The sequence below is a fragment of the Saccopteryx bilineata genome, chromosome 6, assembly GCF_036850765.1.
Source record: "Saccopteryx bilineata isolate mSacBil1 chromosome 6, mSacBil1_pri_phased_curated, whole genome shotgun sequence".
NCBI lineage: Eukaryota > Metazoa > Chordata > Mammalia > Chiroptera > Emballonuridae > Saccopteryx > Saccopteryx bilineata.
The window spans coordinates 99,544,265-99,616,353 of record NC_089495.1 but is presented as its reverse complement, the minus strand read 5'-3'; the positions used below and the strand labels follow the sequence as shown (position 1 = coordinate 99,616,353).

Below are 72,089 nucleotides of genomic sequence, written 5' to 3'. Positions count from 1 at the left end.
CCTCTCCATTTGTAGTCATCTCATCTGTTTCTTGAAGGGGTTGCTTTGGTTGAGATTCAGGTCACCACTATCTCTCATCATCACTCCATTACACCACTTCAGCTCAAACTGGACTGGAGTTTGGGTAGGATATGACTTGCAGGTGAGGGGTGGGCTAACAAGAGGGGTAGAAAGAAGGTAGAACTGTGCCATGAGCCTGGCTGGGAGAAGGTTTCCTGTGGGGAAGGAGAGGGAGACCCAGTCAGGTGGCTTGAACACGGCTTCAGTATGGAGACTTCTGGGGAGAGGGGATGGGCTTTAGGCATCATTTCACGGAAGGAGCACTTCCCAAACTGTATTATGTGGAACATGAGGCCTTTGAGATGCTCTCAAAGAGGACTTTGTTAATAATTTTGGGAGATGCTACGTACTGTATCATGGTTGAGATTCATAATGTATATTGAGAGTTCTGAGGAGTCTAATTAATTTTCCTTAGTTGGGTATGTTTCAAATTTATTTGACCAAAGGGCACTTAAAAAAACTATTAACTAATGTTGCACAGAACACTTTGGGGGGAACACTGTTGCAGAAAACAGAGAGTCATTGTAAGTTCTGGGCTCAGCTTTAGAGAACCGGGGAAATGATCACTAGAAAGAATGGTTATGAAGAGCAGGAAATGAACTAGAATTTCTCAGTTGAGAAGAGAAGAGAAGCCTTATGCAGTACTTTTTTGGTTATATGAATTGGTATAATGAGGAGCATGATTGATTGTTCTTCATATTCACTGAGCATCAAGCCAGAAGAAATGGGCTTAATAGTTAGGCGTAGAGATTTAGGAGAAAGAAAACGGAAATCTTTCTGATAAGGGATATAAACCAGAATAGTTTATCTAGATAAACAATGTAATTTCCAGAGTTTCATCCATTTCAAGTAATAATCCTAGATAACAACTCAAGTCCCATACATTTTCTTCTCTGTCTTTCCACATTCAGGGATCCTGGCACATACTCGGGAGCCACAGAGCACCCCAGCAGCCGAAACAAAGAGCCAGCAGCTTATGGAACTGTAGATCTGAAAAGAACCCAACGTCTGGTCCAACTTCTCACCAATTTCCTGCAGCACTCGAGCCCGGTCACCCTCAGGAACACGCTGGGGACAGCTCCAGTGCCTGGGAAACCATTACTTTTCTAGGTAGCTAATTTCATTTATGGATGGCTTAAACTGTTAGGAAGCTCTGCCTTACCATGAACCAAAATATGTATCGTTACATCTTACACATTTTAGACCTTGTTATTTGTGCTGGAGTTCCACAGAATATACTTATTACTTTTTTTCCTCTGGGATGACGGAAGATAAATATCCTAATCCTTCTTTAAGACAAGTCGTCCAAGTCCTTTAGACATTTCTCCTAACATATGGCCTCTAGAGGATATGGGCTGATCATGAAGTATAGCCAGGTTACCGCCCTTCCGGGGCTGGGCAGAGTCTAACTGCAGAGAGGCCAGGTGGGCAGGCCAGGTCCCTAAGATGCAGCATTAGACCTGTCCCCATGTTGGAGGGCTGGGCTGGCAGATCCATCTGGTCAAGTTACATGTGTGATCAAGAGGCCATAGAACAAAATCCACCCTAATGTGAAAACAGTTGATGAACACCAGTTTGCAGGAGAGTGGGCTCTCGAGAAAGGGCATCGTGGGAGGGTGTTTAGAATTAGAAAGAGTTAGACCTGTAGTTTCTCTAAGTCACTGAGTGCAATAACCAAAACTGCTTTGTCAACTCTATCAACGGGGTGAAATGTGGAGGTACAGGAGATGTCACAGCAGCTTCACACATCACATCTTTCTTGCAGCAGCTGAACCCTAGATACTGGGAACAGGAGTGGTTTCGAGGGGCACTCTGGGTATGAATGTATGTGAGACATCACTGAGGGAGCAGGCAGGTGTGACTCAGTGACTCAAAAAAAATGCTGTGCATGACTCTTACTGGGACGACCCTTGTCCCTCAGACCTCACCAGCCTGGAATTACTGAGCCAGATTTTATTCATCCGTTCAGGTCTTTCTTACTCCAATAAAGAATTGCATTAGTCAGATTTTGTTGTTCAGCAATCACATCATGCAGTAACACAAATCTTTTTTTTATATAAACCACTACCAAGGTCTTCCTCCTTATATTGTAGTACATTATTTGAATCTAAATGCAGGATTTAACACCTTTTCTGCTACATTTTATTTGATTGCTATAACTTTATTGTTATTTTTAATATAGTTTTTCAACAGTGCTAGGTATTCCTCCTGTCTTGGGCATCTTCACTTTTTTTTTTTTTTTTTTTTTTTTTTTTTTGTATTTTTCTGAAGCTGGAAACAGGGAGAGACAGTCAGACAGACTCCCGCATGTGCCAGGATCCATCTGGCACGCCCACCAGAAGGCTATGCTCTGCCTACCAGGGGGCGATGCTCTGCCCCTCTGGGGCATTGCTCTGTTGCGACCAGAGCCACTCTAGCGCCTGGGGCAGAGGCCAAGGAGCCATCCCCAGTGCCCTGGCCATCTTTGCTCCAATGGAGCCTCGCTGCAGGAGGGGAAGAGAGAGACAGAGAGGAAGAAGAGGGGGAGGGGTGGAGAAGCAGATGGGCGCTTCTCCTGTGTGCCCTGGCTGGGAATCAAACCCGGGACTTCTTATCTTCACTTTTGATAAACATGCCCTTCCATTTCCTTCTCAGAGCCTTGGAACACGCCCATCAGAAAGGCATCCGGGAGAGAGGGCGTTTTGGGACATGCTACTGGAGACTTTTCTTGAGTAAGACATCAGACTTTTAACCCACTCTTTAAATGAACATGTTCAGCCTCTATTTATTCACAGAATAGGACTGTTTTCCAGTATGTGTTTCTCCATCTCGTTCTTAGAGAAATCAAAGACTATTGAAATGATTTACCAAAACCAAGATACATTATGTGATGCTTTAATTTTTTTTCTTTCTATTTGATTTTCACAGGCATTTGGGCTTAATGGGAAATCAAAAATGTATTTTACCAGACAAAACCATTACAGTTTCTGCGTAATATAGGTCTCACCCTCCCAGCCCCAAGTATGCCCAATAGATTACTGTGTAACAAGCAGTAACTGCCTTGCCCAGCCTTCAGTTCAAACTCTATACACCGTTTACAAGTCCTTAGTTGGCTGGCTTACCTCTTCTGTCTTCTCTTTCTTGAAGTTCCCCTCATGCTCCAGTTCTCTTATTAGACCATGCTCTCTAAACTTTTGGCTATTGAACCCTGTTTCTGCTTTCTGGACACTCTTCTCTCTTCATTTTGTTTGACTAGCTCATACTCTTCCTCTAGCTTGGATCTAACTTCCTCGAGGAAGCCAACCTTGACCCCCCCAGGCTGGATTAGGTGTCCTTTCCACATTCTCCTTCCCATCCTGGATTTACCCTTATGGTAGCACCTGCCGCTCAGGTGTCCATGCTTATGGGCTTCTTCTCCCAGTTGGCTGTTAACTCTTTGAGAGCGGTGACTGTGCTTGGTGCATAGCAGTCTCTCAATAATTCAATTAAAAACTACAGGTCACAGCCTTACAGGGCCCAGATACATTAATGTGAATGAGACACATCAGTGTAGTCTGAAAGACCTCAAGGTCTTTTGTCAATATTTGGAGTGTGGCCTTGAGTAAGTCATTGTCTTTTTAGACTTCAGTTTATCTGTGCAATGACAATGATCTTCAAGGCTCTTGGCTAATGCAAGAAACAATTCAACTGGAAACAGCAGACCTGACCTGGATCTGCTGAGAGTGTTAGGAAAGGTGTTTAATAAATCCCACTCACTTTTCTTAGTTTCAATTTCTTTATTAGATAAAGAGGCTAAACTCTGAGCAGTAGTAGATAAGCATGAAGTCCGAGACAGACTGACGGTGTGGAACAAGTCACTTTGTGACTCAGTTTTCTTCTCTATAAATTCCTCAAATCCATCCTTGTGAGGAGGACTAAATGAACTAACCCCAGAAACTAGGGAAGGGATAAAAATATATTGAGCCTGACCAGGCAGTGGCTCAGTGGATAGAGCATTGGCCTGGGTGCTGAGGACCCAGGTTAGAAAGCTAGAGGTCGTCAGCTTGAGCGTGGGGTCGCCGGTTTGAGCGTGGGATCATCGATGTGACCCCATAGTGGTTGGCTTGAAGCCCAAGGTTGCTGGCCCTGCTGGAGGCGCACCCCCCCCCCCCCGCATCAAGGCACATATGAGAAAGCAATCAATGAATAACTAAGGCACCACAACTACAAGTTGATGCTTCTCAACTCTCTCCCTTCCTGTCTCTGTCCCTGTTTATCTGTCTGTCTGTCTCTCTCTTGCCATATATATATATATATATATATATATATATATATATATATATATATATATAATACCAATTCTGTGTTTGGTACATAATGTCATAGCTGTTCATCCTCCCAACAACTGACATGGTTGGTTTTAGACAAGTCTGTTTTATGGAAGGAGGAAATGGTTCAAGGTCACGCTGTTTGTAAATGGCAGAACTGGCTCCTAGTGTGACTCCAAAGCCCACACCTGTCTTAATCCTGTCTCTGCTGGCTCCTCCTTTGTTCAGCACCCAGCCCTGGACCTGGCACGAAGGCTCCTCCGCCGTTCCAGGTCTAAGTCTGGATGTAGGACCCACTCCAGCCCCAAAACGTCTGAAAATGGAGCGAGGTCTGGCTGGAGCCTGCGGGAGTGCTCGCTGGGTTAAGCTGGGTGAAGCTGCGCTCATCGTCTCTCCGGAGCGGAGCGCACACGCGGGTGTCCACGCAGCGCGTGGTTTATAAAAAGCCATTGGGAGCACTGTCTTGGGACTGCAGCCATTTATTCGCGCTTTTTCCTTGTAAAGTGTTAACTGACTGTTTTACACCAAGGGCAGTTAATCCTGAATGGGATGTACAGGCATTCAATTCACCTCCACTTTTTTGCCAACTCTGCTTTTTTCCTCCCTCTTGCTTCTGAAGTTATATATGATTCTGAAAGAGGAGGCCATTTTCTATCTGAAGGGAGGGGGTAAAAAAAACAGCTGACGGCTTTAAAGAGAAACCTTCCATCATAGGAAAGAACATTTGGTTGGAGAGATAATACCTTTGTTTTTAAAAATGGAATCCTGCTTCCGTGGCGTTTATCTTCTGACCTTGACCCCATTTCCGGTCTAATGCTAAGACCTTTGTAGAGGCAATCGATATCCGTGCACCTGGTGAAGGAGAAATGGAGGCTAGATATGATCAGTTCCATTTGTCAAATGGGGAAAATTGAAGCTCAAAGAGGTGAAATCACTTGTTTGAGATCAGAATGGAAGGCTGCGGGGGCAAATTGGGGTTAATGGAGAAACAGAGAGAAAGAGAGAGAGCACCTCTGAGCTAGCTAGCCGTTCCCCCTTTCACAGACCCCCCCCCCCAGCTATCTCGTGCTCTTCTCTCCAGTTTGTCACACTAACATTGTTGTGCTTTATTTGCAGATGAGGAGACTGTGAGTCTCTGTGGCATTAGCTTTTGGCTGAAAGGTGCACACCTTGTGATGGCAAAGCATGTCTAGAGCCTAAACCTTGAGCTCACAGCCTCCAGCTGCCTTCGTTAGTACCCGCTACTTGCCTGCCCCAGCTTTTGCAGAGAATCTAAATATAATGGATGGCTGCTGCAGAATGCCAGGATATTTTAATTTATAGAAAAGAATAATGGGGTTCAGGTGAATGCCCTGTTCTATATATTCTCTTTGGAATGAGGCTTAGTTTTACTGTCCTTTCACTTCCCGTTAGCTCTAGCTAAAGTGATTCCATAATGACATATAAACCCAAACATGAGTAATTGATGGCAGCCTCAGGAGCTTGAGCAGGATAAAATCAGACCGACTAGAATCTCCAGGGTGAAGAATTAACATTTATTGGTTTAGTGAAATGAATTTATGTCCCAATAAAGCCAGTTACGGACTAGACAGTGATTTAATGATGCGTTTTCTGTAAAAGGAGCAAATATGAACTTCTGGGCCTGGGTTAGACTGTAATTGATATGCCACCTACTAAACCAGTGTTTCAGATATGTTCAGGAAAGTCTATGAAACTTCCTTAATCCAGGAAATTTGTGTTTAACCCATTCTGTCAATGGAGTTGAAAGTTAACCCATTCTGTCAATGGAGTTGAAAGTTAACCCATTCTGTCAATGGGGTTGAAAGTTGAAAAGAAATTGAAGCAGCATCTCTAAAAGGCACGAACAGTACATTTATTCATTACTCCCACAAGATCAGGATTCTGAGCTCTCCTGGAAGCTTGAAGAATGAATATCAGGACAAATGCCACCATTAAAGAAAGAAAAGAAATACTGAATATAGATATGCATGGCACTCTTTAACTCTAGGTTCTCGCTCTGGGTCTGTAGGAGGACAGGGAGAAGGGCAGAAAAGAAAAGGGCATTTCTCAGGGACTGGGTGCCGTGCAGAGAGGACAGACATCCTGACTACTATCCCTTGGCCATTAGACAGTCCATATCTGCCATTAGAAGCCCAACTGACCCCTAAGAGAACTGAGAAATTGGTTTTTTTTTTGGTAATGAAATTTTCATGCAAAAACCTCAGTCATCTTGTGTCTTTGCTTTTGTATCTGGTATCTAACCCAGTAAGAAATCTAATAGGCTCTACTTTCAAAATAGCTCCTGAATCTGGTCACTTCTCTCCACCATCAGTGCTATCTCCCTAGTTCAGCCACTACCTTCTCTTTGCCTGGTTAACATTAAGGCATCCTAATTGGTCTTCCTGCTTCTATTCTTCATTCTTTCTCCCCCCGCCATTTTTTCTCCCAACCCCCCACCCCATACATTTATAATCTGTTCTTAATACATTAGCCCAAGGTGATGCCTTTAGAATGAAAGGTAGATCCTGTTTCCTCTGCTCCAAACTATCAGTGGTTTCCCATTTCACACAGAGTAAAGGAAAGTCCTTATAGTGGCTCATAAAACCCTGCACCACTGGCCCCTAAGCCTGCCGCCCCCTCCGACCTCACACCTTACCACCAGGTTCCTGGCTCTTTCTGCTGCAGCCAGGCTGACTTCCTTGCTGTTTCTGGAAGGCAGCAGGCACGTTTCGGCCTTAGTGCTTCTATTTGTAAGACTATTTCCCCAGGTATCTCTTACTGATTTCATGTCTGCTCACTCTCGCCTTCCCAGTTGAAGTCCACTCTGATTACGCTATTTCACATTGTAATCCCTCCAAGTCCCTCACGTACTTCTGCTCAAATCCTTCCATCTCTTTTTCCAGAGCACTTATTACTTTTTGACAATGCTATTTAATGATTTTTTTGGTTTGTTTTCTGACTCCCTTATTTGAATGTAAACTTTGCAAAAGGCTAGAATCTGCCTGTTTTGTTTACTGATGCAGCCCAAAAGCCTAGGACCATGCCTGGCAGGTGGGAAATACTCAGGAAATGGTTGTTGAATGAATGAATGGTCTGCTAAAAACCATCTTAAAATAGATTTAATACTGATGTGAGAAGTAGAGCTAATTCAATTTTGTTCCTACAGTCTGATGTTTTTGCAGCCTGATTTTTGTTATGTGTTTTGTTTTTAATTCTGGAAAGTAAGATATATTGAATTGGATAGAAGCCATATTCTCTATGTCTATGAAGTTTTGAGATCTCGTGCAAAAGAGTTTCAAGTAGATGAAGAAGATTTTTATTTGAATAATTATTGTTAAATTCTACCTTATTAAATCATATCACAAATTTTGAAATTTGAAACTAAGTGGAAGAACATTAGGAAAAATATACCCTCTTGTAATGTCACCATTGGCACTGACAAAATATTTGAGCGCCCACTGGGTGCAGAGCAGTGGGAAAGAAAAGACTCATTAAATATGTGGCGCACACATCTGTGTTGCTGGGCAACCAGATGTTCTAGTTGTGGGAGTTTTATGTTTCCAGTACTTCTAAACAGGGCGTCTGAGTCGTACATTTAAATGAAGTTTGTGAGGGGTGCTGGTAAGTATAAAATGTGGTCAACAGCAAAGAAAGCAGACTGGTTCAGGTGGAGATATCTTGTGGCACTTGGGATGATTTTTTAAAATTATACTTTATCAGGCAAAACGTATAGACGAAAGTTGTCATCCTAATTCACATTTGTATAGCACTTGTGCAGCCTACAAAGCACTTGCTTATAATAGATCATCTCAAGTGTATAGTTTCTGGGAGAAGGTTTGCTAAAACTACTGTCTCTCCCAGCACAGTCAGGTGTAGATTTCAGTTCTGCGGCCCTGGAGGCCAATGTTTTAGCGTTGCGTGGATGGGGAGCCCCAGAAGGGGCCCACAGAGGTGAGGCAGGCAGCCGGGCAGCCACACACCTGGTGCTGCATCAACAGCACAGACTCCACCACCACACTGCCTGGTTTTAAATCCAGGTTTGCCTCTAACTTGCTGTGATCTGGTGCTTCGGTTTGATCATCTGTAGAATGGGATTAGTAATAGTAGCTCCTTATAGGGCTCCTATGAGAATTAAATAAATTTATAAATGGAGAGTACTTACAGCAATTCCTGGCACCTGGGGAGCCTCCTGCATGTCAGCTGTTATTATTCAGAAACAGTAAAGGGACCTGCTTGTCACTCATTTCTCCTTTATTTGGTCACAGTGCTTGAAAATTTCTCCTTAGAGTCATTCCCTTGGGTATATAATTTTAACATTGTTAAGGAACAGAACCTTAGAGAATCAGATGAAAAGTGTGGTCCCCTTCTCCAGAACAATGGTCATATTCCTATGCATAGACAAACAATTTTGCCTGCAAGTTCAGGGGATTTATAAATCCTAACGTCCAGATGAAGAATCTCCAGGTCAGGGTGTTGTGTTTCCAGAGGCTGAGATTAAACTGTTCCCTGTGTGAGTTATTTGACCTGTCCCATCTAGAACATGGAGCCCTGGAAGGGCAGACTCAAAGGGATTCTGGGGTATCTATGCCCTGAGGGATATGTGAGGAGCAGCTGGAAGTAGAAGAGACAGAGATCGTGGAACAGAGACCAGATTTCTCAGTGTAATCGCTCCCCTGGGGCGCTCTGCTCACCACCTTCAAGATGCCTTCCTCTCCTAGGAAGCCGGGGTAACCTGCCGCTTCCCCCCTCTTGTCTCCTCTGAAACTCAGTCATTTCTCCCCCGCAGCATCCAGCTGCTGAGAGGCCTCCGGAGGGAGAGACATCCTAGTGAAAATGAAGAGGGTCTGAGCAGATCAGAGCAGGGACTGGAGAGTGATCTGACAAAGGCAGTTATGCCATGGAAGCCGAGCTGTATAATTGGATGTCAATATGTGTATTTCAAAACAGTCTCCAGGTATCCCAACTTCCCAGGGAGATGAATAAAGATCTTTCAGGAAGACAGGTTGGTACATGTTAAAGAAAGCATCTGGTACTTCCCAAGGATAGAGCAAAAGCACAAAGTTATGAGAACCGGATGGTTTTGACACCTTCTTCCGCACAGCTGGAGGGGTCTTCAGATTTCTTTGTGTGTCCCTTCCTCTTCTACAGCTTCTGGGGCAATGGTCAGAGTTTGGCTTGTGGAGGTAGCAGCCTTGCGGTTTGGCCCAGATCAGCTCTGTGGAAGAAAATGCTGATTTTTCATATTTTATCTGCTGTTAGAAGAGGATAATACGAGGTTTATTTTTTTCTTCTCCTCTTGGGGACTTGGTGAAGATTAATTAGGTGCTACATGTGAAGTGTTTTAAGCTCTGGCAGAATAAGGTGCTAAGCATTATTTCTAAAGTTAGTTTCCTTAACCCATTTCGTGAAATAAAGATCTCCACTCATTAACTGGAGTTTCAGTGGAAGTCACCTATTCTTCATAGTAAAATGGCTAGTGGGGGGTGGAGGTAGTGGGGGCTTGATGATAGAAACAGTGGTCAGTTCAGTCTGCTCACTTCCAATGGGCAACTTTTTTAATGAACTGTGGTGCTGGTTGAACTAACCCAAAGTAGCGAAAGCAAATGCAGCTGGGGCCAAAGCAGCAGGTCCCCCACGAGACTTCTTGTCCTAGGGATGGCGGAGAAAAGGAAGGGGCATCATGACTGAGACCAGGCAGCCAGAGACCCCAGGATGGGAGTTTCTGCCTTTCTATGGGGCAGAGTGGCAGAATACCTTGACTCAAAAGAGTTAACTCACCTTCTTGGCCAGGCAGCTGTACCTCATGGTACCCCAGTGTGTGGTGAGGTCCACATTGATCATGAGTTTCTTCTTGGATGGTCTTCCTCACTTCTGGAGTGAAGCCCAATCACATATCTGTTCTAATTGGAGGCAAGCTCTTGAATCAAGAAAGTTGCTCTCATTTATTCACTTCATAAATATTTATTGGGTATCTACTATTAGTCATAGTTTTAAGTATTAAGGATACAGCTGTGTAAGGTAGTCAAGGTCACTGTTCCCAAGAAACTTACATTCTAGCAGGAGAGATAGTCAGTAAACCAGTTAAACAAATCCTCCTATTCGTCTCCACCAGAACGTAAGCTCTACAAGGGCAGGTTTTCTTTTTAAAAATCTGTTTTGTTTATTTCTGTCTTCATAGCAACTGCAATAGGCCATGATATCTAGATACTAGGTGTTTCATAAGTATTTGCTAAATAAATGAGTGAAAAAGATCATTTCAGATAGCAGTAAGTACAATTAAGAAAATGGATCGGTCTACAGGTGGGAGATAAAGATGAGGAAGTAAGTAAGGGTTGGGAGATGTAAGGTCTTGTAAGCTTTGGTAAGAGTCTGGGCAAGAGCAATGTGTTTTAAGCACAGGAAATATGCAATTTAGTCTACATTTTCAGAAGACCACTGGAGTGCTCTTCAAGGGACAAGTAGGAAAAAAACAAATAGGAAAGGGGAAAAACTAGAGTCAGGAAAAATAGCGAGGGAGCTGATTTGGTGGTCCAGACCAGAGGGGGTGATGCCTCGTCCCAGCCAGAGAGCCATGCATGTGCTGGAAGGGGTCAGGTTCAGACACATTTTGGAGGAAGAACCAGTGGGATTTGTTGATGTACTGAATGTAGAGATTAGGCAAGGAAAGAGTCAAAGGTGACCATAGGGGTTGTGGCCTGTGTGAGTACATAGATGATGGTGCCATTAACTGAGGTGAATACCAGCGTTTCTGGAGTGCAGGCCCGAAGGGTGGCTAAGATTGATTGGGGTGGAGGTTAGTTCTTCTGGGTGAGTGCTGAGTACCTGGGGCAGTTTGGCCAGACATGTGGAAGAGTGGCAGGGGAAGGGGTAGGTTTGCACATGACAAGATAAGGTAACATTCAAGCTTTGGAGTCAAATAATTTTTTTCAGCTTTATTGAGCTATAATTGACAAATACATATATTGTATTTAAAGAGTTCATTGTGATGACTTACGGTAATATATGTATACATTGTGAAAGGATTCCTCTCATCTAATTTAGTGACACTTCTATCACTTTATTTTTATGAGAACAGTAAGTTCTACTGTTAGAAAATTTTAATTGTATAATACAGTGTTATTAACTCTAGTCACCATGTTTTACATGAGATCCTTAGATCTTATTTACCTTATAGCTGAAAATTTGTGCCTTTTACCAGTCTCTCCCTATGTCTCCTACCCTCAGCTTCTGGCAACCACTTTTCTATTTTGTTTCTATGAGTTTGACTTTTTTTCCCCCTTAGATTCCATATATAAGTGATACCATGTGGTACTTCTCTTACTCTGTCTGGCTTATTTCACTGAGCATCGTGCCCTATAGGTTTATTTATGTTGTTGCAAATGGCAGGGTTTCCTTTTTCCTTGTGGCTGAAATATATTCCACTGTGTGTGTGTGTGTGTGTGTGTGTGTGACATATTTTTTATCCATTTACAGATATTTACGTTGTTTCCATATCTTGCCTATTGTGAATAATACTGCACTGAACACTGCAGTTCAGATTCCCATGTAGATTCTGTTTTCCCTTCTTTTGGATACACACTTAGAGGTGGGATTGCTGGATTTTATTTTTTTGAGGAACCACCATTCTGTTTTCTATAATGGCTTTACCAATTCACATTTCCACCAACAGTGCACAAGGGTTTCCTTTTCTCCACATCTTTGCCAACTCTTACCTTTTGTCTTACTGGTAATAGCCATTCTAACAGGTATGAAGTAATATCTGATCTCTCATTGTAGTTCTGACATGCATTTCCTTGATAATTAGTGATACTGAGCATTTTTTTTTTCATGTACCATTAGTCATTTGTATGTCATCTTGGGGAAAATGCCCGTTTAGTTCCTCTGCCCAGTTTTTCATTGAATTTTGGTTTGTTTTTGCGATTGAGTAGTACAAGTTCTTTATATATTTTGGATACCAATCCCTTCTCAGATATGGGACTTAAAATATTTTCTCCTACTCTGTAGGTTGCCTTTTCATTCTGTTAATGGTGTCTTTTGCTGTGCAGAAGCTTTTTAGTTCAATGTAGTCCCACTTCTTTATTTTTGTTTCTGTTGCCTGTGCTTTTGGTGTCAGAGCCAAAAAGAAGAAAAAAAAAAGAATCACTGCCAAAGGGGTGAAAGGACTGAGCAAAAAGGAAAATTAAAGAGAAAAAGCTCGTGGACACGGACAATAGTGTGATAACTTCTGGGGGGGAGGGGAGTTGAGGGGAGGATATAGGGGGATAAACGGTGATGGATGGAGAAAAGCTTTCAGCTTTTCAATGTTGAATATGTTAGTTGTGGGCTTCTCAAAAATGGCCTTAATTATATTGAGGTACATTTTCTTTACACCCAGTTTGTTGAGTATTTATCATTGAATTTCGTTAAATGCTTTTTCTGCATCCTTTCCCAATGCATACACATATCAAATCATCGCCTTGTACAGATTATTTGTACCCTTCATTTTGTTAACGTGGTGTATTATATTGATTGACTGGCAGATGTTGAAACATCCGTGTACCCTGGAGTAAATTCCATTGATCATGGTGGCTAATCCTTTTATGTACTGTTGAGTTTAGGTTGCTAGTATTTTGTTGAGGATTATTTTCATCTATGTTTGTCAGAAATACTGGCCTGTAATTTTCTTTTCCCGTGGTGTCCTTGGTCCTTGTTTGGTTTTGTTATCTGGGTAACGGTAGCTTTGATTCTGGAAATGTTCCCTTTGCTTCTAGTTTTTGGAATAGTATGAGAAAGGTATTAATTCTTATCTAAATGTTTGATAGAATTTACCAGTGAAGCTATTTGGTTCTGGACTTTTCTTTGTCGGGAGGTTTTTAATTACTGTTTCAATCTCCTTGCAAGTAATTGATCTATTCAGATTTTCTATGCTTCATGATTCTGTTTTGGTAGGTTGTATGTTTTAAAAATTTATCCATTTCTTTTAGGATGCCCAGTCTGTTGGAGTGTGATTGTTCACAGTAGTCTCTTATGACATTCCTTGTGATTGTATTTGTGTGGTGTCACTTGTACAGTCTCCTCTTTCATTTTAATTTCATTCATTTGAATCCAATTATTTTTCCTTAGTATGTCTAGGGGAAGGTTTATCTATTTTTTTTATATTTTCAAAAACCAGCTCTTAGTTTTACTCATTTTTTTTCTTAGAAATTTTTATATTTAGACTCTGAGGGATCTTAGAACTACCTAAGCCAAAAGGTTTACCTTTCTCTCTTTGCTTTTAAAGACAAGGAATCTTTGTCTGACTGGGCAGTGGTGCAGTGGATAGAGCGTCAAACTGGGATGCTGAAGACCCAGATTCGAGACCCCAAGGTCACCAGCTTGAGCCCCAGGTCACTGGCTCAAGCAAGGTCGGTTACTCGGTCTGCTGAAGGCCCACGGTCAAGGCACATATGAGAAAGTAATCAATGAACAACTAAGGTGTTGCAACATGCAACAAAAAACTAGTGATTGATGCTTCTCATCTCTCTCCGTTCCTGTCTGTCTGTTCCTCTCTCTGACTCTCTCTGTCTCTGAAAAAAAAAAAAGACAAGGAATCTTTAAGTGAAAACTTACAAAAAGCCCAAGATGGAAGGTAATTTAATTGTTCCCCTGACCCCATGTCTAGGTCTGCTATATGTGGCTGCTGTTTTTCATATCTGTCCAGATGTGCTCATAAAGGCAACATATATGTCTCATACCAACTCAGGTAGAGATTCATTTATTTGACTTATAATAAAATATTATAAAAACAGGAAGCTTAATACAGTAGGACATTATTAAACTCCACCAGTCCTTCAGACTTTAGTGGAGCCAAGATTACATTTTTTTTGGAGTCAGTTTTGATGGATAGAGGAAAAGTGGCTGGATCATGAGTGTGAGAAATGGAGCAACATCTAGGAAAAAGCCTCAGCAAAGAGGAAAGGGCCTTGTAGGACAGTCTTGCTGAGGCTTGCTGAATCTGTCATTTTTGCTTTTTAGATTTGGCTCCTTCACAGCATCTTCAGGAGACTCTCTGCCTTAAGTTCCTGCTGACTTTGATACATTCTGCTGAAACACTGTACCCTTTTTCCTCTGCTACTGGGCAATATTTGATGTTGCTGTTAATGACAGGTCATTCAGAAAGTCCCAGGCCTCCTTCCAGGTGAGACATTCATAAGGGTCAGCTAGACACCTCCACTTGGCTACATTCTCACCCTCCAGTTATAGAGATAATGCAGGGGACTACCAGCAAGAACAAACAATGATTCATTTACATGGCTAACTGTAAACCTCCAAGGACCATCTAAGCCTGCCAGGTGGCTTTGCACATTGTGAGTAGGAGAGAGTGCTCCAGAAAATGGTTGCCAACCAGGTGGCGCCTCACACTGCTGTTACACATTCTGTGAGGGCTGAGGGAACCGTAGGCACATCTACCAAAATCATGTGCTATTTTAAAGAGGTGATGGAACCCTCAAAGTCCCGACTCTAGAACCTCTAGGGATGCGTGGAGTTTAAGAACCCTGGAAGGAAGCTGTACCTTAGAGGTCACTGCCTTGAAGGCGTCACAATTGACTGCTGTTGACCTAGCCCATCACAACCCCACAAACCAAACTGACTGAGACCACAAAAAACAATAAAAAATAAGGAAGTCATTTACTTTTTCCTCGCACTTCAGATTCTTCAATCAGAAAATGGGGATAATAATAGCACCATCTGTCAAGAACCAGCGTGACTTGTAATTTTGTCGGTCTTCAGTGGGAATGGGGGAGGATTAGAAAATAAACACAGAAAGCAAAAGGATGGGATCAGGAGGTCTTCTGGTGGCTGATGACCTACCAAAAGCACCTGCACTCTCAAACACTTTATTTTTATAGTGTAAAGCAAAGTCATTTGCAAAACAAAGAGAGCTCAGATACAAAGTTACATTTCTGAGGCAAACCAAGAAATCACCAAAGTGCAGAAAACCCCCACTATGCATAACATCTTAACTTCATAAAACAAAGGGTAAAAATAAAACTGCTTCTAGTCTCTTTGAGGGGCATGGGGGATGGGAGAGTAGAAACCATCAGCATCACTGCTAACATGGAGGTGTGGGGAAGGGCATGTGAATTGCCTTCACCAACCTCAACAACCAGTCAGAGGCTGTGGGGAAGAGTTTTGCCTTTGGCAACTTAATCAAGCAAGTGAGGTGGGGGGATGGGCAGCAAGGACTATGTCAGCTTACTGCCAGTCCCCCACACCTCTGTCCCCCACAAATCTAAACCGCAAGGACCCTGTCAGCTTACAGTCTCCCACAACCACCTAGTTAGCTCAGAGGGTTATTGTGGGCATCAAGTGATGTTTCAACTGTCGTGTATTGCTGAGGAACCAAGCATTCAGATGCATCTGGGCTGGGCTGGGGCTGGACAAGCAACACAAATCTGTTGATCAAGGCCAGATGTGAGATGTTGGGCAGATAAAATATATTATGCTCACTTTATAAGAGATGGCACTGCCCACGTGGAAGCCCATCGTCTAGGTGATTGCTTGGGATGGGCGTGATTTCATTAATGTGTGTTGGGGGTGGGCTGTGGGCAGGCAGGATCCTTGTAGCCTGGGGCTTGGTTTTAGGACTAAGCCTTTCCCACCATTTTTGTTGTAGGGTGGTGCACTCTCATGAGGAATCCCATCATGCCTCAGACAAGTGACTTTGTATTAGAGACTTTCTTATTTGTATATTGAATTAAAGGTTTGGATTTCTACACTATAAAATGGGGTAGACCGAGAGCTTGCTCTCTCTCAGTTCCTGAGATTAGCATTAGAGAGGAGAGCAGAGAAAGGCCATGTAGAGTAGGTCAGGAGAAGCAGCCAAGATGGCGGAGTGCTGAAGGAAAAGCCAGTTTGTGTAGAGTTTGTGCAGAGAGAAGGAAGGAGATGGGGAGCAGAGGTGAATAAGTCTGGTGAGCTAGAAATCTTTGATTCTAGGAAACTAGATAAGTCAGTAGCTTTGTGAGCACTGAATAAGTGGGTTTTGGAGCCCAGTGTGTGTTTTTACTTGCTCGCCGGGTGCAAGCTAGGATTAAAGATGATGGCCCATCAGCTTTTGGCTCCATTGTTTCTTTACCGACTGTCTGAATCCAATGTGAACCTGCATGGGCCAGGCAGCTGTGATAGTGGCCCTGGCTACTGGCTGTACATGAGTTAATTGAGACTGAGGTGGCCACTGGCACATTGAGACATTTTGTAAAATTCAGATTTTATGCAACCATGTGAAGCCTGACAAAACATCTGTGGGCTGAATTTGACTTTAGGCCACAAGTTTTAGATTCTTGAAAAACGCAAGGTACAGCAATTGATTAGCTGTTGTGTGGGAAGTGCAGATGGGACAACAAAGGCCTGCTTTCTATGTTGCCAGTGTAGCAGACTGATCATTTAGTGTGGTTTGGAGGGGCTTCTTCAAATATCTCCCTCTCCGGTCCAGGTCCAGAAACTGAAATCCTAACCACTAGGGTGTGGGGAGTTGGGGAGGGTGGGAGGATTGACGATTAAAGGATTAATGGTTCCTATTAAGATGTAAATTTTTTATCTGTGATGGAAAACCTATTGATTCTGTTTGGGTTATTAACACTTAAGCATTTTAAGACAGTAACCAAAAACCTCTGCAGACTATAATTATATCTTTTAGCTTTAACATTGCCATTTGACTACCTACTACATATAGGTACCTTACTAGAGGCTGGGATTACATATATAAATCCAATTTGACCTTGTCTTCAAAGGTGTTTGACTGCAAGGACCAAGGTGGTGCCTTTTTGCTCATCACTGGATACCTGGTACCTCGCAGTGCCTAGAACATAGTGGGAATTGAATAAACAGATGGAAGCTAGGCACCACCACAGCCCCTGACACGCACAACAAATGTGGGAAGTACGGTATAGTGGGACTGTGAATGGGTTTAGCAAATTAACTCTGGAAGGGAGAGGGGCTGGGGAGAGAAATACAGATGAAAGGGAAAACGGAGAAATATCTGCATCTGTGCTGCCTGTCACCACTCAGCCAAATAAGTAGAGACAAGGATTGAATCTTTATGGGTGCTTACTTCAGATGGCCAGCGATCTGAAAAGACAGGGTGTAAAGCCAGTGCTGCAGCCACCACCGCAGCCACCATCACAGCCACCTGGCCCATGCAGGTTTGCATTTGATTCGGATAGATGGTAATGAAGCAATGGAGCCAAGAACTGGTGGGCCATTAGCTTTAGTCCTAGCTTGCACCCGGCAGGCAAGAAATACACACAGTGGGAAAACACTTCCCTTTCCATTCAGGGCTCACAAAGCCACTGACTTATCCGAGTTTTCCTGGAATCAAAGGTTTCTATATCACCAGCTTTATTCACCTTTGTTCCCCATCTCCTTCTCTCTGCACTAACTCTGCACAAACTGGCATCTCCTTCAGCACTCCGCCATCTTGGCTGCTTCTTCTCTCCTCCATGTGGCCTTTCTCTGCTCTCCTCCTGGATGGGCTCCTCTAACCTTTTTATAGTGTGGAAATCAAAACCTTTAATCCAATATACAAACAAGAAAGTCTCTAATACAAAGCCACGTATCTGAAGCATAATGGGATTTCTCATGAGAGTGTACCACCCCACATCATGCAACAGTCAAGGGTAGGGGTCCCCAAACTTTTTACACAGGGGGCCAGTTCACTGTCCCTCAGACCGTTGGAGGGCTGGACTATAAAAAAAAAACTATGAACAAATCCCTATGCACACTGCACATATCTTATTTTAAAGTAAAAAAACAAAATGGGAACAAATACAATATTTAAAATAAAGAACAGTAAATTTAAATCAACAAACTGACCAGTGTTTCAATGGGAACTATGGGTCTGCTTTTGGCTATTGAGATTGTCAATGTCCGGTTTCATATTTGTCACTGCATCCTGTGCTCCTCTCACTGACCACCAATGAAAGAAGTGCCCCTTCCGGAAGTGTGGCGGGAGGGATAAATGGCCTCAGGGGGCTGCATGCTACTCATGGGCCGTAGTTTGGGGACCCCTGGTCAAGGGTGTGAGGAAAAGCTTAGTTTTAAAACTAAGCCTTAGGCTATAAGAATCCTGCCTGCTTACAGCCTGTCTCCTACACCCAATGCAAACTATAAGCGAGCAAACATATATATCATATTTACAAACCTATTTGACCAACACAGGGGTTCTGTGCCCAAAAACCATCTTAACACCTCATCACAGCCAACCTTTTTTATAAGGGGAAGAAAGGGGTAGGTAAGGGGTTCGGAATTCAGGGAAAAGTTAATTAGGTAAAAGTTGCAGTCTGAGCATTCTTCTAGCAATTTTTCATCTGCCGATCAGTAATTCTTTATCTGCATCCTATCAGCAGGTGTTCAGTCCTTGGAGCATCAGGGTTTTGATATCATCTTGCTTGTGGATCTCCTGGGCTTGAGGCACAAAGGTGGATTGCTTGCAGCCTCGTGAAGTCACGTAGGCCCATTCATGTATCCAGCACCTGGAACAAAGCTTTTTTATGTGCATTAATCATTACTCCCATTGATTATAACTTAAAGCTACTATAACTAAACCTCAGCTTCTAACTGGTGAGTTCCCCTATCAAAGGGAGAGTGAGGGGTAGGGGTTGGTGAGGAAAGAGGATCCTGCTGGGTCTGGGAAGCTTGGGTGACAGAGTTCCCAGGAGAGTAGGGTGTCAGTAAGCAGGGGGTGCTGGGCAAGAGCTGGAACTGGGGGGACCAGCAAGGTCACAGTGAGTGTCAGGATGGCTCTGGGGACCTGGTGGGGCTGGGGGTGGGCTGCTGAGGAGGCTCTGCCAGCTGGGTTGCTAGAAGGCTCCTGGCCTAGGAGAGCTTCTTATTGGGTCCTTCTAGGCAAGCAAAGAGCCACAGAGGTCAGCAGTCCCATGCAGCCCCGGACTCTGACATCTGTAGTCAGCCTCCTAAAAACACTCCTGTGTGTGAGTTACAAGCCTTTTCCCAAGCCCGGGTTCTCCTTCTTTCCTGGCACCTGGTGAAAACAGTTATCTCACAACCCTTCTCCAGATTTAAAAGATAAAGGGTTTGTGTGTGTGTGTGTGTGTGTGTGTGTGTGTGTGTGTGTGTTGGTAATTCACCTCTGATGCCAGAGATGCTAATTGCAGCTCTTATCAGTGGTTGTTAGGGCAAGATGGTTTGAAGGAAAACAATGCTTTCAGGTGTAACTTGGACTCTTTCCCAGGTTTGGCAACTTGACTTCTTAGTTCAAGGTCAGAGTATGCTGTTAGAGCCTGGAGGCGAGGATCTAAACTTGACTCATGTGTCTGTGGGCAGCATTAGTGGTTTTTCCTAGTTTCCATAATCTCATCTGCAATATTTCTGCCTCGCTGACTGCCATTCCAACGTGCAGCACAATACTCAGAGTACTGCGGTCACCACACGGGCCTGATGTTTTCATACGTGGAGACACTGAATGAGTCTACTTTTTCTTTAGTCTCCAAAAGCATTGATTTACTCATTTCAAAAAAATGAGGAAAATCAGATCTAACTCATAAATTTCTGTGAAGAAATGTGATATGGTTGAGAGAGCATGGATTTTGGAGTCAGATGTAAGGAGCTTTTAATTTTTTCTCTCCCATTTACCACATTACTGTGTGGTCTTGGGTTATTTTTAAGTCTCACTTTCTTCAACTGGAAAAGTGCATATAATCATACTGACTTTTATTAGACACACAGAAGGCCAGCCTACATGATAGCCCCTCCCCCACTTCTTTCTCCTCCACTTTTTTTTTTTTTTTTTTTTTCTGAAGCGGGGAGAGACAGTCAGACAGACTCCCGCATGCGCCCGACCGGGATCCACCCGGCACGCCCACCAGGGGCGACGCTCTGCCGTGACCAGAGCCACTCCAGCGCCTGGGGCAGAGGCCAAAGAGCCATCCCCAGCGCCCGGGCCATCTTTGCTCCAATGGAGCCTCGGCTGCGGGAGGGGAAAAGAGAGACAGAGAGGAAGGGGGGGGGGGTGGAGAAGCAAATGGGCGCTTCTCCCATGTGCCCTGGCCGGGAACCAAACCCGGGTCCCCCGCAAGCCAGGCCGACGCTCCACCGCTGAGCCAACCGGCCAGGGCCCTTTCTCCTCTACTTTAAGGATCATCCTTAGAGTCTAAGCTCCCTTGTGGATATGTAATGAAGGCTTACTATGGAGTCTTATTCTTTCACTTTCCATGGGCTTCCAGAACATTCCTTCCCTGGGTACTTCTACCTTTCTCAACCTACAATTACCCTTTGCTGCAAAATGACCACTCCTCTCTCCATCATCCCCCTTCCCCAAGAGGTTGTCCTCAATTAGGTGTTGGGAGGGAAGCAGTCTGATTAAACTGATTTCATATCAGTGTGCTAATGAACCTTTAAATTTTATGGGAATTATTTACGTTTTTCTATCAGAATTCCTAATCAATGGCAGAATCATCCTGGTAGAATTTCTGGCTGCAGGACAAAGGAAAGTATAGAATTTTGGACATTATGAAGGAGGTGATAGTGTGAAGGTTGGAAAGGTAGAAGGGTGCTGAGGCTGGTCAGTTTTGCCATCACCTGCAGTGCCTTCAGCTAAAGCTGTCGCTGAGCGGTGCCTGAACAAAGCACACAGTCATTTCAGAGCTAAATCTGGAGGGAGATGCTATCAGTCTGCACACAAAAGCTATTCCTTCAGAGATCTGAAGGATTAAGATCAGGCCCGCTATTAAAAATTATTGTTTAGAATTTGCATGGCCCATTTTATTTTCAGAGTTCTTTTTATTCATTAATTAGTTATTCATTTATTTAATGTAGTTTTTAATTGTGTGCTTATTCCATCTTGCAAAGGTAGAATTATTCAGAAGAACATTTAAAAGAAATTAACAGTATGACAGGGTTTATAATTGTGCTTTAATCTTAAATTAATATCCCTCCTGTTTTCACGTTATCAGGACAATTATCCTGAACGAAACCAGAAGCAGGAAATTATGTATTGCCCTATATATGGCATTCCCTCCCGGAGAGCACACCATTTATCACGGCTTTTTAATCTCCTCCATGTGCACTGGAAGATAAAACATCTCAACAATATTTCAGTGTTTGGAGCAGATTAAAGCCCTGCAAACATTTGTGTTTTTGTTTGTTTCACCCTGTTCCACTGTTGCACCTAAGTGGGTCAGAGTTTAGTGGGTTTGGATATATCTTCAGGAATGGGGACCCTCTGAAAAAGTCATATTGGTAACCCTAGCAGGAAAAACTGGAAACTGCAGGTTTCTCTCCATATTTCCTTCTCACGCACTTCCTCTTTCCCAGTGCTAGCAGAATGAACGTGCCTGGTGCCATTCGCTGAGTAAAGAGTAAAGAGAACAAAGCCAGCATTTAGATCCTTGGACTGACTGGGAAATTCTTTGCTCTCAGAAGAGAGTCCCCAACTTTATGCTGCAGCCCCCAAATGGAAGTGCTGCCTCCAGCTTTGTCTGCCCTGAGGGGAGGCCTGAGAAAGATGCTGTGGGATTCCAGAGAACAGCCTGTTGGAACTGTATTAGTTAGGATTGTTCAGAGAAATGGAAGCAATGTGTAAACCTATCTGACCTGTGAATACATACCGGCTCACACGATTGTGAGAGCTGTCGGGTTCAAAATCTGCAGGGCGGGCTGGAGACCTAAGTAAGAGTTGATGTTGCAGTTGAGCCTGAAGATTGGAAACTGTAAAGCCAGGAGGCACGGCCAGGGCCAGCATCAGAGCTGCCGCCCGGCCCATGCAGGTTCGCATAGGATTCGGACAGTCGGTAAAGAAACAATAGAGCCAAGAACTGATAGGCCATTTTCTTTAATTTTAGCTTGCACCCGGCGAGCAAGTAAAAACACACACTGGGCTCCAAAACCCACTCACATTCAGTGCTCACAAAGCCACTGACTTATCCGAGTTTCCTAGAATCAAAGGTTTCTAGCTCACCAGCCTTATTCTCCTCAGTTCCCCATCTCCTTCCTTCTCCCTGCATAAACTGCACACAAACTGGCATCTCACTCAGCACTCTGCCATCTTGGCTGCTTCTCCTGGCCACATGGCCTCTTTCCGCTGCTCTCTGCTCTGCTCCCTCTGCTCTCTCAAGCTAATCATCCCAGGAACCAAGAGAGCAAGCTCTCGTTCTGCCCCCATTTTATAGTGTAGCTTCACAACCTCTAATACAATATACAAAATAGGGAAGTCTCTAATACAAAGTCACTTCTCTGAGGCATGATGGGATTGTACCACCCCACATCAAAACGGGTGGGAAAGGCTTAATCCCAAAACCAAGCCCCAGACTACAAACACATTAATATCACCTGGGCAACGGCCTTCACGTGGGCAGCTCCACTTTAACAAAGTGAGCATAATACATTTTATCTGCCCAACAGAAACTCAGGCAGAATTTCTGTGTTGTAGTTCAGAGGCAGAATCCTTTTTTTAGGGGGAAGCCTCTTCAGCCATTCATTGTATTAGGTGAGTCATACACACGTTATAGAGGGTAATCTACATCACCTGAAATCAACTGATAATAAGTGTTAATCACCTCTAAAAAATACCTTCCCAGTAACACCTAGACTAGTGTTTGACCCAACAACTAGGCTCCAGAGCCTAGCTAAGTTGACCATCACAGAAACCAAGGATCCTGTTGTCTATGTAGTCCATAGTGCCTTCTTTGCAAGATAGCAGTGAACTCTAGAGCTGCCTCTTACCCTGACTGTGTGTAAGGCCAGTAGCCACGGCCACCATCACAGCCGCCTGGCCAGTGCAGGTTCGCATTTGATTCGGACAGACAATAATTAAACAATGAAGCCAAGAACTGGTGGGCCATTAGCTTTAATCCTAGCTTGCACCTGGCGGGCAAGAAATACACACAGTGGGAAAACACTTCCCTTTCCATTCAGGGCTCCCAAAGCCACTGACTTAGCCACTGATGAGGTAGAATCAAAAGTTTCTACCTCATCAACCTTATTCACCTCTGTTCCCCATCTCCTTCTCTCTGCACTAACTCTGCACAAACTGGCTTCACCTTCAGCACTCCACCATCTTGCCTGCTTCTGCTCTCCTCCACGTGGTCTTTCTCTGCTCTCCTCCTGCATGGGCTCCTCTGCCCCATTTTACAGTGTAAAAATCAAAACCTTTAATCCAATATACAAACAAGGAAGTCTCTGATACAAAGTAACTTATCTGAGGCATAATGGGATTTGTAAAGCCATGGCCACGGCCACAGTCACAGCCGCCCGGCCCATGCAGGTTCGCATTGGATTTGGACAGTCGGTAAAGAAACAACGGAGCCAAAAACTGGTGGGCCATCATCTTTAATCCTAGTTTGCACCCGGCGGGCAAGTAAAAAACACACACTGGGCTCCAAAAGCCACTCACATTCAATGCTCACAAAGCTACTGACTTATCTGAGTTTCCCAGAATCAGAGGTTTCTAGCTCACCAGACTTTATTCACCTCTGTTCCCCATTTCCTTCCTTCTCCCTGCACAAACTCTGCACAAACTCGCTTCTCACTCAACACTCCACCATCTTGGCTGCTTCTCCAGGCCTCCTCCACGTGGCCTTTCTCTGCTCTCCTCTCTGCTCTCTCCTGTCTAATGCTAATAATCCCAGGAACCGAGAGAGCAAGCTCCCGTTCTGCCCCCATTTTATAGTGTAGATTCATAACCTTTAATCCAATATACAAAATAGAGAAGTCTCTAATACAAAGTCACTTTCTGAGGCATGATGGGATTGCACCACTCCACATCAAAAAGGGTGGGAAAAGCTTAATCCCGAAACCAAGCCCAAGGCTACAAGGATCCTGCCTGCCCACAGCCCGCCCCCAACACACATTAATATTACCTGGGTGATGGCTTCTATGTGGGCAGCACCATCTTTAACAAAGTGAGCATAATATATTTTATCTGCCCAACAGGATTCCTCATGAGAGTGCACCACCCCACCATGCAACAGTCAAGGGTGTGGGGAAAAGCTTAGTCTTAAATCTAAGCCTTAGGCCAGAAGGACCCACCTGCTTACAGTCTGTCCCCCATACCCAATGCAAACTATAAGCGAGCAAACATATACATCATATTTGCAAACTTATTTAACCCACATTCTACCCCTTTTGCTCGCTTACAATCTAAAGCACAGGAATTCCTGCACAATGAAACTAGGCATATTATACAAATTACAACAACATGACAAATCATACAGTTTCAACAATTACAAAGGTACATTTCACCAGTCTCTGAGCGCTTTGCCAAAAGCGCAAAATGTCCCTGGTCTTCTGTTGGGCAGATAAAACATATTATGCTCAGTTTGTTAAAGATGGTGCTGCCTGGCCCTGGCTGGTTGGCTCAGTGGTGGAGCGTCGGCCTGGCATGCGGGAGTCCCAGGTTCGATTCCCGGTCAGGACACACAGGAGAAGCGCCTGTCTGCTTCTCTACCCCTCCCCTTCTCCTTCCTCCCTCTCTCTTCTCCTCCTGCAAAGCCGGGGCTCCATTGGAGCAAAGTTTGCCTGGGCGCTGAGGATGGCTCTGTGGCCTCTGCTTCAGGTGCTAGAATGGCTCTGATTGCGGCAGAGGGACGCCCCAAGATGGGCAGAGCATCGCCCCCTGGTGGGCGTGCCGGGTGGATCCCGGTCAGGCGCAAGTGGGAGTCTGTCTGACTGCCTCCTCGTTTCTGGCTTTGGAAAAAAAAAAAAAAATAGATGGCACTGCCCATGTGGAGGCCGTCACCCAGGTGATATTAATGTGTGTTGGGGCTGGTCTGTGGGCAGGCAGGATCCTTGTAGCCTGGGGCTTGGGTTTAGGATTAAGCTTTTCCCATCCTTTTTGCTGTGGGGTGGTGCAATCCCATCATGCCTCAGAGAAGTGACTTTGTATTAGAGACTTCCCCTATTTTGTATATTGGATTAAAGGTTATGAATCTACACTATAAAGTAGGGCAGAACAGGAGCTTGCTCTCTCGGTTCCTGAGATTAGCATGAGAGAGCAGAGAGGAGAGCAGAGAAAGGCCACATGGAGGAGGCCAGGAGAAGCAGCCAAAATGGCAGAGTGTTGAGTGAGAAGCCAGTTAGTGCAGAGTTTGTGCAGGGAGAAGGAAGGAGATGGGGAACAGAGGTGAATAAAGTCTGGTGAGCTAGAAACCTTTGATTCTAGGAAACTCAGATAAGTCAGTAGCCCTGTGAGCACTGAATGTAAGTGGGATTTAGAACCCAGTGTGTGTTTTTACTTGCCTGCCAGGTGCAAGCTAGGATTAAAGATGATGGCCCATCAGTTTTTGGCTCCATTGTTTCTTTACCGACTGTCCAAATCCAATGCGAACCTGCATGGGTCAGTAGCTGCTGTGGCTACTGGCTTTACATCTTCTTTCTAGCCATGGAAAAAGCTTCCCAGGGCAGGGGAAGGGCCTCCAGCAAAGCCACCCCTCAACCCCAACAAAGTATTTCACATTGTCCAAAATCCGTAAGTCCATCCAACAAAGGAGCCAGTGCCCACTCTGGTCATAGTCCAGGAATCAGTCCACGCATATGAGGCCTCAGCCACCCCCCCTCATCCCTGCTGTCCTGGCAGGTCTTACATTGTCCCAAGGAGGAGCACATGGCAATTATAGTCAGCATTTCCATCTCTGCTCTGGAGAGCATGATGGCATTCACCCCTGTTGGTCAAATAAGTTTGTAAATATGATATATATGTTTGCTCGCTTATAGTTTGCATTAGGTGTGGGGGACAGGCTGTAGGCAGGCAGGGTGGTTATAGCCTAAGGCTTAGTTTTAAGATTAAGCTTTTCCCCACACCCTTGACTGATTGCATGATGTGGGGTGGTGCACTCTCATGAGGAATCCCATTATGCCTCAGATAAGTAACTTTGTATCAGAGACTTCCTTGTTTGTATATTGGATTAAAAGTTTTGATTTCTATACTATAAAGTGGGGCAGACCGAGAGCTTGCTCTCTCTCGGTTCCTGCTATCACCATTGCAGGGTCCTCCCTGATCCCTTGCCTTTCACGGGAAAAGCTGGTTTTCTGCTTTTCCCTTGTCTTCTCTTGTGGTTTGCCTGTCTTGGTGAGACACCAATAAACAGAATGGCCCACCATCCTCCAACTCCACCATTTCTCTACAGTCTGCCTGAATCCAATGGGAACCTGCATGTGAATGGCCACAACAGCAGCTCCTGGCCTTACAACTGGTATAGTTGGCAGGATTCAGAAATCAGTATGGGGCCGCCACCCTTGACTGGTAGGGTAGAGTACTGGTTGCTGCTTTGGCTCCTCATGGCTGTTCTTTTAGGGGCCATGGGCTACGTGTTTTTTACTCAAGAGGAAGCCAGGAGTTCTGTGCAAGAAGCTACCCAAGGTCAAAAGCTTTAGTATGAATTGCAAATTGAATGGCAGAAAAGGCTGGAATTGGAGTAAGCACTGGAGAAGGAATTACGGGTTTGCGAGTTGTAATTTTCTCTGGGAGCTGAACGTTTGCACCAGGGGATTCAAGAGCTTGAGTATCAACTTCTGGCCAAAAGCCAGCAGCCACAGGAGCCTAAATGGTCACCAAAGGAGCAGCAGCATCCGTGCCGGTGGATTGGCTTTGAGTCAGCGGGAGCAGGCGCTTGCGACTCCTCTTCTGAGGATGAGAAGGCTCAGGCTAAAGCTACCATATGCACACTGAGAGCCTGACCAGTGGTCTCCTAGAAGGTAAAAACCCAGCAACAAAGAGTCCCTCAGGGGCAGCCACAGCCTCCTGCCCAGGTAATGGAACACTCTGTGGTCTGGCCTTATACCCAGGCAGAGCTGATGCAGTTGGGGGCACAATTTAGGCAGAAACGACTGAATCCCTGGTAGCCTGGTTACTACAATTATGGGACATAGGGATGGATGGCATCATGCTCTCCGGAAGAGAGATGGAGAAATTGGCCGCCATTACCACACACTTCTCCTTGAGGCAGTGTCTTCAGAACTGCTGTGACAACCCAGGAAACCATGCCCTATTAGAATGGGTGATGGCCGCCATTCATATGGTCAGGCAAAATGCTGGAGAATTTCCAGGGGCAGTGATTCGGTGGCAGTCGTACAGTGAGTTAGTAAAGGTCCTTCGGGAACTAGGTATGAAGAATGCTGTTTTCAACCCTGGGTCCTGTGGGCCAGATGAGGAAGTGTTTATGGCAAAAATGAGGGAATTTGTCCTTGCTAGTGCCCCATCAGCCCTTTTTGGGTCACTTGTGGCTATCTTGGGCCCCTATGTGGGGCAGCCCATCAATGCAGTTACACTGATGGGAGCAGATTTGGGAGAGCTGGAGGCCACTCAGGATCATAAAGCAGTGAGGGCTGCTGCCTATGTTTCCCCCCAACTAACAAGGGAAACGGGACTATAAAGGTTACCTGAGTACAGATGTGGGTAGATTTGATTATGGCTGGAGCAGATAAGGGGAAATTGGATGGCCAGTCTAATAAAATTCTTTTGGAGCTTTGGTGGCAGCTTAAACCAGAACAGAAGTTCCAGCCACTGAGATGAAAGGCCCCAGCAGCTATCAATAAAACGTTTGGTGCGCGGGCAGCTCAGTTACAAGATTATATGATAGAGACGGCCGAGGGAGAGGAGAACTCCCAAGACCCATTGTACCAGTTTGAATAGGAAAAGGCCGAGGGACCCGTCTGACGGGGATGGGCGGGGACCGGAGGCCGCATGTGGAACTGGCTATCCACTGGTCCCCTTCCAATGTACAATGGGTGTTGGCCTTGGTGGATACAGGTGCAGAATGTTCCCTCCTCTTTGGGAACCCAGAGGGGTTTGCTGGGACCCCAGTGGCCATTGACAGTTATGGGAGCCAAACTGTTCAAGTGAAGCCAATAACTATTCCACTGGCGATAGGAAGACTGCCTCCTAAGCCATATAAGGTGTATGTATCTCCTATTCCTGAATTTATTTTGGGGGTAGATGTCTTGCAAGGACTGTGGTTGGAAACTACAGCCGGGGAGTTCTGGCTGCAGATCAGGGTTGTGAAGGCAGTGTTTCAGGGACATGCATCACATTTCCCTTTTCAATTACCCATTCCTCGGCGTGTGACTAACACCAAGTAGTACCGCCTGCCAGGTGGTTATAAAGAAGTCACAGGGACAGTCCTCGAACTAGAAAAGGTGGGGATCATCTGGTCAGCACACAGTCCTTACAACTCCCCAGTATGGCTTGTGTGCAAATCAGATGGAACCTGGAGAATGACAGTAGATTACAGAGATTTAATAAAGTTGTTCCCCTTTTGCATGCTGCTGTTCCCTCAATAGCTAACATGATAGATCGGCTAAGCCATGAGTCTTTGTGGCAGACTTGGCCAATGCCTTTTTCTCTATTGATATAGCTGCAGAGAGTCAAGACCAATTTGCCTTCAGTTGGGAAGGGAGACAATGGACCTTACAGTGTTATCCCAGGGCTATTTGCATAGCCCTACCTTGCGCCATGGGGGCTATGGCACATGAATGCTGACCTGGCTAAATGGAAATAGCCAGAGGCAGTTCGCATGTACCCTTATATTGATGATATTATGCTAACTAGTGATTCTCTTCCAGAATTGGAGCAAGCAGTCCCTACCCTGCTATCCCATTTAAAAGCATGTGGCTGGGCAGTCAACAAGAACAAATTACAAGGACCTGGGTTATCTGTTAAGTTCTTGGGAGTTGTCTGCTCTGGTAAGACAAAAGTTATCCCTGACGCAGTTACAAATAAGATCCAAGCATGCCCCGTGCCCACTACGATAAAACAGTTACAGGAATTCTTAGGTTTGTTGGGGTATTGGTGATCATTTATAACCCCATTTGGCTCAGTTACTATGCCCCTTATTCAGAAGGGGATTCATTGGGATTGGACTGAGCAGGCAGAAGGTTCATTTGCAGCAGCTAAGAGAGCTGTTAAGGGGCACAGGCCTTGAATGTGTTTATCCTGCCAGGTCCTGTGACCTGGATGTTCATGTAACCTTGGAGGGGTTTGGATGGGGCTGTGGCAATGGACAGAGCACTTACGGCAACCTATTGGGTTTTGGTCCCATTGTGGAAAGGTGCTGAAGTTCGTTACTCATTAGTGGAGAAGCAGCTGGCAGCTGTGTATGCTGCCCTCCTGGCCCCTGAGAGTATTACAACCACAACACCAGTTACAGTCAAGACAACATACCCTATTGCAGGATGGGTGAAAGATTGGGCAACCAAACCACGTAGTGGTATGGCCCAAATGTCCACCCTGGCCAAGTGGGGTGCCTACCTGCAACAACGCTGTGCTCTTAGCACCAGCCCATTGAGGGCAGAACTGCAGGAAGTCTTGGGTCCAGTCACCTGTGTGACCTTAGAGTCAGGTGCAACTGGGGCTCAGGAGGCAGAACCTGAGGTCAGTCCCTACCAGGAGGGGTGGGTGCCCATCCCAGAGGATGCCTGGTATACTGATGGTTCCAGCAGGGGCCAACCTGCCAAAGGGATGGCTATTACCTTCCATCCAGCCACTGAGACTATTTGGATGGACACAGGTACAGGCCAAAGCAGCCAATGGGCAGAATTAAGAGCTGTTTGGCTAGTTTCCCATAATGAACCTTCACCTCTGGTGATCTGCACTGACAGCTGGGCTGTCTATCATGGACTGACCCTTTGGATTGCTACTTGACACATTAACCAGTGGATGGTGATGCACCATTCACTATGGGGTCAGGCCATGTGGTAGGACTTATGAGAAATAGGACACCAGAAACAGGTGACAGTATATTATGTCACGGGGCATGCCCCTCTAGCCCATCCTGGGAATGATGAGGCAGATACGTTGGTGAGGGTATGATGGTTGGAGACTGCGCCTGCAGGTGATGTGGTGCAGTGGCTCCACCGGCGCCTGCTCTATGTGGACAGAAAACTATGGGGGCTACAGTTAAGGCGTGGAACTTGCCTGTGTCCTACGCAGGGGTACTTGCAGCCTGTGAGCAATGTGCAGTATGTTCCAAGGAGCACCCTCAGTGACCACTGGTATCATCTAGAGAGATCCAGAGGGGTCATGTTCCACTGACACGATGGCAGATAGACATCATTGGACCCTTAACAAAGTCAGAAGGGTACCAGTATGCAGTCACTTGTGTAGATACTGCCACCGGGCTGCTTGCTGTTTATCCCCACCCATAACCCTGACCAGAGGGCAGTCATACAGGCTCTGGACCACCTGAGTGCTGTATACAGGTGACCACTGGTCCTTGAAAGTGACAATGGCACTCATTTCACTGGTTCAATGGTGAGGCAATGGGCTCAAAAGCTGGGGATGGACTGGAAGTACCATGTTCCCTACCACCCCCAGGGTGCTGGTATCATTGAGTGGTATAATGGACTCTTAAAGCAGGGACTGCGACAGGAGGGGGGCACCGGCTCCCTTACTGGATGGACACACCGCTTATGGACAGTACTATGAATTTTGAATGAGAGTCCTCGACGGGGGAGCCCAGCTCCAGTGGAAGCCCTCCTGCATTGAGTAGCTGCCCCCATTTACTTGCAGATACGCACCAAGGACATTTTACTCAAGCCAGGTTTTGTACAGCAGGGCAACGTGCTCTTGCCTGCTCCAACAGCCCTCCTTAAAGGACAACAGCTTCAATGGACTTGGCCCTGGACTGTACAGGCCCCCCATCTGAAATGGGTGGCCTTGTTGGCACCATGGGGAAAGGGGTTAGAGGTGGACCTCCAGTTAACTCCTTGGGCAACCAGCACCTGGCCACCTAAGGTAGAAGTGCATTATCCCTTCAGTGCTCAGGGGGACAGCATTATGAAGGGCACCTTTGTAATTTCTTTATGGCTAATAATGAGTTTTCCTATTTTACTACACATAGAACCAGCAGATGCTGGTGTATTGGCCAATAAGGTTTGGTACGCCCACTCAGGGCGGCCTCTGGTACCAGCTACGGTGCTGTCTGCAGACAAAACTCTGGCCTGTATTCTGCCAGAGGGAAAAGATTTGCCTCTCTTGGTGCCACTGACAGCTCTCTCATTTCGCCCATAGCTTTTGATCCGTTAATCCTATTGCTGTACTTGGTACTGTTTCTGTTTATGCAATGTATCCCACTCTTTGCACAGTGACCATCATGGAAGATACCTGTAGTTTAGATTGTAAAGTGAGCAAAGGGGTGGAATGTTGGTCAAATAAGTTTGTAAATATGATATATATGTTTGCTCACTTATAGTTTGCATTGGGTGTGGGGGACAGGCTGTAGGCAGGCAGGGTGGTTATAGCCTAAGGCTTAGTTTTAAGACTAAGCTTTTCCTCATACCCTTGACTGATTGCATGATGTGGGGTGGTGCACTCTCATGAGGAATCCCATTATGCCTCAGATAAGTGACTTTGTATCAGAGACTTCCTTGTTTGTATATTGGATTAAAGGTTTTTGGTTTCTACAGTATAAAGTGGGGCAGACCAGGAGCTTGCTCACACAGTTCCTGCTATCACCATTGCAGGGGCCTCCCTGATCCCTTGCCCTTCATGGGAAAAGCTGGTTTTCTGCTTTTCCCTTGTCTTCTCTTGTGGTTTGCCTGTCTTGGTGAAACAGCAATAAACAGAATGGCCCACCATCCTCTGACTCCACCATTTCTTTACTGTCTGCTCGAATCCAATGGGAACCTGCATGTGAATGGCCATAATGGTGGCTCCTGGCCTTACAACCCCTATGTCTCAAAATCGCAGACCTACCAGGTGCATAGCAAGTACTCCTTGCTGCTGGGCTCTCATTTTCTGGTGACTGCGGATTGCAACTCCAGCCACTCCTTGCTGCTGGGCTCTCATTTTCTGGTGACTGTGGATTGCAACTCCAGCCCGATTCTCATCCTCCAAAGTGGAACTGAAAATATCAGCTCCCGCTGCTGGGCTCGAGTCCTGGGCCACTGCCATCTTCTGCTCTGTGGGCCTTGCAGCTTCAGCTCTGGCCTCAGCCCTAGCCTTCTGTTGCTGCTGGCTCTCTACAATGTCCAGGGCAATCTGCAACTCATGAACCTGTGATTCCTTCTCCAGCAGCTGCTTCATTTCCAAGCGAATCTCACGAACCTGGTCGGCCTCCTCTGGTGCTTGCTCCAGCTCCAGGGTCGGTATCTCTTTTTCCCACATTTGCTCCAGCTCCTTCCACTGCTCAATTTGCAGGTCCTGGGCAGCCTCTTCCACAGAGCTCTTGGTTTCCTCATGCATGTCTGTTAAAGTCAGCCAGCCTACGATCCTCAAAAGGACAGCCATGGGGAACCATAACAGCAGCCAGACCTCTACCGTGCACCTCAAGGGTGACAGCTCCATTCCAATCTCCGAATCCTGTCACAGACTACGCCAAATGTATGGCCAGTAGCCATGGTCACCATCACAGCTGCCTGGCCAGTGCAGGCTTTCATTTGATTCAGACAGACGGTAATAAAACAACAGAGCCAAGAACTGGTGGGCCATTAGCTTTAATCCTAGCTTGTACCCGGTGAGCAAGAAATACACACAATGGGAAAACACTTCCCTTTCCATTCAGGGCTCCCAAAGCCACTGACTTATCCAAATTTTCTTAGGATCAAAGGTTTGTACCTCACCAGCCTTATTCACCTTTGTTCCCCATCTCCTTCTCTCTGCACAAACTCTGCATAAACTGGCTTCTCTTTCAGTACTCTGCCATCTTGGCTGCTTCTCCTGGCCTCCTCCATGTGGCCTTTCTCTGCTCTCCTCTCTAATACTAGTCTCAGGAACCGAGAGAGAGCAAGTTCCCGGTCTGTCCCACTTTATAGTGTAGAAACCAAAACCTTTAATCTAATATACAAAAAGGAAGTCTCTGATACAAAGTCACTTATCTGAGGCATAATAGTATTCCTCATGAGAGTGCACAACCCCACATCAAAAAGGGTGGGAAAGGCTTAGTCCCAAAACCAAGCCCCAGGCTACAAGATCCTGCCTGCCCACAGCCTGCCCCCAACACACATTAATATAATCATACCCATCCCAAGCAAGAAGGGCAACCAATGCCATCACCTGGGCAATGGGCTTCCACATGGGCAGCACTATCTTTAGTAAAGTGAGCATAATATATTTTATCTGCCCAACATATACATACAGAGAAATGTACAAATCCGAAGAGGACAGTTTGATGGATTTTCACCAAGCGAACCACGTCATGTAACAGAACTGAGAGCAAGGAACACGCCTCTCTTGTTACCACCCCTGCCACTACTCCCCAGCCCCAAGTGTTACCTCTCTCCTGACCTCTAGCACCACAACTTAGTTTTGCCTTTATTTTGAGTTCTATATAAAGGGGTAGCAAGTAAGTCTTCTTTCATGATAGTTTTGTGTGGAGAAATATCACAATGGGAACTAGTCTGAGTGGCTCTGTCCCCTCCTCACCTCTATCCTTGTAAGCAACAAACTTGGCTGGTCTACCACACAGTGGACATTGTGCCAGAGACTGTTGACACACACGGTTGCCCAAGAGGTATTTCAGAACAGCAACCTGGAGGCTCTGTGGGGAAACCAGGAAGGGCCCTGCCCCAGCAATCTCAGAACCGGCTGGATTCCTGGTCTGTCTTCCCAGCGGGCCCCAGGAGGGCAGCACTTCAGATTTGCTCCGCAGAGAAGTGGCACTGGAAACATGCTCTCGAGCTTTTCCTTCCTGGGCCTCAGGCTGGGACATTCCGTTACTCAGGACACACCTGTTCCGGCCTCTCAGTGCCTTACCGGGCTCTGTGATCTTTTGATAGACTAGTTGCTGATAAGCACTGTGCTTGATAACAATTTATGGCATTACTTCTCTGCAAGTGTTTGTATCTTAATAATGCCACAAGCCACTGAACAGCTGTGGCTCAGTAGGGTGACCCATGGTGTTTATTTGCTTCCATCTCCTTCAATGGCTTCTTTCTTCTGAGAGACCCTTAAATAGGATGTTACCCAAGGTTGTATCCTCATGCCCCTCTTTTTACTGCATTGCTCTTGATCATAGCTGTCAGTTCCTTCCACATCTCTAAGTACCCCTGGCATTCCCCAGGCCTCAGCCTGCATTCCTACTGCCAGCCGGACCATTTCCTCGGGATCTTGCCCAGACCTCCTACTCCTGCTCTTAAAATGTTCTCTTTTGCCCTGGCTGCTTGGCTCAGTGGTGGAGCGTTCACCTGGCTTGTGGAAGTCCCAGGTTCAATTCCCAGCCAGGGCACACAGGAGAAGCGCCCATCTGCTTCTCCATCCTTCCCCCTCTCCTTTCTCTCTGTCTCTCTCTTCCAATCCCGCAGCCAAAGCTCTATTGGAGCATAGCTGGCCTGGGTGCTGAGGACGGCTCCATGGCCGCTGCCTCAAGCACTAGAATGGCTCCAGTTGCAATGGAGCAATGGCCCAGATGGGCAGAGCCCCCTGGTGGGCTTGCCGGGTGAATCCTGGTGGGGTGCATGCAGGAGTCTGTCTCTCTGCTTCCCTGCTTCTCACTTAAGAAAAAAAAAATGTCCTCTTACCCTCCCCTACCATCGCTGTGCCACTCTTCCATCCCACCTCTCTACAGCTCATGGGTCCTCTTTATTCTGCCTACAAGGAGCCCGTGTGCTTATACTTTTTTCCAGTTCCCTTGCCACCACCCTTATACTCGCCCTTTTTACTTCCATCTGGCTTGTTGGAAATGCTGCCTTTCCTGCCTCATCAGTCTTCATCCCCATCGCTCTGCGTTGTCATCAGATGCATGTTTTAGTCGCCAATGGCAGCTCAGTGCCTATGCAACAAAGCTCCGCTCTTTGGTTGGGCATCCCAGTCTTCCATAACCTGTCCTCAGAGATTCATCTCAGCAGAGATCCTGATTTCCCCAGGTGCCCTCAGTCACAGTTCAGCCCGCCCCACTCCTGCTGCTTCTGGGGACATAGTGCTTTAGTACTGGATGGTTGAGGGGAGTCACAGAAATCAGGCCCCTCATCTCCTGGGCCATACTGGTGTCTCCTGCACACCAGACAGCCCATTGGCCTGAGAAGCCTTTCTTTTTGATTCCATTGGGAAGTGATCTTTCCCTTCCTGAACCTTGTTGCACTTACAGTTTTCTGTATGGCTTTTGCCTTATGTTAGAATTAATTTTATATCTGAGTGTTTAACCTCCATGTGGTTAGAATGATGCTTTTACTGCTACCAAAGATATCCACTCCCTAATACCTTGAAACCTATGAATATTTTATGCTTCACGCAAAGGAGAATTCAGGTTGCTATCAGCTGACCTGGAGATGAGGAAATGATCTTGGATTATCCACATAGATCCAATATAATCACAAGTGTCCTTAACATTGAAAGAGGGAGGTGAAGAAAAGAGTCAGTGTCTAAATAATGTGGAATGGGAAAGACTTGACCAGACGTTACTGGTTTTAAAGATGGAGGAAGTAGACAGGAGCCAAGGAATGCAGGCAGCCTCCAGAAGCCAAAAAAAAAATTTTGTTTAATATAAAAATATTATTTAAAATAGATTTAACTGGAAGATGTGCCACATTAATCCTGTGGCTTGTCACACTCCTGGCACACTAAGGGTAAGGATACCCCAGTCTAGGTGCTTGGTAAGCTCAGCTACTCAATGTCTATTCAAAATGCTATTTCTATACTAAAATAAAATGGACACATTCTAGACCAGGGGTCGGGAAACTTTTTGGCTGAGAGAGCCATGAACACCACATATTTTAAAATGTAATTCCGTGAGAGTCATACAACGACCCGTGTACGCTACGCATTATCCAATAAAAATTTGGTGTTGTCCCGGAAGACAGCTGTGATTGGCTCCAGCCACCTGCAACCATGAACATGAGCGGTAGGAAATGAATGGATTGTAATACATGAGAATGTTTTATATATATATATATATATATATATATATATATATATATATATATATATTTTTTTTTTTTTTTTTTTTTTTTTTTTTTTTTTTTTTTTTTTTTTTTTTTTTTTTTTTGTATTTTTCTGAAGCTGGAAATGGGGAGAGACAGTCAGACAGACCCCCGCATGTGCCCGACTGGGATCCACCCGGCATGCCCACCAGGGACGATGCTCTGCCCACCAGGGGGCGATGCTCTGCCCCTCCGGGGCATCGCTCTGCCGCGACCAGAGCCACTCTAGCGCCTGGGGCAGAGGCCAAGGAGCCATCCCCAGTGCCCAGGCCATCTTTGCTCCAATGGAGCCTCGGCTGCGGGAGGGGAAGAGAGAGACAGAGAGGAAGGGGGGGGTGGAGAAGCAAATGGGTGCTTCTCCTATGTGCCCTGGCCGGGAATCAAACCCGGGTACCCCGCACGCCAGGCCAACGCTCTACCGCTGAGCCAACCGGCCAGGGCCTGTTTTATATTTTTACCGTTAATTTTTTTAATTAAAGATTTGTCTGAGAGCCAGTTGCAGCCATCAAAAGAGCCACATCTGTCTCGTGAGCCATAGGTTCTCAACCCTGTTCTAGACTCACTCTGTCACTTGCTAAATTTCTGGGCTGGGTCAACCCGCACCCCTGTTTCTTGAGTGACCTAGAGTTTCAGCCAGTAGATTCCAAGGCTGTTGGTGCTGCTCTCATTTGCACAGTCCCTTCTTTACTCAAACCCTGGGCTCAGGTGAGCAGAACCAGAGCTGGTCACCACTTTGCCTTCTGAACAATCACACTGCTCTCTTTTCTTCCCTGGGGTTAGTTCCTGACCCTCTTGCCCTACCTGTGGTGTGATCAGTAGAGTTTCCTCATCTGTTGTATAGGGAAATGGTATTTTCTTTTCTGCTCAGATATACTTGTATCCTGTCAGGTGGGGCAGTGGGATTGGGATTACAATCAGGGTTCTGGTCTCAGTTCTGCCACCAGCCAGCTGGGAACTCTAAGCAGCTTTCCTTGCCTCTATGGGCTATTTATTTCTCAATGAAAAAGAAGGCCTTGAAGTAGATGGACCTAGAAAATGAGGCCACCAAGAACCTCCACTCAGAGTTCTTTAAGGACTCCTGTAACGCTCAAGAGGAAGCCCAACCTCCCCATTACAGCTCACACAGCCTTTCATGATATGGCCCTTCCTTATGTTGAGGCTTTTGTTCTTACTCTCCTCTTCAGACTCTGGTGGTGACGAGTGACTTGAAGTTCCCAGGATATTCCATAGTCTCTTTTGTTCCCAGGACCTTGTAGATGATGCTCCCCAGTCTTCACCACATTTCCTGTGTTCTTTCTGCCTCTCTCTCCCCTTGGTTCTTTCTTTAAGGGGCTCAGCTAAGACTTCACTTTCTGAGGTCATCTTTCTGACCCTGTCCCCTCAGGTCTGGTTAGGTGCTACTTTCTTACAGGCCACTCTGACACTGCTTTACCTCTGTTTTGGCATGATTCTAAGAGCCTTCTACTTGTCTGAGTCCTATCTATCCCTAATAGTCTAGAGGCATCTTGAAGGCAACACATGTGACTTGTTCACTGTGGAACCCTTCTGTATCAGGAGCTGTACTGACCAAAATGGTAGCCACTAGCTAGAGGTGGCAACTGAATACTTGGAATGTGGCTACTTAGAGTTGAGGTTTGTTGAAAGTATCAAATACACACTGTATTTCAAGGATTCAGTACAAAAAATGCAATATAGTCTCTTATATTGATTGCTTATTGAAGTAAGTCTTAGGATATACTGAGATAAACAAAATATATTAGTAATATTAATTTCACCTGTTTACTTTTACTCATTGTCATGTGGCTACTGGAAAATGTAGCATTTGTTGTTCACATCACACTTTTGTTGGACTGTGTGGGGCGGGAATGTACTGCCTGGCACTTCTGTTGAAGGCATGAGTTGGTAGATGGATCTGTCGTAAAGGGTGGATGACTGGCTTCCCACCTCAGCTTCAGCTAATGTTGCTTTAAGTGCTGGCTTTGCTCTGTGTGACCTCACGGCCCTCTCATGATGAGACTCTGAGCTGGGTAGCCTGGCTGTCAGTGACCTTGGGCCTGGGTCCTCCAGGGATGCAGCAAACTGGTGTCAAGCACCCTGCCTTACCCCAATGGACCTGGTCCTGCAGGCACATTGTGTACCTTTCTATATCTCCAGGAATAAAATATTAACTTGACATCCTGAATTGGGAACAAGATAGGTGCTCATTTTGAACTACTGTGACACTCTTTGATACCGCTGGGGCAATCTGGATGAGGGCACTTCTCTTACTGGAAATTTCCCATGTTATTGTATCTTGATATGGTAAACAAGCAAGATGGACTGATAGACCTGGGAATTTTCCAAGGCTTTGCAACACTGAAGAACAAAGAACCCTTTTCTTAATGAATAACTGGCTTTCCTTTGTGTGTAGAACTTGGACATTTCCCCCCAGCCTGTATTACATAGACTGATTGTAAAACCAAGTTAGGAAGGGGGGTTTAGTAGACCATGCTTATCACTGATTAGAGTCTTTGAACTTTAATTTTTTGAAGATTTACTGTTTGCTCAGAACAGCCCTGGGTGTTGTGGGAACACCATTGCCTGAGGTGCAGAAGCTCTGGCCAGGCCCAGAAGTTCTTGAGTCCAGTTAACATTTCGAAAGCCATATTCTTAGACCACAATGGGTTTAGCTTCGTAAAATCACACCCAGTATTTACTTAGTGCTTCTATAATTTCCAAAGTGCACTCACACATGGTAATCTCACTTGGTCTTTATATTTATTTGGTACTCTTTTACACAAAATTTTGTGACAGAGTTATCTGCACTTGCTGTCTTTAATTTCTTTCTTCTCACTCTCTGTTAAACCTCCTCAGGAAAGGTATTAGGCCTAGCACTGTGGTGAAACTGGCTCCCAGAAAGGGTCACCCTGACCCACATGATGCTAAACCAGTTGTCAATTCTCGGACTTCCCATTTCACCTGGCCCATTTGACCGTTTGACACAGCTGAGAGCTCTCTCTTTGAAATTCTTCCTTGATTTGCGGTTAAGTAGTATGTCGCATTGTTTGGCTTTCTTCTGACTTCACAGACCACTCCTCCATTTTCTTGGTTCTTACCTCCTTACCTGCTGGAATTTTAACCTTGGAGCCTTCCAGATCTTAGATCTCAGACATCTCCTCTCTTTCTCTTCTTCTCTTTTTCTTTAAGAAAAAAATCTATTATCTATATTGATGACAGTTAAAACCACGAGATGTGGTTCATCTAACATACTACATAGTTATTCATTGTATCTCGTGGTTTTGAATATCACTGATCTGCTAATAATTCTAAATACTTATTATAAGCCTGCATTTTTCTTCTTTTTAAAATCTTATTTATTGACTTTAGAGAAAGGAGAGAGAGAAAGAATGGCATGGGGAGGAGCAGGAAGCATCATAATTGCTTCTGGTATGTACCTTGACTGGGTAAACCTGGGGTTTCAAACTGGCGACCTTAGCATCCCAGGTTGACACTTTATCCACTGTACAACCACAGGCCAAGCCGGACTTCTCTTTTTAATTCCAGGCTCATATATTCAACGACCTACACAGCGTCATAACTTGGGTGGTTAAACAACATCTCTAATTTTACATTTTGAAACTGAGTCCCTGGATTTTTCCTCCAAATGTGTTTCTTCTGTGGTGTCCTCCATTTCACTTAAGCCAGTTTCATCTTTCCATTTGCTAAGACCAGAAATCTTAGAACAAGTCTTGACCAATCTTGTTTTTTTTACAGCCTATAGCAATAATTTTCATTTCTAACTTCTAGCTGAGTCAGAGAACCCTTGCTCAAGCCAGCGACCTTGGGCTCAAGCCAGTGCCCTTGGGTTTCAAGCTAATGACCTTTGGGCTCAGGCCAATGACCATAGAGTCATGTCTATAATCCCATGCTCAAGCTGGTGACCCAGCAGTCAAGCTAGTGAGCCCGTGCTCAAGCTGGATGAGCCCACACTCAAGCTGGCAACCTCAGGGTTTTGAACCTGGGTCCTCAGAATCCCAGGGTGATGCTCTATCCACTGTGGTACCATCTGGTCAGGCTGGGAAAAATAGTTCTGGTTGTAGGTCTTTGCTTTTCATCACTTTGAATGAGGTTGATTCTCAGTGAGTTACTAGGTAGGAGTGAGGGGTGTTCATCAGACTGATACAGTTTCAAACTTGGTGTCAGTGCTGGGTTTGTGGTCATTCATCAAATGGCTCAGGGTATACCAAACCTAGCTGACACCCATTATATCCTTGCTAGTGGGATATGGTCTCAAAGAGCCATCAGGATGAAGAAAACAGAGTTTAACATGCCCAAACACATAAAATCTTTGGCTGTGTAAAGTGAGAATTTTGCACTTGTCAGGCATGCATAGGCAAAATGACCCCTGTTCTAAAGCCACACAACTCAGTCTGACCCAGTTCTGCCAGGAGCCCAATCTCAGCAAGGTGGAGCTTCTGAAGTCAGTAGTTTGGGGCTAGTGGGTCTCCCATGAGGGGGTGGTGCCAGTCAGGCTTGGGGAAAGGTGGGCTGAAGAGCTCCTGTCTTAAACCACACAACTCAGTCTGTCCTGGAATGTTCCCAGGCCTTGGCAGGGTGGAGACACTAGGAGCTGGGAGGCTGAAGCCCCTGGGAGACCAGACAGTGGAACTAGTGGATCTCCTATGAGGGAGAAGTGCTAGTCAGGTTCACTGAAAAGTGGGGAATGGTTCCCATCCCCAAATCACATAACTCAGTCACTGACACCCCTTGAGTCAGACCTCTATACCCCAGCTCAGGCAGTTGACTCCTTAGCAGGGTGCAAGCTCCACAGAGTGTGGTGAGAGACAGTTCAGAGGATGGTACTGTTGCTTTCTTCCAGGCTGATGCCAAAGGAAGGGAGAGCTCCACCTATGAAATATGGCTTCTGTGTTATGGGAGACTGACTGAGCTCAGGGATCCTGGAGGCTATTTCTTTAGCTCTCTTCCCAGAACCACAAACCACACAGTCTCTCCTCATATGACTCTGGTTGGCTCTGCCTTCCCTCCACTGGAACCCAAGGTGACTGGTTGCACATGAGATTTTGTGACCCTTTAAGAGGACATCTGAGTCTCTAGCAGACTTCTCTCCCAGAGGACAGAATCCCAGCTGATTTTTATAGCCTGATGCTATGTGGCTGCCTTTTCCCAGCTCTGGTGCTCTGGGCTGGGGAGCCCAGAGTGGGGTCGAAACCCCACACTTCTCAGGGGAAATGCCCTGCAGCTGAGATATCCCTCTGGAATCTCAGCTGCTGCCTGTGCAAGTAGGGCCAGCCCTTTTTGAGTCTCTATCCTTCCTACCAGTCTCAGTGTGGCTTCTTCTGTAAATCCTTGGTTATAAGACTTCAGGTTGTCTTCAATTGGTTATTCGGGTTTCTAGCTCTATATTTTAATCCTAATTTCTGTTTTGTCCCAGGAGAAGATGAATGTAACATCCGCCTCTGCCGCCATCTTGGATCAATTATATTTAAATAATCATAGATAAGGTTGAGTTATTTGGTACTTCTGTGATCATATTTGCATAATTTTCCTGCATTGTTTGGCTATTGCTTCATTTTATGATTCATTAAATTTTGTTCTACTTAAATAGCAGTTTCAATATTTGTTTCATTGTGTTCTGATTGTTTCCCAAAACTCATAAATCTGGGTTTAGTGATATGGCATGTAATTCTTGGTAATACATTTTAACACTGTGCGGTTCTTCTAACGAAACAGGGGAAATGCAAGATCCAAATTAGCACATACTTTTTTTTAAAGAAAATATTCCTTGCTTCTGAAAAGCTGTCTTTTCAAATTTGAAATCTTTAGAACAGTGATTGTATATCCAAAAGGCCTATAAAGGCTAGACAGATCACATACATAAAGGAAAGAGACCGAGTGTGAATTATAGGGAATAGGTGTGCAGTTTAAAGGGGCAGCTGCTTCCCAGCTCCAGCTCACAGATACATAAGTGTAGATGTGGGTACCAGATCTTTCTTTTGTCCTCAAAGGAACTCCAAACACAGGAATTTATTTGAAATCTCTAGATTTTTTCAAATGTAGGCTCAAGTTCTGGCTGGGTGGCTCATGGTATAAAGTGTCAACATAGTGCACCAGAGGTCATGGGTTCAACCCCTGGTCAGGGCACGTAGGGGAAACAATCAATGAGTGCACAACTAAATGGAACAACTAAGTGAAACAGTGAGTTGATGCTTCTCTGTCTCTCTCTCTCTCTCCTTCCCCCAGTCTCTCCCTTCCTCTATCTCTCTCAAATCAATGTAAAAAAAGAAAAAAAGAATTTAAAAACTGTAGGCTCAAATAAAACACCATGTGACCATTCTTGTAGAGAGAATTTTTAACATGATTTCTTCACTTTGTTTCATATATTTCTGAAATAGTTTTTTCTCTTATATGATAAGCTTTTTAATATAAAGAAAAATTATCTATAATTTATGTTTAAGGCTCTTTAGAGAGAATTCCAGTAACATTTACCATTAACATTTATGAAGAAATGTTAAGTTTGAAATCTATGACAGTAACCCAGCTGGTTAGCTAACCTCCTGTCAGTGGAAACAGCAATTTGGTACAATTTCCTATGTTTCAGTAATCTCTGAAGCTTCTCCATTGTTGCTAATAAGCTGTATGCTTTACCATCACTCTGTGAAATATAAATATAAGTAACTCATGTGATTAAAATTTTTCTAGAAGCCACAATAAAATAAAAAAGACAGATGAAATTAATTCTAGTAAAATATTCTATTTAATTCAATATATCTAAAATATGACTATTTCAACATGTGATCAATATAAAAATTACTAATAAAATATTTTAAATTGTTTTCTTTCCTACTAAGTCATTGAAATCCAGTAGGTATTTTATGCCTATAACAAACACATTTTGGTTTGGACAAGTCAAAGTCATACTTCAACTGCTCAATAAACACATATGGTAGTGGGTACACTATTGGAAAGTTCAGATTTCTTGTGTTCTGCTATGCTAATGTGCCCAGTGTCACATACTAGGAATTTGGTAGTTTTGCTGAATATTTTGCCCAATATTTTGACCTCTTTACCCTTCTCATTACACTGAGTTGTTCCTAAGTGCAGAATTCTGACATCTAGCCTGAACTTGGCATTTGGAAGTTTTGAGAAGATTCATGCAGAGAAGTAATAGAAACAGAAAAATAAAAGCTGTGAATAAATCTGAAAATGGTACAATAGTTGCAGTGGTCACATTTAGAATTTCCAAGTGACAACTTTGCCTAGATGCAGAAAAGGCTGCTCAGTGAGAGATGTCTGAGTCTAGACATGTGCAAGTAACTATGGAAGAAATAAGTCCAGCTGAGAACGCTGACATTCGAACTCAGGTGGTTTGAGTGTGAGGCAAGGAGAGCTTCTGCAGTGGGGCAGATAAGGAAGAGGAAGAAACATCTTCACCTCTGGTTGAGGGAACCAACTCAACTGGGCTTTGAGGGATGGCTGGGTAACTTACACAATTCAATAGGTGTTGGAAACGCAAGTGTTGCTGTGGGGACGCAGTAAGGGTGTGCCTCAATGTAGTCAGGAGACGGAAAGAGGAATTTAGTGGGCAGCCTGTGGTCTCAGGTCTCTGGGCAGACACTCTCTCTGGTGTCCAGAGATCAGCCTGAGATTTGGTGTCTCCTGCATCCCTCTGTCCCTGGAGGTGGCGGTGTCTCCTGACTACACAATGACATCCCTAAGGGAAATACTCTGAGCCCTCTTGTGTCTCATTAGTCCAAATACTATCTTAGAATATGTAAAGTTTCTCTCTCTCTCTCTCTTTTTTTTTTCTAAGCAGTCGGGATATATCACCTTTCAATAGTTTTTGTCATTGTTGTTTTCTTTCGACATTTGCTCAGAACTTTGCACTGGTTTCCATCAATTGTGCTTTTCACTAGCTTGGTTTTGCATCTCATCAGTGTCGATAATTTTGCTACAGGTTGAAAACATAAGTGTTTGGTTGCAAATTCTGTATTTTGGGCTTTGAGTTTTCTAAACCATAATGGGATGGCTAGATCTAGGTAGCGCTGGGCCTAGATATGCTCAGACAACGGGAATGTTGATTTGAGAGTTGGGTCAGGCCGAGGAACAACTGTAGGAGCTCTGATTAGAGGATGAGTTGCTAGTGTTGGCTACATGATACTGCGGGGGCATGGGCGTCACCATGACCCTGGAGAGAAATCAGGTTGCTTGAGGGCTTTGACTCATGTAATTTCTCTTGCTTGGAACTTACTCCCTTTCATCCAATGCTAATTTTAAAAATTAGCATTTTCTCCAATACTAGCTTAAGAATTTCTTTCACAAGTCTTATGAAATCAACTCATTCATTCATTCATACATTTATTGAATATATTCCTTTCGTGTGTAAATGTTTATTTGGCAGCAAGTGCCAAGCACTGAGCTAGGTGCTGGAGACTGACAGCTAGAAGAGCCTTCTTCTCCCTCCTCAAGAAGCTCACTACCTGCTGAACTCTTTCTCACACCAACCCACCCAAATTGGGCCACCACAGTCTAGCCAGTCAACTCTTCAATATTCAAGTAATTGATTTGTGTTCAATTTGTTGTTTTTATCCCTAGTGTATTCTCTGAAGTGGCCTGCCTCCCCTGAGTGACTAGAGTTTTATATTTTCAAAAATTTTTCTCCCTTTCTTTCTTTCTTTCTCTCTCTCTCTCTCTCTCTCTCTCTTTCCTTCCTCCCTCCCTCCCTCCCTCCCCCCTCCCTCTCTCTCTCCCTCCTTCCCTTTCTTCCTTCCTTCCTTATTTCCTTTTTCCTTCCTTTCTTCCAACTCTTTGTAGAGACTGACACTTTGTAGAGAGTGGGGCCCAATACACATCGCTAACTTTCTTTTTTGTGTGCATGAATGATGTCAGTTGATTATTACTTTTAAACATGATTATGAGCATTGATCATAGGAATTGGAGGCATTTTGGAAAAGGACTCAAAAGACACGAAAAAGTCATCACAACACAGCCTCTCATAGACTACACACAACCTCTATTATTCTCTTACACACTAGATACCTTAGGACACTCTCTTCTGAAAGTACCACAGTATGTTGGCATTGGTTTCTAGTGTCAAGGGGATTAAATGAAGGCTCTATCTATATAGTTATCTCTTCTCTGTGTTATAACTGTTCAAGGAAGAGAGTGTTAGGGAATTCCCCTAATGAAGTGCATAAACAGTAACTTTCCTTCAAGCTGTTCGTGAGGAATGCTGCTACTCAAGTGAATTTCAGTGAACCCTATACTCTAGACTAGAGGGAGCCCAGTGTAGGAACACCTTTTTATAAATAATACAGTTTGCTTTGCCACATAGATCATCTCCTGTCTTTGAGGCTGTCAAATAATCAGGAGGCTTATTGTTTCATAAGACACAGGTATTTGCAGAGGAACTGATCAAATTATTATTAATAATAATCTCATTACTGAGGCATCACCAATGCTTTTGTGCATTTGAGGCTACCGATAGAAGAAGTTTTACTCTGAAAATGATGGAAGCATGCAGGAACAAAGAAGCCATGAGCAGGGCATGGGGGCTGTTCTTTCCTCACTGTGATCTTTCCACACTCGTGTTTGGGAGAATTGCTGCCTCGTTCCTGCAGGAATGCAACTCCTCCGGAAGGGATCTCCTAAAGGTAGTCGTGACTGTGGGCTACCATTGTTAATGATATATATATATATATATATATATATATATATATATTTTTTTTTTATTTTTATTTTTTTTATTTTTTATTTTTTATTTTTTTTTATTTTTTTCTGACAAGTGAACTGACATGTTCCTGAAAAAATGAACAAGGAAAGCTCATTAGAGACACAGACAGAGGCTACTAACAAATGAGGTGAGATTTTTCCTTTTGCTTTGCTGGATATCTGGAGGAAGAGGAGGAACTGTGATGAGAGGGAGAGAAAAGCTGTCCTCCCTACATCCATATTCATAACATTCAATTGCAGGATGATGGGTACAGTGTACTCATATTTCGTTCTCACACATGCTTTTTCTGTCTTAGACTGGCTGTCTACGTAGCTAGAACATTTAACCAAAGAGGCCAAAGCTGAATCTTTTCCCACAGGGAACAGTGAATTTCACAGCTCATATCTTAACCTAGGATACTCTGCTTAAGCAGAGCAACTATATTCCGAATATTGCATGGGACATATGCTGAAAAGATGATTTGTAACTTATCTGAAATTCACATTGGACTGGATATCCTGTATTTTTTATTTGCTAAATCTGATAACCCTACATAGGGCAGAATATGAGACATGGGGGCTTCAGACTGCTCGTCCTACCCTGTAAGAGCTAGCCTAGATCATCACCTGTCCTTGACCTCAGTCTTCACCACAGATGAACTTTAGAGCAGATATGTAGGCTCCTGTTGTTGCTTCCAGAGAGCTTCTGGGAGAATGCTGCTGTTCTTCCTGGGTTTACTCTAACCCCCTCTAACGACCACGCTCACCTGAAAATGGGTGTAAGATTGGCTGGGGAAGACAGACCCCTTGCGTGGCTTGAAGGTATGTTTCAATGTGGAGGCGGCAGTGACAGCCTGGATGGTTGGGAGAGTGCAGACATTAAAGTGGGGGAGACTGATCTCGGTGGGGTGCCCAGGTCAGGAGGCAGAACGGGCCCCTTGACCAGGGATGTACCCAGTGCACCTTGGGTACTCCAAAAGGGGAGACTTGTCTTTTACCTCCACCTTTTCTTCTCTGTCTCTTCTTCTCTCACTCTCTCATTTATTCTTCTTTTCTTGTCTATTCGCTCCCCTGAGAATCTGAATAGTTTAACAAGGAGTGAAGATTATTTCTCACATGAGCTGTGTTTATTCTGAGAGTCTGTGAGGCCCATGAGGAGAAAGAACCCTTCGGACCAGGACTTCTAAATTCTCCAGGGGTGGGTGTGGATGAGTGAGACAGGGAACTTTTTCCCTGTCTTGAACTCAACAACCTTACACGTTGAGCCAGGCTCTAGGAAATGAAAAACAACACAATGCAAAAGATTACAAAAATATGACATTTGTCTAACACCTCAAAGCTTATGAGCAACTTCTCAGATAATATTTTATTTAATTCTAGCAATTTAGAAATTGTTACAACACTAGAAGGGCTGCAGGACTTGCAAAGGCCACCAGGTGACTGAGCTGGTGTTTAATATCCAGGCCAGCACGTTTCTCACTCTGCAGGGAGGGAGGCAGAGGGCACGAGGTGTGTGAAATGTTGGAGAGGGGCAGGTGGAGCCTGAACCATCCCCATCTCTCAGCTCCATGTTGAATAAGCCTTGAGCTCTTGACCGCCTGACCACGGAGCTCAGGCAGAGTCCTCTGCGGAGAGAAACTGCTCAACGGGAGCCTGCCTGCCTGGGTTTGGGGACTCAGGCAGCATCCCACTAGGGTTCTTTGCTCTCCATGGAGCCCACAGCCGTGAGGGCTGGGTGTGCAGACCTCTAATGGAATTTCCAGGAGCAGAACATTCCTGGTGCCTCCTTCAGTGTGGGCTGTTTAGAGAACTTCATCCAGAAGCAGATGCTGTAAGGGAGAGGTCAGAGGACCTGGGCAGGGCAACTGGAGGGGGAATCACACCCTGAGGACATTCAGAGTTTCCAAACGAGGCTCCCTGCCTTTCTTTGGAGAGCAGCCGTGGGTGAGAGGGCTCTGGAAGTGGCTTCTGAGTATAAGACTGAGGGTCGCCTTTCCCTCCCGGGACCAAGCTTGGCTCATCCACAAAGACGACTTTGATCCAGTCTCTTTCAAGGAAGTAGCACATTGCGAATGAGATACGAGGCTTGATAAAGCTCTTTTGAATTAATATTTGGCAGGAGATAACCAGATCAAAGGGGCAGCTGACAGAGTGGGGCTCAGGGACAAGGTGTGGAGGTGACTCAGGTTCCTGGGTGTCCTGACCCTCCCAGGGCCGTCACGTGCCCCTTGGTGGCTTCCTCTTTCCCCACACGCTGGCGTGGGGAAATCCCCACAGGGCACTATAAGAAACTCCTGGAGTCCCTCGAGAAGCCAGCTGCTCCAGCCAACAGCACACGATGCGGCCCAGTCTCCCCCTCCTACAAGCCCTGCTGCTCTTTCTCGGCCCAGCGGCAGGGTTTTCAGAGGAAGAGCGGTCCCTGGCCCCTGACCCGAGCCCCAGCTCCATAACCCTCCCTGCATTCAGCTCTAACTTCATCTCTGGCTCTGCCGGTGGCTCCGGCTCCTACAGGTCCAGATCCAGGTACAGCTCCGGGGTCGGCTTCAGCAGCTCCGGCTCCGGGTTTGGCTTCAGCAGCTCCGGCTCCAGGGGTGGCGGCCGCAACAGCAGCAGACCCAGTTCTGGCTCCATGTCCCAGGTGAGGAGGCCCCAGAGTCTGAGAGCTGCAGTCATTCCTTCCCCTTGCTTTTTGGGGACCTGAATATAAATTCATGGACAGCCAGACCTGAGCACTCTAAAAGATTTACGACTCCTTTTGTTAACTGTAGGTGCCATGGAAATGAATTAAAACCTAGGTGAAATAATTAAATTGTTAGCAAGAGAGATGACATCTCAGTTTTTCCAGCAGATGACTCTCAGGAAACAGTTTAAGCTTTAGAGAGGGTCTCTCACCTGGCTGCACTTTAGAGTGGAGGAAGGGAGGGGAGGGGAGCTCTGCAGGTAGAGATGCCCAGGTTCTGTCCTGGGTGAGACCTGGTAGGGAAGGGCCCCTGCCTGTAACAGCTCCAGGAAAGCTTGTCTCATTGACTGACTGCCCACCAGGCCCCCGAGGATGGTGACGGGTGGACTGGAGGCAGTGAGAGCCACTGTGCTCTGGTTGGAGCCCTGACAGTTTCTTAGAGCCTGATTTGTAAAGGAGATGGAGGACAGAAATAGGGGAAGGAGACATCGCTCTCTAGGAAAGAGCTATTACATAGATATTTCCCCAGAGGTGTAACAGTTCTCTTTCAATCATTTTTTATAAGAAATTTTAGAGCAATTTCTAGAACAACAACAGAAGTAACAACAAACAAACAAAGAAAATCATGCATTAAAAAGGGACTGGTGGCCCTGGCCGGTTGGCTCAGCGGTAGAGCGTCGGCCTAGCGTGCGGAGGACCCAGGTTCAATTCTCAGCCAGGGCACACAGGAGAAGTGCCCATTTGCTTCTCCACCCCTCTGCCGTGCCTTCCTCTCTGTCTCTCTCTTCCCCTCCCGCAGCCAAGGCTCCATTGGAGCAAAGATGGCCCAGGCGCTGGGGATGGCTCTATGGCCTCTGCCTCAGGCGCTAGAGTGGCTCTGGTCGCAACATGGCGACGCCCAGAATGGGCAGAGCATCGCCCCCTGGTGGGCAGAGCATCGCCCCTGGTGGGCGTGCCGGGTGGATCCCGGTCGGGCGCATGTGAGAGTCTGTCTGACTGTCTCTCCCTGTTTCCAGCTTCAGAAAAATTCAAAAAAGAAAAAAAAAAAAAAAAAGGGACTGGTCCAGCCAGAGGCTACATTACTAGACTGTGTAATGAGCCCAGTTCTTTGGAGGATGAGTCCTATGGACTTCCTTTAAAAAAATAGGAGGCCTTGGCCAGTTGGTTCAGTGGTAGAGCGTTAGCCCAGTGCATAGATGTCCTGGGTTTGATTTCTAGTCAGTGTACACAGTAGAAGCGACCATTTGCTTCTGTACCCCTCCCCATTCTCTCTCTCTCTCTCTCTCTCTCTTTCTTCCTCTTCCACAACCATGGTTTGATTGGTTTGAGTGAGTTAGCCATTGGCCCTGAAGATGGCTCGGTGGCCTCTCCCTTAGGTGCTAAAAATAGCTTGGTTGCTGAGCAACAGAGCAGCACCCCAGATAGGCAGAGCACTGTCCCCCATAGGGGGATTGTGGGGAGTCTGTCTCTCTGCCTCCTCTGCTTTCACTTAGTTAAAAAAAAAAAGAAAATAGAAAGTGGCACGGAGGGGTGAGAGGCAGTTCCTCACTTCTCCTCTGCCCACGTCACCTCTGGGCCTTTTAGTAGGAGCTTTGCTCTGCAAAATCTAGACTTCCCATGCTAAGGTGTGACTTGGGGTGGGGGGAGTCTTAAATCTGCCAGAGCCTACCCTCCTGCATTTTTATGATCTTCACTCACAGGTCAGGTCTTAACATAATCAATCTGAATGGAAGGGCCAATGGAAAAAAGGTGAAGAAAAAACTATTGTTTGCTTTTGTTTTCACCATTAGGACTATATATGCAATAAAGTTTTGTTAATTAAAAATGGTTTTGATAGGACACAGACAGAAATGACAGCAATGGTGTACATTGGGTGCCTAATAAATGCCAGGACTATGTTAAGTATATAACATATATTATCTTATTTAACCCTAAGAGGTAGGTAAAATTAATGATTCCATTACAGAGATGAGAAAACTGAGGCTTGGAGAGGTGAAGTCATCGGCTTAAGGTCACCGAGCTAGCACGTTCTAGAGCTCACACTGTCTGCCCTGCTCTTCACCAGCTCCTCTGCAGCATTCTGTATTTCTAAGTCATATACATGAAAACTGCTTATTTTAAAAGAGGAGAGTGCATTGCAAACCGTGAACATGGACAGAGATTCTTTGTAGCCAGGAATCAGACGCACCATTTTATTTCAGAAAAATAAATGATTTTCACGGAAACAATGAGAACTTGTTAACATTTTTTTAAAAATGAGGTAACGATAATAATTTATTTTGCAACTTCATTGCATATCAGAAATCAGCATTTGAGTAAAGATGATCAGTGAAGATAATAGAAAATAAAATATAGGTCAGGCCACAGAGAAATCCAAAATGCCTTATTGTCTGAGAAGGAGATAAGTCTATAACCCTTTGAGTAGCATGAATGTTCATGGACGTCCTCGTGCCTCCTGACCATCCTGAGTACAACTGTACATGTGTAAGGCAACATTAAACAAAGGCAAATGTATGTTCTTTTTGTTTCTATAAGTTGGTTACCAAACAAACATGATTTTAAGTTAATAAAACTGTAACTGTAACTAATTTTATTTTTTTGAAAAACAAAACAAACTCCTGGGGGTCAGCGAGTGTGGAAAAAACTTACTGCTCAAAGGGTTAAAAGTGGATAAGAAATGGCAGTTAAATTGTAGTTAGTGGTTTGAATTCCTTTCCTGGTTTACTCACCTCCTCTGGTGAGTCAGTGTCACAACTCCAACTTCTTTTCACAGCAGACTCTAGGGTGTCACACACTTCCGCTGTAAGCCCAGTTTCCCAGGGCTGGCTGTCAGCTTGATGAGGTCTTTGGAAAGTGGCGGCACACCCCTTTATAACTGACACTGAGCAAGCTCCCAATGCATCATTTTCCGTACTTTGAAAATGTTGAGGACCATTATTTTATGCCTGAATCTTCACAGGCACTTAGGCTTGGCTGCTAATTAGAGGCCATTGCAACCTCAGATCACAGATGTGAGTCACACCTTCCGTGGCAGTGCTCAGAGCACGCTGCATGTCGGATGCCGCCCTCCGTGCAGGGGCCACTGTCAGGGCCCTCGTTTCTTAGGTGAGAAAAGGCCCCATGCTCTGCTTGGCATGGAAGCTGCAGAGTCGAACCAGAATGAGTCATGTGCTTTTGTCAGCAGGGTAAGGGACTTGTTGAAAAAAAAAAAAAAAACAGACAACTAAGACTTTCATCATGAAAATGGGCCTGATTCACTAGCCAGGAGTCAGCTCTTGTCTGTCTTCCTAACACCAAAGCCTGGCACGTTGTAGACACCAGTGAATGTCAATTCAACACATGCTGAGCGAGTGAGAAGTTACCTGTGTAAGGGGCCTTGTGGGGCACATAGGGTCCTATTTGCCCTCCTCAAGGATATCAATACCCTCCCAATAACCAAAGGGACAAGCCGTTATCTTTGTCTTCTGTTCCCCGTGTTACATGCACATGGAGTTTAAACATTCACCACAGAGAGACCCATCACCATTAGCTTCATTGTCTTTGAATGTGAGGAGCAGAAATATCTCTAATGGGAGACACCAATCAAACTTATGGACCATTTTGATGTCAGCTGAGCACCCGGGGCTGACGATAAGCAGGATGGCAGCGGGGGAGTCCACAGCGTCGGGACAGAGATGTTCAAGAGAAGCCGCTGGAATCACTGTCAGCGGAGCCTAATTATGTGCCTGCCTTTCAGGTGAACTTCGGTATTAAAAGTTGTTAGCTAGTGGTTTCTAGTTGATTGTCTGAGACTGCTTGATGATCCCCAGTGTTTTTTGAGTTGACAGAACTTTTCAAAAAGCTCGAAGAATGGTCCAACCCTGTCTTGTGCAGCTAATTAACCTTCCCTTGTCGAAGTGCAGTGCAAGGCTTTTTTTTTTTTTTTTTTGGCAGACAGTTATTATAATAAGCTATTTCTTCAAAAGTCCATGATATATTTGTCCTTCTGTAAAAGCCTTGGCATGCTTGAGCTGGAGTCTATCTTCAGAGGGAATGATAAAGCTGGTTCCACGGGAAGCTGGCCTCTGTGACAGGTTCCCGGGGTGACTTGTCCAATCCTTATTCATTCTTGGCAAAGACCTTTTCCTTACCCCCTTTCTAGTCCTGGTGTTTAGCATAAAACTGTTTGTCCCTCCTCTTCATTCCTCAGTTCCTGCAGGTGTGGGTATGATTGGCAAAAAATAAAATAAAAATTGAGGCCTTTGTCAGGATTTGTTTGGGGGTATGCATATATATATATATATATATATATATATATATATGCTCATCTTAAAGAACATTAGGTTAAATTAACAAGCAACTTAGTTGCAAAAGCCAGAGAACACTGATAGAATAAATCTTGATTATACAAAGCATCTGGGTCCCACTTGCTTGGGAATCATGGAGGTTGGCACACATTAAATGCACAGAGTATCAACCTTAGCTGCAGCCAGCTGACCTTCTAAACTTGAAGAGGTGTAGCCAGGATTGCTTTCAGAGTCTGCAAACCACTGCTCTCCTGGTAGTTTGAGAAAGAGACACTTCAGGTTGACGGTCCACAGGTGAGCTTTGGGCTGGCCTTCAGATGAAAGGCACAGTCAGTCGGCTGCCAAGAGCTATTCAGTAAAGCAATAGTAGTAATAAAAAATGTTAATTGTGGCGGGATCCCCTTGGGAAAGTTCAAAGGGGACAAAAGAAAAACAGCATCTTTAAAATCTGTCATTTTAAAATATGCAGCGGCACTGAGATGTGAGCCTGAATATTTTAAAGAAACATTAAATATTTTAAAATGTCTTTTCTGAAAGTGGTAAGCTGGAAAACTTAGAAAAATTTGCACAAAACCTTCAAACTTATACATTGTTCAGCTTTTAACAAATGGCTGGTTTGTTTCCATTTTGAAGGATGTTAATTATACAATTTCTCAGGTGAAGCGAGGATGTGATTTGCCTTGTATATTTTCTTTGTAACCCATATTCTTGATGTTTTCCTCATTCCTACCCGGAGGAATTGGGTTGGGGTTTGGGTAAAAGTGAGGAAAAGAAAATGAGTAAGTAGAAGGTAAAGGAAAGCAAAGTGAGTGTACTGATCACCTACCATGTGCCAGGGACTTGGTTTACGCTACACAGTTCATTTAGAGGGCAACCCTGTGACGTAGGTTATTTCTAGTTTACAGATGAGGAAACCAAGACTTAGAGGGTTCATGTCCAGCAAGTGGTAGAATTGGAATTAAAACTGTCATCCATACTTTATTTCCCCTTCCTCACATAGGGACAGTAATAATTTCCCTTAAGCTTCCTCAAGAAAGGAGAATCTTCTTTTAGATAAAGCTGGCTGACATAGCCATTTAGCACAACAGCTGAAGATGTGGCTAAAATGCTGAGTAGTTACTGCGCCTGAAACATGGCAGCGTTAGCTTGTTTCTAAGACTCCAGTCATTCATGCATTGGACTCCACTCACTGGCCTCTCAACACTCTGTTGACAAGCCAGTTTCTATTACTCTACTTACCAGAAAGCTGGTAACTTTTTACCTCAGCTTCTTACTGATGTCGAACTTCTTTTTATTTATAGTTGTTTTCGAATTTCACCGGCTCCAAGGATGACCACGGGACCTGCCTGTGCTCGGTGGCGCTGCCAGATTCCACTTTTCCCGCGGACAGAGTGGAGCGCTTGGAAATCACAGCGCATACACTCTCCCAGAAGTTCGAGAAAGAGCTTTCTAAAGTAAGCATTCCCCGCCCTTCCAACAATATCTTAATAAGAACAAACAAAACAGAACACTTTGAAAATTAAATTTATTGGAACACTGTTGCTTAAAAACACTGTGTAATTTTCAGGTGCACGTTATCATTCAACATCTGTGGGGTCCACTGCGTTCTCGCTACCTGGAGGCTAGTTTCTTTCTGTTACCATATATTTGAGCCCCTTTCCCCACATCGTCCTCCCACCACCCACTTTCCCCCTTCATCCCCAGGAACTACCATTCTGTTGTCTGTCTCTCTGAGTTTGCTTTTGTTTCATTAGTTCACAAACACTTTTTATTCAGGACTTTCTAAGCAGCTGTTCTTTACTGTATCTAAGACAGCATATTTGCATCCTATGGAAGTTTAGCATTTATACTGCTCACAAAAACTAAGGGATATTTCAAAATGAATATGAAACTATAAAATATCCCCTAATTTTTGGGAGCAGGTGTTTATAGTCCGCATGTGGAGTGCTGTATAGCAGGAAAAATGAGGGCGTGGAAGAAAATGGGATGGAGCTCATTTATGCCATGGATAAGTCAACACCCACCGCGGTGCGCAGTCAGCTGGAAATAGGCCCTACGCTCTCCCTGCAAACCCCAACTCTACAATTGTTATTGTTTTGTTATTTTTTTCTTCCATTCAGTCTTCTTCTTGGTCTTCCCTCCAGCTTTGCTTTCTTTTCTTTCTTCTCCTCTAACCACTTCATATTTTATTTTCTCTTTCTTCTCTTTCGTTTTTTTTCTTCTTATTCCTATTCCTTTACTCCTTCCCTTTTTTTTAAATTTCTTCCCTTGTCTCAGTTTTTTTTTTACCGTGTCCATCCCTGCTAATCTTTCTTTCTCTTTCTTTCTAAATTTTTTTTCCCCATTTTTCTGAAGCTGGAAACTGGAGGCAGTCAGACAGACTCCCGCATGCGCCCGACCGGGATCCACCCGGCATGCCCACCAGGGGGCGATGCCCTGCCCCTCTGGGGCATCGCTCTGCTGCGTCCAGAGCCATTCTAGCGCCTGAGGCAGAGGCTACAGAGCCATCCCCAGCGCCCGGGCCATCCTTGCTTCAATGGAGCCTCGCTGCGGGAGGGGAAGGGAGAGACAGAGAGGAAAGAGAGGGGGAGGGGTGGAGAAGCAAATGGGCGCCTCTCCTGTGTGCCCTCGCCGGGAATTGAACTGTGACTTCTGCACGCCAGGCTGACGCTCTACCGCTGAGCCAACCGGCCAGGGCCTCTTTCTAAAATTTTATAACTCCTTTTCACTTTCTCTGACTTTTGGAAGGCCCCTTCTCTTCCTCTTCCTCTTCCTCTTCCTCTTCCTCTTCCTCTTCCTCTTCCTCTTCCTCTTCCTCCTCCTTCTCCTCCCTCTCTCCCCAGGTCTTTTTGCCTCTTAGCCCCCTTCCTTCCTCTCTCTTTTTCTTTCTCTCCCTCTGATTTCCTCTTTCCCATTATCTTTCTTTTTTTTCTCTCCCTATCACTCTCTCTTGTGGTTATCGTCTGTGGTCTCAGTAGGAACATCATATTAGATGTGTCTGGTATTATATCAAAACTGGAGGCTTCCCTGGGAAATTGAATGAAGACTAATAGGTTCCTCACCCTTGGTAAAGACCTTGACTGGAAGCCGCTGACCAGTGCTTTCTCTGGGTGGGGAAAGTTTTTGCAAGGCTTGCCTTTCTCTGAACTGGCAATGGGACTTGGCATTTCAGTTCTGACTCTTTCTGCCTTTTTAGCCAAGTTAGCAATCAATGAGAAAGGGTCCCATTTTCTGCACAGGTGAAGTTCATGCTAAGCTAAGTCGCATTATATATTATTAAATGCAACTCCTTTAATTTACAAGGAGCACTGGCCTTCCTGCAAGATTCAAAATAAGTTTTCCTGAGATATTTCATGTTAGCCACCAAAACAGCCCACATAGTTATCCTTTAAGATGAAAATTATGGTGAGGCTGACACCTGCTTTCAACCTAAATTGGTAGATAAATAGTCTAAATTTAAATGAATGTCCAGGAAAATGTCTTTGACTATTCCAGGAACCTAGCTTTTTAAGAAATAAAATGTCCTTGAATTAATCAGCAGAAGAGGCACAGCACTAAATTATAAATTCCAACCATTAATATTCATAGCCTTATTCCAGCATAATCAAGTACAGATAAGAAGTTATGCATAAAAACATAACAAGTGCAGGAAAATTCTAGGTAAAGATCTTCTCAGTTAGTCATTTGCTTTGAAATAGTGCAAGCTACTGATTTGCATGTCTCCTCACTGGCAGGAGTGTGAAGGACAGTGTGAGAGCATGCAGCCTGCCAGGTTTGTGATGTGGGACATTTAATTCCAGTTCTGTGAGGGGGCAGGTGGCATCTGCTTTGCTTATAATAATTGGCAGGGAGGAAGTGCCGAGTAGGTGGGAAAACTTTTAGTTTTGAAAACGTCAGTAGTTAGTCTTAAAAACAACACTATAATTGAGCCTCAGGAAGGAACAGTCCTGCCTGTTGAGATTTGTACAATAGAGCCATGTGACAGGTGATAACAACTACAATAGTAACATGTTACGTTTGTGCTTTTCTAATTGCTTCCATTTTTATTCTACTCTCAAGGCAGATAGGCCCAGATTCTCCTTCCCATTTTAGAGATGGAAAAAACTGAGGTTCATAAAGGTAAAGAGACATAACTGTCCTCTTTGGGCTGGTTAAACCAGGATAGAAAGTTGGGTCTTCAGAATTAATCCTATATCTCTTTTCTCTCAGCCATACTGTTACCATCCTCTAGCTCAGACCCAATAAGAGAGGCAGTAGGTCACTAATGAATTCAAATACAAAGTTATCTCTTCAACTGAAGGCTTTTGAATTTTCAGGTAAATTATTATAGCTGTCCCTAGATTGCCTTGGAAATCATTGTTTATCTAGATGTCAGGGTGAATGCCCATTTGGGCAGGCCCGTACGAAACGGTTTGCACTGCCTTACATTGATTCTTTATCTGCCAATACACAAAGACTTATGTCTCTGTCTGAGATGCTGAAAGCATTTTATACTTTCCTGTTGTGTATGATATGTTCTCTTGTGACTATACTCAAGAAGGGGATGACACAAAAGGCAGCGCAGGATTTTATTTCTTTGGAAGGTTAGGTCTTTGGGGCAAGTTATTTAATATCAAGCATTTGCTAATAGATCCTCATGCATGAGAAGGTTGAGGCAGCCTGTGAGACATTTAGCCAACCCATAAACAAACAACACTGATTGAGCAATGTTTTGTGCATTGAAATGTGAAAAATAATAAATTAAAAGGTCAGATTGAAAAAAACAAACTGACATTACTGTTTCTCTAATAATCGCTGTAATTTATAAGGTATCTGTTATGCGAGCTGCTTAATATATATTATCTTGAGCCCTGGCCGGTTGGCTCAGTGGTAGAGTGTTGGCCCGGTGTGTGGTAGTCCCGGGTTTGATATCTGGCCACAGCACACAGGAGAGGTGCCCATCTGCTTCTCCACCCTTCCCCCTTTCTTTTCTATCTGTCTCTTCCTCTCCTGCAGCCAAGGCTCTTTTGGAGCAGAGTTGGCCCGGGCTGAGTATGGCCCCATGACCTCTGCCTCAGGTGCTACAATAGAAGGGCTCCAGTTGCAATGGAGCAACAGCCCAGATGGGCAGAGCATCGCCCCCTGGTGGGCATGCCAGGTGGATCTTGGATCTCAGTGGGCACATGCAGAAGTCTGTCTCTCTGCTTCCCAGTTTCTCACTTCCTAAAAATACTACACACACACACACACACACACACACACACACACACACACACACACACACACACTGTGTCCGTAAAGTCATGGTGCACTTTTGACCGATCACAGGAAAGCAACAAAAGACGATAGAAATGTGAAATCTGCACCAAATAAAAGGAAAACTCTCCCAATTTCATACCTATTCAGTGCAGTTTGATGTGGGCTCACGCACAGATTTTTTAGGGCTCCTTAGGTAGCTATCCTGTATAGCCTCTACAGACTCATCACTGACTGATGGCCTTCCAGAACGGGGTTTCTCCACCAAACTGCCGATTTTCTTCAACTGCTTATCCCACCGAGTAATGTTATTCCTATGTGGTGGCGCTTCATTATAAACGCGCCAATATTCATGTTGCACTTTGGTCATGGATTCGAATTTAGCAAGCCACAGAACACATTAAACTTTCTTCTGTACTGTCCACATCTCGACTGGCATGGCTGTGGGCTGTTCCGCTGTGTACACAGTGTTATGTCATCATCTGCCCATGCGCACATGCTGCCACATCATCCTACAGAAACTGGGAGGGTTTTCCTTTTATTTGGTGCAGATTTCACATTTCTATCATCTTTTGTTGCTTTCCTGTGACCGGTCAAAAGTGCACCATGATGACTTTACGGACACACTGTGTGTGTATGTATGTATGTGTGTGTGTGTGTGTGTGTGTGTGTGTGTGTATATATATATATATATAGTGTGTGTGTGTGTGTGTGTGTGTGTGTATATATATATAATCTTGAGTCTTTACAATAAGCTTGATACCATTACTCCCAATTTATAGGAGGAAACTAAGGCTTAGAGGACTTAAGTTTTTTGCTTAAGTACTGGTCAGATTACAGTTTAGATGAGGGTAGCTCTGGAGTACTTCATATATCATGATGGTCAATTCAAGCTCATTAGATCTTGTTGCATTTATTTAAAAGAAATATTAAAATAAGAATATGCTGTATACTCTTTCAAATATACGTACTTCAAATAATCTGGCCATAGTTAGGGTCACAGAGTTCAGGAAACTGGCAGAAACACGAGCTAGACTGATTCTTTAGGTTAATAGCCTGCTTGCTCTATTGCATCCCTATTTATTGCAGGACCACATTTATTGTACAGAACGACAACAAACATCCCAGAACAAACCTCCAAACTAACTTGGTTATAACATGTGCTCAACAGATAGAAGCATGGAAGCTCTGAATGTTGTTAGGCTGTGAATTGAAGGCAAGCATAGGTGCCTCTCCTTTTTTTATTATTTTTTATTGAGAGGAGGGGAAGCAGAGACAGACTCCCACGTGCACCCCAACTGGGACCCACCTGGCAAGCCCACTAGGGGAATATGCTCTGCCCATCTGGGGCTGCTACTCCATTGCTCAACAACTGAGGCAGAGGCCATGGAGCTATCCTAACACCTGGAGCCAGCACGCTCCAATCAAGTCATGTCTGCAAGAGGGAAAGAGAGAGAAAGATAGAGAGAGAGAAGCGATAGAGGGAGAGGTGAAGAAGCAGATGGGTGCGTCTCCTGTATGCCCTGACTGGGAATTGAATCCAGGGCATTCACATGCTGGACCCGACACTCTACCACTGAGCCAACCGGCCAGGGCAGATGGATCTTCTAAAGTGCAAACTTGTGATAAGGAGGAGTTTGGGTAGAGCTAATGACACAGGGATGTGTCCCCTCAGGGTTTTGCTTCACTTCCTAGGGCAAGTTAGCTGCCTCTGCCAAGACTGCAGTTTCCAGGGAAAGCTGGGATGTTCTAGAATTTTACATGCCATCTTAGCATTAGAGATCTGTGCATGTGAAAGGTTCATACTAACAATCTACTTACATTAGTAAAGCTTACACTGTGGGGTTTTCTGGCTCATTCTCAAATTATCCCCTTCTTTCCACACCTTCATGAATGATTCCAGTTTTCCTAAACACCAGTGAGCTTTCCTTTACATGTCCTCTGAAAGGACCTGCGCTTTTTCCAAACAGATCTTCAAAAACCTTTTATTTCTTGGCTGAACCATTGCAGGCACCCCGCACGTTCTCACAGGAAACAGACTCTGAGTGCTGCCTTGGTTTTCAGTGTGAGCCACATTTTATTTTGCAGAGATGACAGTTGAATCACTCATCTTTGGAGAACAACAGCTGCCATGTGCCACAAAAATGTTCCAGAAAAACAGAGGGCGTTTCATTTGTTCCAAGAGCTAGCTGGCAAGGCCACATGCCAACACAAGTATTCACTTCACAAACTTTCATTTCTGCAATGGAATGGCACATTATTACTGTTGTTGTTGTTATTATTATTATTATATCATAGACAAGCTTTTATGCCTGACATTTTTTTTTTAATTTTAGAAATTGAAACTGGTTATCTTATATCTGTTTATACTTTTGAGGGGAACTTGTTAGGTTTTATACATATATATGCATATACATATATATATATATATATTTTAACCTCCTTCTCTGCCAAAGTGTCACTGTCTTCTAAGTGATGGCACATCAGATGGCAGTGAGCATCAGTTGCCCCAGGAGATACACGAGCAGTGCCAAGGGCTGCATTTTCAACTTTCATTAACATCCTTTTTGCCTGAAGCCCTAGCTCTTTAGGTGTGCGGCCTGTGAGTCCACACTAATTTGCACAGCAGGGTTAAGTGGAAGGGCAGAAATGACAGAAGGTAGAGCTGCCTTTAGGATTACAAAGATTAGAGGCCAACCTCTGCCTCTACATTCATTGGGCACCCTGGTTCAGCTACTTGACATTATCATAGTTTGGGAAAAAGTATACACTTACATTCACAATTTTAAAAAGAATGGAAACCAAACAACTTTAATGAGCAGGTCCTTACAAACAAAAAAAAAGCCATGGCACTTCTTTTAGAGATCATCAGACACAGAAAGAACTACCAACTGTGTTTATTGAAATATCCATTTGGAGATTCCAATTATACACTAAACCACTAAGGGAATTTTTGGAAGTATTTTAACTTAATGATCAGACATTCAAATATATGCAACAAATATGTAATTTAAAGGTCTGATTGCCATAATCAGTTCTTGGAATAAATGTGGGTGCACTTAATGAACTGTGCACTTTGCAGTCGCACGTACACTCACATGTTGTGTGGTAAATTGGCTCTTTCTGCTGTTTTGTAAAAGGCAGAGGAGCTCAAAACTCATTCCAAGTGGTGATCAAGGGAAGAATTCTCAGTGCATTTCTCCTTTTAGAAGATACATACAGCAGCGGTTGTAAATGGAGGGAGGTTGGTCGTGGTGGTGGTGGTGGTGGTGATGGTAATTTTGCCCCCGGAGAACATTTAGCAACCTCTGGGACATTTTTGGTTGTCATACCTGGGGAATAGGCAGGTGCTTTTTGGCATCTGGAAGCCACAGATGCTGCTAAACATCCTATAACACACAAGCAAACCTCCCACAACAAAGAATGATTTAGCCCCAAATGTCAACAGTGCTGAGATTGAGAAACCTTGACTTAGAGCATGTGCTTTGAAGGGAGAGGGGAAGGCAAACCAGTTAATCTGGTGAGCTAATATCTTCAAATATGAAGTTAGAGATGAAAATGTTCTTGCAAATGATGATTCTGAAGCAAAATTATTTTTAGTCTATGCAAGTGAAAAATCCACCCCCTCAATGATAATAATAAGTTCTTTTTAGTTTGTATTTGGCTATATTAAAAAATATGTCATGAAATATATTTTTGATTCATTTCTTGAAAAAAAAATGATTGACAGCAATCCAATTGCCCCAAGGGCGTTGTAGTGGAGGAAGACTGTATGATATTACTCTGGGAACTGACTTGAGCTCTTTGACTCCCTTTTAGGTGAAGGAATATGCCCAATTAATCACCATCTATGAAAAGAAACTCTCAAACCTAACTGTTCGAATAGAGATCATGGAAGAAAATAGCATTTCTTACACTGAATTGGACTTTGAACTGATTAAGATAGAAGTGAAGGAAATGGAGAAACTGATCATCCAGATGAAGGACAGTTTTGTTGGGAGCTCAGTAATTGTTGACCAACTGGAAGTAGAGGTAAGAGGTGAACTCACTTGTCAGTGTATTAATACTCACTGTCTTCAGTTATCAGTGCTAGGGCACGATATACAAATCTCTCTTCTGACTTCTAATTCTGTACTCTCTCATGACCACGTGGCATATCTTGGTGCTCTGCTGTAGATGGATGCTGGTCTTTGAATAATAAATAGAGCATAATGGGAACATATTGACTGAGGAACAGGTATCAACTAATGATCAAGGTCCTGCCTTTTAATTAATATCTCTAGAAAGGAGATGATATAAACAACTCTGTGGCCAAGGTAGATCAAATGTCTTCTCTGTTCTGAATTTATCCTCATGGGGCTAGAAAACCACATATACCTGATTTTGGACTTACTAGGTCTGTTTCTCCTTTTGAATGATCATATACTCCTTGATCTTTCTTGGAATTTCTCTCTACACACTGGCAACCCTTTTCAAATGAGTTCCTTCTGAATATGTTTTAGTGAAGCCTTTTAAACTCCATGGCTAAAGACCATAGTTGGCAAATTTATATCAATGAGAATTTATTAGCACAGTCATGCCATGGGCTATAATTGAGAATTCTAGTTACATATTTTAAGATTTCAGTTTTCTCTGCCCCTCACCATTCATTAGAAACTTAATTATGATACAACAGGAGTAAACACGAGTTTATAGGAGCAGGTTATTAGAAATGAACTTAAACGAACATTCATGGATGCTTAGACTGAGCCTGTGCTTATTAAAGCCATTAAAATCTTGCCATTTTCCTCTCGTCACACACATCTGCCTGGGCTCTGACAAGCATTCATGCTAAACCATGAAATATATTCTTCCAAATGAAACCATTCAGAAGAATCTCGGGTGTATTCTTCAGTGGTGTTTCACTAAGTGACAAATTCAGCCCTGGAATGTTTATGAAAGAAATTGCACAATAATATAAAGTAACTCTGAATTTTTATTTCCTTAGATAAGGAATATGACGCTCCTGGTAGAGAAGCTCGAGACACTAGACAAAAACAATGTCCTCAGCATTCGCCGAGAAATTGCGCTTCTGAAGAACAAGCTAAAGGAATGTGAAGCCTCTAAGGACCAAAACGTCCCTGTTGTGCCCCCTCCGCCTGCCCCAGGTAAGCTGGCCATATTCCTACCACCTGAGCCAGGCCCCCAGGAGCCTGAGCGGGGTGGAGAAGGGGTCTGGGACTGTAACCCCGAAGCCAGGACAGGCTTTTCGCAGTTCGGAGTTTACCCTTCCATCTTTTTTTTTTTTTTTTTTTTTAGAGAGAGAGAGAGAGAGAGAGAGAAAGGGACAGATTGCGACAGACAGACAGGAAGGGAGAGAGATGAAAAGCATCAATTCTTTGTTGCGACACCTTAGTTGTTCACTGATTGCTTTTTTATATGTGCCATGATGGGGGTGGAAGGGGGGTAGGAGGGTGTGTGTGTGGCTACAGCAGACTGAGTGACTCCTTGCTAGAGCCAGTGACCTTGGGCTCAAGCCAGCGACCACGAGGTCATGTCTATGATCCCACACTCAAACCAGCGACCCCACGCTCAAGCTGGCCACCTCAGAGTTTTGAACCTGAGTCCTTTGTGTCCCAGGCCAGTGCTCTATTCGCTGTGCCACTGCCTGGTCAGGCCACCCTTCCATCTTTTAAATCTTCCCCAAGAGCTTCACAAACCATCACATCCTAGAGCTCACAGAGAAAAAGCACGAACAATGAGTTGATTTAAAACAAAGCCACACGTTACACATGTCCCCCTTGCATTTACTAGCAGGACTAACGTCCTCTGGTGATGGAGTGGCTGTCAGGGGGCCGGCGGGGGGGGGGGGGGCTCTGGAACCTGTGTGTCCTCTGAGGCTGTAGATTGGAAGGGCTGTTGGCTCATTTGTCTGATAAGCTGGGGTTATGGCTTGAATCTTCCTTTCCTCCTCCTCTCTCCCCCTCCCCCATTCTGCCTCTTTATTTTCCCTCTGTGCTTTTCTTACATGTCTGAGCACCTGCTGTGCAGTGGGTCCCGGGATTCAGTGAGGGTTTTATGGATGGCCTGCACTTGTCGGTGTCTCCTGCTGCCCTTCTGGGACTGAGTCCCTGGAGGGCACGGAGGACATCTCACGCTCAATGACATGACCATGGGGTCACCTATAGCACAGAGGTGTGTGCTCCGTTAAGTATCCTGTGAGTGTGAATGAAGGCAGTGGAGTGTAGGGGTCAGGAACATGGCTCTGGGACTCCAACAGCCTGAGCTTCCTGGCTATGTGGCCACAGTGAAAACATCCTTAATCTCCTCACTTATAAAGTGGGAAGAATAATCGCACCAGCCTTGCAGGGTTGCTGTGAGGGTTAATGAAACAGGCTTGGGGGACTCGGAGTTCTGTGATTGGCACTTACACACCGGCAGTTGTTATTATTACTAACAAGGATAATTGAAGTGGAAACCTTGCTGCAAACAAAGGCAGTGCCAGGTCTTTGTGCTCCACTGCTCATCCCTGCAGGTGTGCTGAAGCCAGTGGTATGGCTGCAGCATTCAGCCCCGTTCCTCAGGGACACTTTGTCACTGGGAAACAATTGTCACCAGCGGTGAGCATCTCAGCCTGAATGAGGGCTGTATCTTTTCATCAGATGGTCAGCTCTTGTTATTTTCATTAATTCCTATTGTCACAACCTGTTTCCTTTCAGGCTTTGCGTTTTGGGATCCTTGTCAGTGTAGCTGGCTTCTTTTGAAGCTTTAATTAGATCTTGCCTTAGTCATAGCCTCTCGGTCCTGTTCAGGGGACTCTTCCCCTCCTTCTGCAGTTGGGGACCTGTCATAGTGTGACACGCAGAGGAGGTTTAGGACAACGGCCATGCTCTGGCCTCTGTGAAAGAGTGAGGCTAAATTGGGTCTGGGATCAGAGGTGTCACTGCGAGTTGTAAATGAAGGCTCTTGTGCTGGGCCACCAAGGGCTCCCTGAGGGCAGGTGTCGAGGCAATGTCAACCTCTGATAATACCTGAGCAAGATTTTCTTTCTTCCTTTTTCTTTTCTTTTCTTTCTTTCTTTTTTTAACCTTAACAAAACTTCCTCATGGAATAGATTTTTCTGGCTCAGTTTTCTCTGCACCCCTTGCAATGAGGACGTTTTAGAGTAGGAATGGACATTCAAGGTCCTCTAGCCCAGGCCCATCATTTCTCAGAGGAGGGGACTTCGATGGGGAGAAGGTTGCTTTTCCTGAGGACACAAGAGTGTCAGGTGTCAATAACTCAAGGATCTGGAGAAGGCACACTGCTTAGTATCTAAGGAGGAAAACAGGTGGGTCTGTTGGATTAGAATTTTTTCTCCAGAACTCTCCCCTTGGTCCTCTCACTTACTTAGACTTTTGTCAGCAGACTTCAGCAGCCAGCCCAGCCCAGCCCAGCTGTGTTGTTGAAGCAAATTAGACCCAGATTTCTTCTCACTTTCCTACAACCTTGGCTGCACCTGGATCCTGGCCAAGCCACTTGGCCCTCCTCCAGCTTTGTTCATATTATATTTATGATGTTTATATTAAACGGACTCTTTTGTCATGTTTTTTAAATCAATTTCTCTCACTCGCTCTCTTTCTGTTTGGATTGGCTGATAAGGCAGAATTGAAAAATCCCCAGGCACCACCAAGTTGTGAGCCTGTGGAGACTTTAATTAAAGTTTCTCACTGCGCTGGGACTTGAAAATCTGGCCTCTGCTTTTTGGACTGCAGAGTTGCACAGACCTGAAAGGACTCTCAGCTATGAGGTAATTCTCACTCTCCCGGCCCCTCCCTTGCAGCTGTGGTCTGCCATCCCTGTGGTCAGCTTGATCTTAGAACCAGAGCATGTAGTGAGGGCTCAAGAAAGTACACTTTACATTATGGTTTGTGCTGCAAATGACATCTTTTTTTCTGCTTCAATTCATAGAACTTTCTAATCTAAAATAATTGACCTTTTGCTCATTAGCTTTTTCCCCTGAAAACAACTGACTCTGTCTCTCTCTGTTTTTCCCCTGAATCTAAATGACCACATAGGCAGAATGTGATGGAATATTCAGGGTTTGATGACCATTGCACTCAGAAATGCTAGGCTCTGTGCTGACATGCGTAGGTCCTCGGTAAATGGTAGGTGACTGACTAAGGTATGAAAGATTTGGGGTGACCTACCAAAATCCCAAGCCTAAGGAAGAGCAGAGTATTGGATAGCATATATTCAATCATTCAGAATCAATTTAGTCTTAATTGTTTTGTAATGATTACCATTTTAGTTGCCTAATTCTCACAAGACATTCTCCTTGGCTCAGAGTGTACTTGCCTAGGAGAGAGAGCATATTGATAGATCTCAGATTAAATTTTTTCTGCAGGCTTGTCATCTTTGGCTTTACAGAAAAATGCTAAACATGATGCTTTAAAAAAGCCAAGTTACAGTATTTAAAGTCTCATCATGTGGCTTCCCAGGATATTTTCAGAATACCATGGCAATATCTAATGAATGACATGGTGGAGAGATTGCCAATCAAAGGTACCATTGTGTTAAAGGTTCCTTGTATTATGTTCTGTGAAGTAAATACCAGGGTCTTAAACAATTCAGATAGATAGCAAGATAGAAGGCAGGTATTTTATAAATCAGGGTAGGTAAGCCGGGTGGGAGAGATTTGATTAGTCTTTCATTCCTTTATTCCACAAACACTTGTATGGCTGGCCCTGTTCTGAGTACGTTACCAGAATGGGTGCAAAAGTACTCTAAACCAGTGGTCCCCAACCTTTTTTGGGCCACGGACCGGTTTAATGTCAGAAAATATTTTCATGGACCGGCCTCTAGGGTGAGACGGATAAATGTATCACGTGACTGAGACAAGCGTCAAGAGTGAGTCTTAGATGGATGTAACAGAGGTAATCTGGTCATTTTTAAAAAATAAAACATCGTTCAGACTTAAATATAAATAAAACAGAAATAATGTAAGTTATTTATTCTTTCTCTGTGGACCAGTACCAAATGGCCCATGGACCAGTACTGGACCATGGCCCGAGGGTTGGGGACCACTGCTCTAAACTACCATCCAGGAAGGTAGACAGTCCTGTAAACCTTCAGAGGTAACATGATGTGGGAATGCTAGGATAGTTACCATTTATAGAGATACATGTACCTACCTTCTCTATATTTTTCCTAATAGTCTTTCAGAACAGATATTATTATTTTTCTATTAATGTGAGGAAACTGAGGCTGAAGGCTACAGTCTAGCAATTATTGGAGTGAAGACTGAATTGGAATCTGCCTGGCAATATGTTCATTGTGCCAGGCTGCCTCCCATAGATGCTCTAATTGAGAGAGGTACACCTGTGAGTCCTGCAGTGACCAGAAAGTTCCAACAACTCAAAAACCTGATTAATACCAAATTATTTTGCTTTCAGTTCTATGCAATGTTCTCTTCCACCAGAAAATTCAAAATGAGTCATTGGTCTTTTCACAATTCTTGGATCATGGCTGGGCAACGAGTTGTTTTGCCAGAGGCAGGGTAAAGTTGGGATGGGATGGCTAAGGAAGGGAATAAAGTATATTTAACATACTGTTGAAATGAAGAAAGGAATTGGGAAGGGCTGTGAGATGAGGGAGGTGGAGAGAAGCTTAGGGTAGATGGGTAGGTGAGGGCATGGGGACTCTGGCTGGGCTAGATGAGCAGTGGGTGCCGGCTGTCAGTGTCAGTATTGTTTCCAAGACCATTTGCTGCCAGGGAACAGGGAAGTCCGCCATAGCTTTTCAGTGCTATAGCTACATCTGTAGTATTGGCAATGATGCTTAGTTTTCTTCCCTCTATCCTCTTCTTTCTGACCATAGCCAGCAACCTAAAAATGGCCCAAAGTAGATAGAGGATAAAGTGAAGATAACAAAATAAATAAAAAGGAACAACAACAAAACAAAGCAAGAGAGTACTTAGGAATGGTTGAGATGTGAGAGAGTTTTAAGTTCACACAGTTTTTTGTATTTTTACCAGATATAATTTTAATGTCCTGGTCAACATGTGAAATGATGACTCATTACTTTTATTAGTGCTAGTAGTAGTGGTACTGATTTTAAAGAGATTCTTTTGGTTTCTTCATATCTAAGGCTTTCCACATCCGGACAGAGTAGTTTATTATCTTTAACCCCATGATAATGCTTGAGTTAGTTATATGCATCATAAGTTTTCTTTAAATATTTTGCTGCTATTGACTTGGGATATTTTCTTGCCAGGGAGGCAAGATTCAATTAAGCGAACAATTCTTACGTCTTCTAGCCTGCAAGAAAGAAAGTGCCTTTCTTTCATTTCCTCAGAGTGAAATGTACTTGAATAAATAAATTCTTGGGAAGATATTTTAACTAGAAAATTCAGTTTGTAGCATGTGGAAACTTGAATAGTTTTTGTTATCATGAAACTGAACACACCACTAACTTTATTTTAATAATTCATGCATTGTTTCATGAACAAAAGCAAACAAGCATTCATCTGAGAGATCACTTTTAGGAGAAGAAATAATAATTTATAATTTTATTTATTATTTCTTTAGTAGGAGCAGTCTCTTGACTGAACACATGTTGCTTTTTTATTTATGAAATGGTGCATACATTATTAAAATAAACCCACAACTGTGTTCTGCTTAATGGTATGCAAAATTATTTGAGGTTGGGTGCAGAGTGGTTTCATTTCTCTACCTGTTGTATGGTTGGCTGGCTTTCCCACCAACTGCAGATTTATGACAGCATTTAAGGAGCACATATTTAATTCTGGGACCCAAAAGCACCAGCAGATTGGAAAAATAAAAGCAGAATTTCCAGTAGTGGTTTCACCTCTGAGCAGTCCTTTGAATGAGGTGGGGAGAGGGGGAGACATTTAGCAATGAAGGGAATGAGTCAGAAGCAGAGACTCGGAGGAAATAATTTTGCACCCCTCGTGTCCCCCACAATGCTAACCGCAGGCAATTCTCCAGAAGCATAGCTCACCTTGTAGCATTTAAAGCCAGAGCCAGCACCTCAGGATCTGTTCCCTGCTTCCCTTACCCATTCTGCTCCAGGCAGCAAGATGGGGGGAAATGGCTTCAAATATACTTGAAGTTGTTCGGTTTTTTGTTTGTTTGTTTTTTGTTATCCAATAACAAAATCTCAAGTATCTTAAGGGTATTATTAAGATCCCAGAAAAAGTATGTTCAATTCTCTGAATAACTATAAAAATACAAAGGAATTTTATCTTTTATAGTTCATAAATGGTTCGGGTTCGTGGGCACTTTAGAGGAGAGGCTTCATGAAGGGCCAGTTGCTCAGCTTGACTCATTCACCCAAGTGAGACAGGGCATACAGATTCAGTCGAACCGTGGGTCTGGTCAAACTTGACTGTACACATTGTGACAACAGTGTGTGGGACTGATGAGGTACTAGCCTGCCACTCTGTGATGCAGTAGCATACAGGTAAAGCACAACAAGACGTGCCTGATAACTGCAGCAAGATCATCACCAAGTGATCTATGGGATGGACTATGCTTTGGGCACAGAGCAGGCAATTTTGCCCTAAAATAACTCCTGTGGCTTCTTAAAGCTGAAATCCCACCATTATAGGACCAACTTTCTGTATCTTTAAAATACCATATTTAAAACTTCCACTAATAAGATTAGCTGCTGGCAGCACTGGTACCTTGGTGTGGATATGCACGTGGGGTCCCAGAAGGGTGAAGGGAAAGGCAAGTTGCCCAGGGCAGTTTTCTCCTTCATCACAATTTTCCCTGACTGTGATGAGTGGCACCTTCTGCCTCTGTGGAAACAGGGTAAGATTCTGGGACGAACTTGTTTTCCTGATTTCTTTACAAGAAAAATGAAATAACATATTATTTGTGAAATGCTTCCTGATAGAAGAAAACATATTAAATTCACCAAATCTCCTCTTTTTGCCTTTGTGCAGACCCTCTAACCGTGGCAGTTTCATTTTCCCAAGTTCTCGATTGAGAGCCAATCCATGGAAATAAAAGGTGGTTCTCTCCAGAGCTGAGAGCAGGCTTGCACTGAAACGGAAATCGCGGGAAGGTTTGGGCTTTTCCCCCTCAGAGCCACTGTTGTCATTGAGCCTTTACAAGAAAAATATTTATGGTTTCTTTTAGTTCTTAGGATATTAAACTGTTTAATTTTTGCCATTCATTTTCTCTAAGAATAACTTTTTGTTTTCTTATTTGTATATAGGAAGCTGTGCTCATGGTGGTGTGGTGAACATCAGCAGACCCTCGATCGTTCAGCTCAACTGGAGAGGGTTTGTCTACAAATATGGTGCCTGGGGTCGGGATTACTCTCCCCAGAATCCAGACCAAGGGCTGTATTGGGTGGCGCCTTTAAATACAGATGGGAGAATCTTGGAATATTACAGACTTTATAACACACTGGATGATCTGCTATTGTATATAAATGCTCGAGAGTATCGGCTTAGGTATGGTCAAGGTGGTGGTACAGTAGTTTACAATAACAACATGTATGTCAACTGGTACAACACTGGTAACATTGCTAAAGTTAACCTGACTACCAACACGGTTGCTGTGACTCAAACTCTCCCTGCTGCTGTTTATAATAACCGCTTTTCATATGCTAATGTGGGTTGGCAAGATATTGACTTGGCTGTCGATGAGAATGGATTGTGGGTGATTTATTCAACTGAAGCCAGCACTGGTAACATGGTAATCAGTAAACTCAATGACACCACACTTGTGGTGCTAAACACTTGGCAAACCAGGCAGTACAAACCATCTGTTTCTAACGCCTTCATGGTATGCGGGGTTCTGTATGCCACCCGTACTTTGAACACCAGAACAGAAGAGATTTTCTACTACTATGACACAAACACAAAGAAAGAGGGCAAACTAAGCATTATAATGCAGAAGATGCAGGAAACCGTGCAGAGCATTAATTATCACCCTTTTGACCAGAAACTTTTTGTCTATAATGATGGTTACCTTGTGAATTATGATCTGATCTTTGACCAGAAGCCCCACTAACCTGTTTAGGTGTCAGGGTAAGAGAGAAACAAAATGTGACTTGAAAATAAATGGTATTTTCCACTTATTTAGATATTTGCATGGAGATTAGGAGTATGTTTGCTTAGTACTATTTGGGAGCCTAGTTCTATCACACTAGAGACTTAAGATATTTGCCTTGATTTGATGTGTTCTCTTGGAAGCCATCTGCCTCTTGGGATTCATTTTCTACTGAAATAAGGTCCTTCCATGGTAAGGGTCTCAGGCATCTAAGGGACATTATGGATCTAAGAAAGCCTTCAGTGAGGTGCATCTGGAAATTAGGGAGCTTACAGAGAACTCCATATGGCTCCAGGAGGTCCCTTGTAGTAGTAGCAAGGCACATTGACCAGACTTCTCCATGGAGCCTGACTAATTCTTCCAGACCTGAAAAAACCCTGGGGCCAAATTGGGCAGATTAATACCTGAAGCTCCTTGAAGAAAAATCTCTTTGTTTTTCTTGCTAGCACCTGAAATGGCATCTTGTATGTCACAGATACATACATTTAGTGTGCTTATATTTTATCTATGAAATGCTCAGGCGTTGGATTACCCCCCCCCCCCCAGTCTACCTATAGATGAGTCAGTAGAACCTCCTGCCTAACTACTTCATTCCAAAGGCAGCTCGGAAGGTTGGAAACAGATTAACCAACCAAGTCCCCTGCCGCCTTCTTACCTCCTGCTTTCTATAAAAAATGAATAAATGTTCTTTCTTTTAATTTTTTTAATGGAACAAATATTAGATAAAATTACTTTTTTTCCTTATTATGAGCTTTTACTTATATGACTCTAAGACTGTGAGAAAATCAGATAGCAGCAAATGACAACATCTCCGGTTATGTCACAAAGCCCTTGCGGCACAGGTGCGGCTTGTGGGAAGTCCTGTCAATTGTTTTATGCCATTTTTGTCTGTGTTTAAGACTGAAACTTATAAGGAAAAAAATATATATATTTGTAAAAGAAATGTAGAAAACCTGCTGCAAGT

At 44.3% G+C, this 72,089-nt stretch overlaps 1 protein-coding gene across 1 annotated transcript; it reads left to right on the top strand.

Annotated features, from left to right (window-relative positions):
* Positions 1 to 48,162: 48,162 nt before the first annotated feature.
* OLFM4 (olfactomedin 4) lies at positions 48,163 to 71,640 on the top strand. Its single transcript, XM_066236577.1, has 5 exons — positions 48,163 to 48,516; positions 54,146 to 54,298; positions 61,899 to 62,111; positions 63,067 to 63,226; positions 70,284 to 71,640. Exons 1-5 carry the CDS (start codon positions 48,217 to 48,219, stop codon positions 71,084 to 71,086), a joined length of 1,629 nt encoding a protein of 542 aa, XP_066092674.1. The 5' UTR covers positions 48,163 to 48,216; the 3' UTR covers positions 71,087 to 71,640.
* The last annotated feature ends 449 nt before the right edge of the window (positions 71,641 to 72,089 follow it).

Coding starts and splice junctions, on each gene's coding strand:
- OLFM4 (XM_066236577.1), top strand. CDS start 48,217: ATGCGGCCCAGTCTCCCCCTCCTACAAGCCCTGCTGCTCTTTCTCGGC. Junction 48,517..54,145: donor GTTCTGGCTCCATGTCCCAG/GTGAGGAGGCCC, acceptor TTTTATTTATAG/TTGTTTTCGAATTTCACCGG. Junction 62,112..63,066: donor TTGACCAACTGGAAGTAGAG/GTAAGAGGTGAA, acceptor TTATTTCCTTAG/ATAAGGAATATGACGCTCCT.